The following is a 72,089-nucleotide window of genomic DNA, read 5'->3' as shown; positions in this document are numbered from 1 at the left end:
ACAAGAAAATATTATCTCCCTTGGAGCTCCATAAATTCCTCCTCTTTCAATAGAACATTTTGTCCATTTTTATTTTAGAACTGTCAGTTTGCATCAAAGAGAAGGAAAAGATCCATTTAGTCACTTAATGAGCCATTCAAAAAATGCTTTTTATTCATCTACTATAATAGGAAATGGACAAATAAATAAGAAAATTATTCAATAAATGAAAATTTGGTGTATGGTATGGAGAAGGATAAAACAAAACGATAGGAAGTCATGTGGAGGAGGGGACAAGGAGGTGCTGCCTCAGGCCACAGAGTTTCAAGAGGATTTCAGCCAGAAATAGGATGATCTAGGATTCTAGAAATTCTGGACTTCTTTCAGAGACTAATGTAAACAGGACAAAGGACATTCATTGGATTCAATCAGATGGCCTCAGACCACGTAATGGAGGTAAAGTTAGGATACTGAGGAGTCAGAAAGGGTTATGAATCAATCAAAGTTCTGGGCCCTTCCCTTTAGTCTGCCAGTGACTTTTGGGAAAGAGGGTAATCTTAACTTAAACTCTGGAACTTCATCTTGACTCTTCTTAAATGAGGTTTTGAGGTTTCCACATGATAAAATAGAACATGTAAGGTATTCTTAACACCTTAGAAATAACCAACAACCTATTAAATGAAAACCGAAGATATTATTTTTACAAGTGTAAATAAAGCTTCACACAAACACTATTTGAGAGATTACAAAGGCTCATGGCACATTGACAGATTGTTGGGGAATTTTTTTCTTGAAAAACTATGCAAGTTCATGGGGCTGGAAATTGCTGATTGAATTTACTCCATGTCTTATAGATATTTTGTTGGGTAATACAAGAAAAGTACAGTAATCATGTTTGGTTCACATTTGTTCTTGAGTTTCCACAATATTTTACTGTCCATCAACATAAAAGCAAGTAACCTGAGGCACTGGCAAGATTTTATTGCGGCATTCTTCAGTAACTTTTATATACTATTTCCTTTCATAATTTGAGATGCGATAATGATTTTTGTTATAAATTTCTTCATAAATATTCTTACTGATGGATGATGCATTTATTTAAGCATCAGTGGACAAATAAAGTTATCCACGGGTGACTAACAATCTTGAATAAATATCACTTCACTCAGTTGCTATCCATAGTACCTAAGAAATGCAATTACATGCTGGGACCTATTATCCCAATTAATGGACTGTTTTATATTCACTGTGCATTATGTTTGAAACACTTTGGAGGCCTGGCCTTCACTTAGCTACAGGCAAAGAAGAAATTTACAACGAATAACCAAGAAAAGACTTTCATTTACTTACCAAGATATGTAGCCTGTAATTATATTTTAAGCATAACTAGGCAGGGCTCAAAATGCTCTTTGATTTAAACCACAATAAAAGCATATTTTTAAAACTGTGACAAATATAACTTTGTAATGAACAAGTCATTGTGGGTTACTGCAACATTAAAGGTTTCATTATCAACTATGTCTATCTTTCTCTTCTTGTATTGATGTGGTCAAAAATTAAGCTTGATTATTTATTATATTCAAAGAGATTCTCATTATTCCAAGCATATGAACTAAAAGAGCAGCAATACACAAAGGTCTTTGACTACCAGCTAAATGGCTGAACAGATAAAATAGTCTGCTACAAAATACACACCCTCTTGTTGTGTTGCTTCTTTGTAAAATGTCAGCCTGAGGCTATGTTTTACAGCAATGGAATTTGACCATTGAAGTTAACTCTACTCCCTCTGGTGGTTTCCAAAGCTGTATTACTAAAGTTATAAAATGAAACACAGTTGTAATTCTTCTCCTTATTGTAAGAAGCATTGATCGAGTCTGATTGTATTATAGCAAGGGGGCAGTCTATTACATAAATTTATTACATTTTATTCCTAATAATTACTGGAAGTTATTGAACAAGGCAGGGAATTATAGCCAGTATGTTTCTGCTGTAGCTGAGGAAGCAAATCTACAGATATTTAGTGGGTCTAAACAGCTGTAAACAACACATCCTGTTTACAGTGTACTAGAAATTTATAATTTACAGTGCATTTAAGGTTATTTTAAGAATTATACTCTCAATTCCACACGATTAGACTTGAAATATGAACTCTAGCCAACTATCATGCTAAATATATTATCTTTGTCTTTTAAAATCAATTTGACAACACAAAATGTCAAAAGTCAAATCATTGGGATTTACAATTTCACTTTCTTAAGACAGATGGGTTTTGTTAATTTTGAATTAAAACTTTTATTTATAGTGAACATATTATCTTTGTGTATATTTATTTTTTGCACTTGAAATTATAATTCATTATAAGTTTAAATTCATCCTTATTTTAGTAGAAAACTGTCCAGTAATCAAAAATATAATCAAATAGTGGGATTGACTTACAAAAGGCATGAAGGAACTTTCTGAGGTAATGTTAATGTTCGATACCTTTATGGAGGTTTGGGTTACACAAGTGTATGTGTTTGTCAAAACTCATCAAATGCTCACTTAAAATCTGTGCATTTCATTGTATATCAAATTCCTTTTAATAGAAAAGAATATAACCACATATTGAACTCTAGTTAATGACATCCATGCTAAAATGTGTAGGGATGAAGTGTACTGATGTCAATTTATTGTGAAATTTATCAAAAATAAGATGTTTTGATGGATCAATAGAGGAATGGTCAACAAATATGGAAATTTTTTCTCTGTAAAATATAGATGGTGAGAATATGAGTTTTCACTGTATAATTCTTTCTACTTTTCTGTATGTTTGAAATTTTTCGTATAAAATGTTGGAAAAAATATCGTTGTAGAAACTTGGTTTTTTGGTTATTTATTACCAATTAACAAACTATCCAAAACTTGGTGACTTAAAATAACAACTATTTTATTTCACCTCATGACTTTCAGAGTCAGGTATACAGACAAGGTTAGGCTTGAGCATTCTTCTGCTTCACATAGTGTTGACTGGGGTCACTCTATCATATTCAAGTTGGTAGTTGGACAAATCTGGAAGGTGCAAGATGCTTTTATTCACAAGCCTGGTTCCTTGGCAAGGTCAGCTAGAAGGCTGGATGTGACTGGGCCCCACTCACTTTTCATGTTGTTTGAAGTTCTCTCCAGCCATGTAGTTGGACTTTTTACATGACAGCTCAGGGTTCTGAGAGATCATTGTGGAAGCTCTCTTAAAGATTAATCTGTCATATTCTGCTAGTCAAAAGAATAATAAACCAGCCCAGATAAAGGAAAAAACTGTCAAATAATTTGTAGCTATATTTAATCTGCCAAATTTAGCATACGTGTTTTAACTGAAGCAATGTTGGTGTCTACGTATTTGAACTATTGAATGCACATTAATCGACTCCCCATTACTTGTGGTCAGAATGTTAGGATACACAGTTGAAAATGTGGTCATTACTCTCAATGAGCTTATAATTTAGGTTGGTGGGGAGGGGATAAATAAACTTAAAATACAATATGGTAATTACTTTTATGGAGGCATATACAAAGGCAGCTAGGAACATAGAAGAGGGAGCAGGGAGAAATAATGAAAATTTTTCTGAAAGAGGAATAAACTCAGTAGACTAAAACCAGTAATGAAAAAATGTCATAAAGATAAATGGAAAGATAGTATGCCTTATAAAGGGGGAAAGCACACTACTGCAAAAATCCTTGTCTGCCCACTCTATCCACCATCTACATAATATTCTCTACTTCTTCTTTATGCCCCACTACACCTGCACATGTTCTATCACAGCACTTAAATCATCCATTGTATGTGTTCCATTTAGAGAAAAAGACCCTTGATGGCAGAGTAGATGACTTAATCATGAGTGAATAAATGATCTTAATTAATAAATTTTTATGAAAACATAAAATTGAATAATCTCTTAGCAGTTCTTCTGAGTTATTTTGGGGTTTAATTTATTGCAATATTTTAGACTTCACAAAGTCATCAAGACATGTGACTTTAGGCATTGGGCTAGAAATTTTCCTGAGGTCCACCTCAAAGTGTAATGAGATGCATTTTAGCATTATAAAAGAGCCTCTATAGAGAGAACTATAGGAAAAGAGGCCTGTTTTAGAGGTCTTCCCTGGTTCAGGCACTTCCTCTTCCCCATTCAAAAAATCATAGCAAATGCTGGTAAGGGTGTAGAGAGAACGGAATGCTACTGTACTGTTGGTGGGACTGTAAATTAGTACAACCACTATGGAAAAAAGTATGGAGGTTTCTCAAACAACTACAGATAGATCTTCCATACGATCCAGCAATCCCTCTTCTGGGTATATATCCAGAGGAATGGAAATCTTCATGTCAAAGAGATACCTGCACTCCCATGTTCATCACAGCTCTGTTTTCAATAGCCAAGATATGGACCCAACCTAAATGTCCATTGATGGATGATTGGATAAGGAAACTGTGGTATATATACACCATGGAATACTACTCCGCCATAGAAAAGAATGAAATAATCCCATTTGCAAAAACATGGATGAGCCTGGATGTGGAGTATACCAACATTTATAAAGCAAATGTATTTCACAGGGCCTATTTTCCAAATCCCTGTAGTCCCAGGTTTAGCCTAACCTTTTGGAATTACATATAGAAATGTTAACCTTGTAAAAGGCAGGAATCTTTCCTCAGGCTAAAGTCATACAGCAAAGTTGCTGGCTCAAGGACAGACAAGTTATTTGACTGATATTTAAAATACTGGGGAAATTTCTGTAGGGGAGGAAAATGTTTTCTAAGATCAAGCTTTGTTGGTGGACCGATTTAAACTTTTGCAAATTGCATTATGGAATGTCACTTTGCTTGTTTCACTGATGTTACCAGCCTTTATTGTTAAACTATAATTGGCCATAACCCCACATATGTTCTTTTCCTGTAACTTCCTGGTCTGGAGAATAAATGTGGGGTGAGAACCCCAGTTCATGGTTAATTTCCAAAGGAAGGAATGCCTCTCTCTTGAGGATTCCAGGAAATTAACCCCTTTGGGGTTTCTCACTGCTCAGAAGAAATGGGCTTTGAGTAATCCTTTTTGCAGCTACATTGCCCAGGGGAAGAGAGGTGACAAATCTGTGTGAGGCGAAGCAACACCTGGAGAAACTTATGTTGAGTGAAATAAGCAAAGCAGTGAGGGATAAATACTGCATGTGCTCACTCATATGTGGGAGCTAAGAGAGAAAGAAGGAAGGAAATAAAGATCACAGTAGTGCTGTGGACTTACAGAGGGAGTGGACATTCCTAGGGCTACAGAGTGGAGTGGGGGGGAGAGGGGGAGGGGGAGGGAGGTTGGAAAATAATTGGTCGGGGACAAGAGGTACAGAAGTAATTTCTGGTAATTGGTATACCCCCAGTGTGAATCTGGTCCTCACATCATGGGCAGGAGGGGTGACAACTAGCTGTGTATCTCATGAGTATTCCTAATTAAAAACAAATAAAAGAAAAAGAAAATCAGGAAAATAAAAAAAATTGGAAAATCTTTCTACAAATAAATAAATAAATAAATAAATTATGGCAGATGATAAAGTAACTAAATGCTAACATTAATTCCAATATGACAACATTAATTCTCCTCCGGTAAGGAAGGACACTAAGAACTAAGTAAGGCCCTTTGAATTTACTTTAAAAATCAAAGCAAATAAAAAATTAACCAATGTCCTATCAACTAAGGTTTAAAAAAATATTATTTCCCCCTCAGGTCCTCTTGCTTGAAGAACAGACAGGATCAAAGAATGCACAATCTCTTCAAATCTCCCTAGTGACACAACCAAGTACAGAAACTCCTTCTTCTCAACAGAGTCTTGATCACATGCTTTCATCTTAGAGATCGACATAGGTAAGGACAACAATTGCCATTTCCTAATTTAGTCAGCAATATCAAACCTGTAACAAACAAAACCCCTTTCTTTCTTTCTTCACTGAACTACATCTACTGATGTAGCTACACGTGATACCAGAGCCCTAGTATTACATTATTATTAAAGACAGAAAAATAATCACTCCTTAGCTTAGGAAGTATCCTCAAGATCGTTCTGATGACTTTGATTTGAGAAGAGCCCAAATAGATAAAGCAAGTGTGCAATTTTCACATAGTTGTAAAATTCAGAAACACTGTTACTGGCAAGCAGCCATTAATGGTTGTAATAAGCAAGAATATCTGTGATGGACAAGTAAGAATTGTGGTAGACAAAAGGAAAATAAACACAGACAAAATCAACCAATGAGCTAAAAACTGCTCTCTCTTTGATGAGAGTTTCAAGTTCTTCTCTAGCTACGATCTTCTAATTCTATCTTTCTGTCCTCTGTACATAATTTACACGCATATTTCTCATTGTGAATATTTTTATATTAACATAATTATATTTTGATTTGAATGAACATTTATCTCTGTAGCACACATACTTAGCATTAAAACTGAAGAAAACAGAAATGAATTTTGATATGTTTTTCCAAACTTCTTTTGCCTTTACTATTATTATGCATGGAAAACTTCCCTAAAGATTGTTGGGGAATCTTTACTTTACATTTATTGACACATCATATTACTTTGGAGAAGATGAAGAATTTATCTTTAGTACAAAACTATTATTGCCATAATATTTCACAAGTGACTTACCAATTTCCTCCATTACCATAAAATTCAAATTATCACCGATGATCATCCAAGTCAAAAGTATAAACAGACTAAAGTCACCATATTAAAGGAAAATTTAAAACTATTCATCATTGTCCCAGTTTGATTTTTTAATATAAACAACTTGAGATAAAATGTTTAGAATTGTGGTCTTCTTTTAATCATTTTTTTAAATAAAATGGACCTATAATAACTACAGACTTCATATCTCTAAAAACCTTTCCTCCCCAGATATTAACATTTATTTTCTACTCAATGCATATTTTGTTATCAGATACAGAAAATTACTATTACATAGTGAGAACTAACTTACTGAGTCCCTACAATGTGCAATGCATTGTATTAAGTATTTTATATAAGTAATACTAACAATAACATTAATAGTGACAGAAAGCATTTATTGAGTGCTTACTTTATTTCAAGTATTATTCATTTTACATGTTATTAATTTAATTGTAACAATCCTATGAGATAACCCTAATCAACCCTAATTGTCACAAAAAGTATGAGCAACAACAATACCAAAAAGTAGTTAAATCTTACTTCATCAAAATTTAAATCTTTTGTTATTCAAAGGACATGAAGAAAGTGAAAAGACTACCTGAAAAATGGGATAAACTATTTGCAAATCATGTATCTGATAAGAAACTTGTATCCCAAATACATGAACACGTACAGTTCAATAATAAAAAGACAAATACTGTGTTGATATTTGCACATATCTGTGAATATATTAAAAACAAGTTAATTGTGCACTTTATTTTATTTATTTTTATTGAATCATAAATAATAATACATATTTTGGGGATTCAATGTTGACATCTGTTGATCAAATCAATATTACTAGTATGTATATTGTTACAAATTGTACTTATTCTTTATGCCCCTTGTCCAATCTTTCACCATCCCCCTCCCACCACTGATAACCCTAGATTTCTTCTCTCCCTATGAAAGAGTAATGGTTACTCTGATTTGTTGTCTAGATATCTGTCCAATGCTGAAAGATGTGTCCAGGTCCCCAAATATTATCATAGAGCAGATGCTTCTTCCGTCACTTTGGAGTGGGCTTTGTGGAGAGAGACATCTTCTTTTCTTTGGTCTCTGCTGGTGAGTCTCCTTGTGTAAGTGCACTCCAAATGAGTAAATTGTATGGTGTTAACTGTATTTCAGTAATGTTGTTTTTAGAAAAAGATAAAGTAATTGGTTCAAGTTTTCACAGCTAGTGACAAAACTGGGATACAAACTCAGGCATTTGGGTCACTGAGTTCAAAATTTTAACCACTATATCCTCAGTTTCTCATGTGTGTTATTTTATTTAATCTACACAGTAACCCAGAGAAGTGGGTACTATTATTAACTGCATGTTTAGATAAATGATTAATGAACATATAGACAAGTCCTCTGCCTTCAAGGAACTTATAATCTAGCATAGAGAAGATACATGCATTAAAAAACTAAGTATAATAACAAACAAAATAAAATGAGTATTATAATAGAGGTATGGAAAGTGGATGTAAAGCACAAAGAAAGATTTTTGTATAAAAAAAAGAAAATTTTTGTATAAAATTGTTGTTGCAGAATATTCAAACAAACTTAGTCCATAAAGCACTATAACTATGAAGTGACCAATAATGATTTAGTCATATTCTTAGAAACTACTTAAAAACCTTCACTGCTGTCTTTTTATGTCACCTATCCATCATCACATTGCCTACAGAATAAAATTCAAATTTCCTATCAATGGTGTATTAGTCCATTTTGTGTTGTTATAACAGAATACCTGAAACTGGATACTTCATAAAGAAAAAAAGGCTTATTTGGCTCATGATTCTAGGGCAGCTGCGTCTGGCGTGGGCCTCAGGCTGCTTCTACTCATGTTGGGAAAGGGCAGGCAGCCGGCAATCACATGGCGAGAGGAAGCAAGAGAGAGGGAAGTGCTAGGGTCCTTTAAACAACCAGCTCTCACAGGAACTAATAGAGCAAGAACTTGCTCACAATCCCCACCCCCCAGGGAGAGCATTAATCTATTCATGAGGGATCCACAACAATGACTCAAACAACTCCCAACACTGCCACATTGGGAATCAGATGTCCACATGATTTTTGTGGGGATAACACATCCAAATTCTATCAAATGCCATTTAAGACATATCACCACCTGGCCTTAAGAGAACTTCCTAGCTTTTTTATTGACTACATCCTGACATATATCCTATACTCTGGATATAGCAAGCCATGTCTTTTCAGGCCTCTTTCCCTTCTGTCACAATTGCATGTCACAGTTGCAGTGTGGAATACCATCTCTCCCTTCTGTTCTTATGAAGGGCAAATTTCATGGCTGAACTGAAATTTCACCCCCTCCACAAAGCTTTGTCCATCCATTTGGTATTAATCATTCCTTCCTCTGCACTCTACATCAGCTTTTTTATCACTGTTAAAAAGCTAATTTCAATTAACTTTATTCCAGCTAGGATAATACTTAGTTGTTTTATGCATGTATCTCCTCCCTGATCTCCACTACATTACAGAGACTCCCTGAAGGCAGAGACCCTGTCATATATTCATTCATCATTTCTAGTACTTTAAACATCATAAATTTTAGTTACATGAATGTCTGTCAGTATTTGATAGCAACTGTACAGTTGTTCTCCCTATTTCACCTGTTCATATTTGGATGTTACTTTCTCAAGCCTGTTGTAGATTCCATTATAAATTGTCACTTTGAACAATTAACTTATGCATGAACTATAATGCCTCTAGACTAAATGCCTTGAGGTTTCTGGCACTCATTAAGCTCACAATAAAATATTATTGAACAAATGGAAAAATATCCAGAAAAGGATATTTCTCCTAGTAATATAAAACATGCAGACATTGTTATTATATAGATCATACACAAACAAAATAAATTATAGACATAGCATGCAGTCTTATAGCTTAAAAACTGCATAAGTATAGACTAGTATATAACAGTGCAAATATTGGTTTGCCATTCTCATTTTCTTAAAATTGTGCTGTCAATCTTTAATGTCAGGACATTTGTTACTATGGTTGTTCCTTAAATAACTCAAGAGTCTGGTTATAAAAGGGAATTAATGTAAAAACACATTTAAATGTGTCACATCAGAAAATAAAGTGTTATCATAAATGCTGTAATTAAGTGTAAAAAGGCAACTAGACTTAAGCACATAATTTTAAGGTTTTTATTTCTCACGAAAATTTGTGAAAGTAAAACTTTTCATAGCTCTTCTTAGTCTAACTGCCCATTTTATTTTAGAAAGTTTTGAGAAAATGTGTCACTGTTTTATAGTTAATTTGGCCTAAAATACATGTTCTAGTCACACAGAAATTATTTATATGCTTTTCTCCCTGCTAAATGATTCAAAACAATTTGGTTTTAAAATGCCAAGTTTGTCATGTGCACAATGCTGAATGGTGAAGTGTGACATTGCTATAATCAAGTGAGTTTGATTTTCAAAATTGAAAAAAAAAAATTTATGGAAATTTAAAATATCATATTTAAATTAGTGTACACTACAAGAATTCCTGTTTCTTTATAGAAGAGACAATTCTGATGTATGTTCTATTCTCTGCTTCTGTAGATATTAAAGGTTCAGGTAGTCAGAGAGAGAACAAAAAGTAGGATGCTCACCTTTCTTTGTTCAAAAAAATGTGTTCCTTTTCAAACTTTTCTTCTTTGTATTCCAAGAACATTCACACAACAGAAACATTATTTTCCTATATGAAGAAAAATAAAGAAATAATGCTACATCTCAGTAATTAATTCATGCACACCTCATGTTTTTTTAATGTTGTAAATATATATGACATGAGATCTTCCCTTTTAACAAAATTGTAAACATACAGTACAGTATTGTTTACTATATCCACATTTTGTACAGAAGATCTTTAGAACATTTTCATCTGGCATGACTTAAACTTTATACCCATTGAACAGCACCTCCCATTTGCCCCCTTCTCTGAGCCTTTGGCACCACCGCTCTACTTTCTGCTTTACTGAGTGTGGCTACATTACATACCTTATATAAGTGAAATCATGCAGGATTTGTCCTTCTGTGACTGGCTAATTTCACTTAGCACAATGCCCTCAAGGTTCACACATATTGTAGCATATGACAGAATTTCTTTCTCTTTAATGACAGAAAAATATTTTATTGTATGTGTATACCACATTTTCTTTATCCGTTCATCCACCAATGGGCATTTAGGTCTCCCCTATTGTGGAGACAATTGTTCTTGCTGTGTACACACATGTTAAAAGGGGAAATAGACCTTTCTCTTGGCCGTTGTAAATAATGCGGCAATAAGCATGGGAGTGCAAATCTCTTCAAGATCCTGATTGCAATTTTTTTATTGTGATAAATACCACAAGTATTTAGTGTCACATTCAAGAATTCTTCACCAAAACCAATGTCATGAAACTTTTATCCTATGTTTTTTCTATGCGTTTTATAGTTTCAGATCTTACATTGAAGTTTTTAACCCATTTTGAGTTGATTTCTGTGTATGCTGTAAAATACGGGTTAAATTTCATTCATTTGCATATGGATATCCAGTTTCCTCAACACTGTGCTCTGATGTGGGGGAATGCATATTTATAATTGTTTTATTTTCCTGATTAGTTGACCAGTCTTGGTCTGTTTTGTGCTGCTATAACAGAATACCAGAGACTGTGTAGTTTATAATGAACAGAAATCTATAGGCTCATGGTTCTGGAGGCTGGGAAATTCAAGATCAAGAGGCTAGCATCAGGTGATGGCAGAGTATGAAAGAGCAAGAGAGGATAAGAGACACCAAAAGGGGGGCCAAATTAATTCTTTTATAAGGAATCCACTCCCATCATAGCAAATCCACTCTGCAATAATGGCATTAATCTATTAATGATGGCACAGCATTTATGGCTTAACCTCCTCTTAAGGATCCCACCTCTTATTACTGTCCTATTGGGGATCAACTTTCCAACAAATAAACATTGGGAGACACATTCAAACCATAGCATGACCCTTTTATCATTATGTAATGTTTTTCTATGTCTTTTTCAACAGTTTTTGACCTCAAGTCTGTTTTGTCTAATTATGGCCATCTTTCTATATATATATTATATATTTAGCTAAAGGTATTCATAATAAATAAAGCTGGAGGCATAAATCTACCTGACTTTAAACTATACTACAAAGCTATAATAACCAAAACAGCATGGTACTGGCATAAAAACAGACACACTGATCAATGGAATAGAATAGAGAATCCAGAAATCAACCCACACACCTACAGCTATCTGATCTTTCACAAAGGCACCGAGCCCATACACTGGGGAAGAGACTGCTTCTTCTGCAAATGGTGCTGGGATAACAGGATATCAATATGCAGGAAAATGAAACTAGACCCATACCTTTCACCATATAATAAAATCAACTCAAAATGGATTAAAGAATTAAATATACACCCTGAAACAATAAAACTGCCCAAAGAAAACATAGGAGAAACATTTCAGGAAGTAGCACTGGACACAGACTTCATGAATATGATCCCAAAAGCATGGGCAACCAAAGGAAAAATAAACAAATGGGATTATATCAAACTAAAAAGCTTCTGCACAACAAAAGAAACAATTAACAGAGTTAAAAGACAACCAACAGAGTGGGAGAAAAAATTTGCAAAATATACATCCGACACAGGATTAATATCCAGAATATACAAGGAACTCAAACAACTTTACAAGAAAAAAACAAGCAACCCAATTAAAAAATAGGCAAAAGAGCTAAATAGGCATTTCTCAAAGGAAGATATACAAATGGCCAACAGACATATGAAAAAATGTTCAACATCACTCAGTATTCGGGAAATGCAAATCAAAACTACACTGAGATACCATCTCACCCCAGTTAGGATGGCTAATAGCCAAAAGACTGTGAGCGATAAATGCTGGCGAGGTTGCGGAGAAAAAGGAACTCTCATACATGGTTGGTGGGACTGCAAAATGGTGCAGCCTCTATGGAAAATGGTATGGAGGTTCCTCAAACAATTGCAGATACATCTACCATATGACCCAGCTATCCCACTGCTGGGAATATACCCAGAGGAATGGAAATCATCAAGTCAAAGGTATACATGTTCCCCAATGTTCACCGCAGCACTCTTTACAATAGCTAAGAGTTGGAACCAGCCCAAATGTCCATCATCAGATGAATGGATACAGAAAATGTGGTATATCTACACAATGGCATACTACTCAGTTATGTAAAAGACTGAAGTACTCCCATTTGCAACGACATGGATGGACCTTGAGAGAATTATATTAAGTGAAACAAGTCAGGCACAGAAAGAGAAATATCACATGTTCTCCCTTATTTGTGCGACCTAAAAATAAATAAATAAATAAAAAAAACGGGGGGGGGAAAGAAGACATAACAATTATAATTCCTTGAAATTGATATGACAAGCATTCAGAAAGGACATTGTTGGGAGGGAGGGGGGAGAGGGAGGAGGGAGGGAGGTTTCAGTAATTGGCCACAATAATCAACCACATTGTTTATTGACAAAATAAAATAAAGTAAAATAAAGTTTTAAAAAGGTATTCATAAGCAAAGTGAGGATGGTGTGCCTTGGATTCTCTTGACTTGTTCTAGGAAAATATGAGAAGAGAGAGATGATTTAAAAACAGAATTGTTAATCAAAAGGGAAGCAGAATTTAAATATTTGGAAAGTTCTTAGTCCACTCATATTGTAAAGGATGAGAAAGCATGTTCAGGAGAGAATACCAAAGATGTGTCCAAATGACCATCTGATAAAGAAATTAGGATGAATTAGCCATCTCAACAAAAGCTAGGGATGTGCAGGGCCGGATGGGCTGAGGGAAGCGGGCGGGGAGGCAGCCAAGGTGGCCTGGATGGTGTTCGCGTGGCATGCGCTTTGCTGATAACTCATAGACATTGAAAAGCGAGCTTCTGAGGGCGGGGCTTCAAGATGGCAGTGGCTGCGGCAGTCAGCGCGGAGTAGCTGAGGTGGAAAAGGCGTCCACTGGGCCTTAGGCAGCCAGGAAACTTGTGGACCTTCCTCTTGCCGTCTCTTAATGGAGGACCGCTGCTGGTGGCCGGTCGTAGGGGCTGACCGCCACTTTGCCCTAGGCAGGAGAGGCTGCCCCGTTTACAGGCAACAGCTTTGACGTACGGAGCAGGAAAAGAACTGTTTCTTAGCTGCAAAAGCGAGTCTCTAAACAGGGAACACAGCGCCAGGGCTGCTGTTGATGCAGCCAGGATCCCGGAGGCCGGGGCCGCGCTGAAGGCGGCCAGCTGCCCTATTCAGGATTCGAGGTTTCAGGCCGGCATAAAAGAAGATTCCTGGGAGCACCCGAGCCACGCAACGTGACCGACTGAGCAGCCCGAGGCGGCGGCAGTCGAGAACGGGACAGCGACAAAACAGAGGCAGAGAGGGAGCGTCTGACCCGGCACAGCCCTGTGAGTGACCCCCGACCCGGCCCTGCTCGGAGGGCAGACTCCCACCCGGCTTCCACCTGCGTCACCAGGCCACTCACCGCCCCCGGGGCTGCCTCCATTTTCTCAGGTGGTGGCAGCTCTGGCCCAGCTCAGTGAAGCCTGGCCTCCTCGCCCGGCTCGGCTCCACAGTGAGCCTTCCCACTTGCTTGCCCCAGCGCGGGGCTTCCCGGGGCCTGCAGGCCGGCCTCCCCTCCCACTCCCTCCGTGGTTCTCAGGCGGGGGTGGTGACGTGGGGCATCCCTGGCCAGCGTCAGGAGGGCAAGGTAGTTCGGGCTGGGCCAACTTTCACTCCACCGCACCCTGGGCTCCAGCCCCTGGTTAACTTCCTGTTATGGGAGGCAGATACCATCTCTGCGGCCACCAGTTCGGAAAAACGACTTACTGATTTCGGGTTAGGAATAGTGTGGGTGGAGAGTTCCCAAGTACGCTTGAACCTGCCGGAGAGCTGACTGCGGGCAGGAAAAGACTCTGTCTGCACCGGGGGGATACAAAGGTGAACCGTGTGCTGCGGGCTTCTTCCCCGAGGAGCTCATGCTCTAGTGTGGGAGATAAGACAAGTACACAAATAACTGCCTTACAAGGAGGAAGGTGATAAGTCCCAAGAAAGATCTACACAGTGCTACAAAGGCACCCAGAGCGACCGGTCGTCTGTGTCTAGCAGAAACCTGGTAGACTTCCTGGGCGAGGTGGTGCCGAGCAGGGTCTTGAAGGCCCAGCTAATAGAGGAGGGTTGCAGAAGACACGTCCCAGCCCAACCCAGTGTGCACAGAGCGGGGAGACGTCTGGCTAGGGATGTGGAGACTTGACAGAAACCACACACCCTGTGGGGCCGCCACTGCATGATCCAACAGCCCGGGCCAGAGCGCACAGAACAGGGAGATGTCCTGTACAGGAAGGGAAAGCTCAGCAGAGACCACACACCCTGCAGTACCGCCCCGTGATCCAGCAGCCCAGCAGAGTCCAAGCTGACCAGAGAGGCAGCTACCCGGAGAGGCCCAAGACCGGAGGCAACCATACACAGAAGGCACTAGAGGCCAACTGAGCAGTCACCGGAGGTAGCCATACCAAACTGGCAACCACAGCAACTTCTTAGTTAGTCAATAGTCTCAAACCGGTGGACTGTAAAACCCCCTGCCACAATGAATAAACATAAAAAAAAAGATACCAGAAATACAAAAAATCAAGAAAGTACACCACCAAAAGTTAATAAATCTCAAACTCTAGATCCTATAGAACAAGAAGCCCTTGAAATGACTGACAAGGAATTTCGAGTGATAATTCTAAGGAAACTGAATAAGATACAAGAAAACTCAGCTGGACATCATGATGAAATGAGGAAAAGTATACAGGACCTGAAAGAGGAAATGTACAAGGAAATCAATGTCCTGAAAAAAAATGTAGCAGAACTTGCTGAACTGAAGAAGTTATTCAGTGAAATAAAAAACACAATGGAGAGTTTAACCAACAGGCTTGTCAAAGTTGAAGAGAGAACCTCTGAACTTGAAGATGGGCTGTTTGAAATAACACAAGCAGACAAAAAGAAAGAAAAAAGAATCAAAGACATTGAAGAAAATCTGAGAGAGATATCAGACAACCTTAAGCGCTAAAATATCCGAGTCATGGGTATTCCAGAAGGCGAGGAAAACGGAGATTGCATTGAAAACATATACAACAAAATAGTGGCAGAAAACTTCCCAGGGATAGGAAAAATCACAGATCTTCAGATCCAGGAAGCTCAACGATCTCCAAACGTATTCAACCCAAAAAGGCCTTCTCCAAGACATGTTATAGTCTAATTGGCAAAACTCAGAGACAAAGAGAGAATCTTAAAAGCTGCAAGAGAGAAGCATCAAATCACCTATAAGGGAGCCCCAATCAGGCTAACATCAGACTTTTCATCACAAACCCTAAAAGCTAGAAAGGAATGGGATGATATATTCAAAATACTAAAAGACAAATATTGCCAGCCAAGAATACTGTACCCTGCAAGGCTTTCCTTCTGAAATGAAGGGCAAATAGTATATTTCTCAGGCAAACAAAAACTGCGGGAGTTCACTACCACACGACCACCCTTACAAGAAATCCTCAAGGGAGTACTGGGTTTGGTTCCTGAAAAATAGCTACCACTTCCATAAAACCCCCCCCAAAATCAAAACCCACTAGTATAATAAAAATGGCATTCATGAAGAGCAAACAAACAAACAAAAACACTATCTACAACCTAAGGAACCAACAAACACAGAAACCAAACAGTAAATCAGAAAGCAAGGAACAAAAGACACCTGAGACAACCAAACAACCAATAAAATGCTAGTAATAAATCAACACCTTTCAATAACAACTCTTAATGTAAAAGGCTTAAATTCCCCAATCAAAAGACACAGACTGGCTGACTGGATAAAAAAGGAGGACCCAACTACATGCTGTCTACAAGAGACCCACCTCACCCATAAAGATTCACACAGACTAAGAGTGAAAGGATGGAAAAAGATTTACCATGCAAACAGAAAAGAAAAATGAGCTGGAGTAGCTATTCTTATATCTGACAAAATAGACTTTAAACTAAAAACCATAAAAAGAGACAATGAGGGACACTACTTAATGATAAAAGGACTGATCCATCAAGAAGACATAACAATCATAAATATGTATGCACTCAATGTTGGAGCAGCTAGATTTATAAAACAAACTCTATTAGACCTAAAGAAGGAAATAGACACTAATACCATAATAGCAGGGGACCTGAACACCCCACTGTCAATATTAGACAGATCATCTAGGCAAAGAATCAGTAGAGAAACACAAGATCTGAACAATACTCTAGACCAATTGGAATTGGCAGATATCTACAGAACATTCCCTCCAACAACCTCAGAATATTCATTCTTCTCATCAGCACATGGATCATTCTCCAGGATAGATCACATATTAGGTCACAAATCAAGTCTCAATAAATTCAAAAAAGTTGGAATTATCCCATGTATTTTCTCAGACCACAATGAATTAAAACTAGATATTAATAACAAACGAAACTCTGGAAACTATACAAACACATGGAAATTAAACAGCATTCTACTTAATGACACATGGGTCCAAGAAGAAATCAAGCAGGAAATCAAAAAATTTATTGAAACTAATGAAAACAATGATACATCATACCAAAACCTGTGGGATACTGCAAAAGCAGTATTAAGGGGGAAATTTATTGCATTATTGCTCACCTCAGAAGAATGGAAAGATGGCAAGTGAACAACCTAACACTTCAACTTAAAGAACTAGAAAAACAAGAACAATCCAAACCTAAAGATAGCAGACGGAAAGAAATCATTAAGATCAGAGCAGAACTGAATGAAATTGAAACCCGAAAAATAATACAAAAGATCAATGAATCAAACAGTTGGTTTTTTGAAAAGATAAATAAAATTGACAAACCATTAGCATGGCTAACAAAAAAAAGAAGAGAGAAGACTCAACAAAAATTAGAAATGAAAAAGGCGATATTACAACTGATTCATCTGAAATACAAGGAATCATTCAAGACTACTATAAACAACTATATGCCAACAAATTTGAAAATCTGGAAGTAATGGATAAATTTCTGGACACACACAAGCTCCCAAAACTGAACCATGAAGACGTAAAAAATCTGAACAGACCAATAGCAATAAAGGAGATTGAAGCTGTTATTAGAAGTCTCCCAACAAAGAAAAGCCCAGGACCAGATGGATTCACAGCAGAATTTTACCAAACATTCAAAGAGGAATTGACACTGATTCTTTACAAACTATTCCAAAAGATTGAAACAGACGCAAATCTCCCAAACTCATTCTATGAAGCAAACAACATCCTGATACCAAAACCAGGTAAAGATATGACCAAAAAAGAAAACTACAGGCCGATATCCTTGATGAATATAGATGCAAAAATCCTCACTAAAATACTAGCAAAGAGAATACAGCAACACATACGTAAAATTATTCACCACGATCAAGTGGGATTCATCCCAGGGATGCAAGGTTGGTTCAACATACGCAAATCAATAAATGTGATACACCATATTAATAAACTCAAACACAAGGACCATATGATCATCTCAATAGATGCTGAAAAAGCATTTGATAAAGTTCAGCACTCATTCATGACAAAGACCCTCTATAAGCTAGGTATAGAAGGAAAGTATCTCAACATAATTAAAGCCATATATGCCAAACCCACTGCTAATAACATCCTGAATGGGGAAAAGCTGAAAGCTTTTCCTTTAAGAACAGGAACTAGACAAGGATGCCCACTCTCACCACTCCTATTCAACATAGTGGTGGAAGTACTAGCCAGAGCAATCAGAGAAGAGAAGGAAATAAAGGGCATCTAGATTGGAAAAGAGGAAGTCAAACTGTCCCTGTTTGCAGATGACATGATACTATATATCGAACAGCCTAAAACCTCTACAAAAAAACTCTTGGAATTGATAAATGCTTTCAGCACAGTAGCAGGATACAAAATCAACACACAAAAATCAGTAGCATTTCTTTTTTCCCATAGTGAACATGCAGAACGAGAAATCAAGAAAGCCTGCCCATTTACAATAGCCACCAAATAAATAAAATACTTAGGAATTGAGTTAACCAAGGATGTGAAAAATCTCTATAACAAGAACTACAAACGACTGCTGAGAGAAATTAGAGAGGATACAAGAAGATGGAAAGATATCCCATGCTCTTGAATTGGAAGAATCAACAGAGTGAAAATGTCCATACTACCCAAAGTGATATACAAATTCAATGCAATCCCCATCAAAATTCCAAAGACATTTTTCTCAGAAATGGAAAGAACTATCCAAACATTTATATGGAATAATAAAAGACCACGCATAGCCAAAGCAATGTTGAGCAAAAAAATTAAGCTGGAAGCATAACACTACCTGACTTTAAGCTATACTACAAAGCTATAATAACCAAAACAGTATGGTACTGGTATAAAAACAGACACACTGACCAATGGAATAGAATAGAGAATCCAGAAATCAACCCACACACTTACTGCCATCTGATCTTTGACAGAGGCACCAAGCCTATTCACTGGGGAAGGGACTGCCTTTTCAGCAAATGGTGCTGGGATAACTGGATATCCATATTCAGGAGAATGAAACTAGACCCATACCTCTCACCATATACTAAAATCAACCCAAAATGGATTAAGGATTTAAATATACACCCTGAAACAATAAAACTTCTTAAAGAAAACATAGGAGAAACACTTCAGGAAATAGGACTGGACACAGACTTCATGAATACGACCCCAAAAGCACGGGCAATCAAAGGAAAAATAAACAAATGGGATTATATCAAACTAAAAAGCTTCTGCACAGCAAAAGAAACAATTAACAGAGTTAAAGGACAACCAACAGAGTGGGAGAAAATATTTGCAAAATATACATCCGACACAGAATTAATATCCAGAATATATAAGGAACTCAAAAAACTTTACAAGAAAAAAACAAGCAACCCAATTAAAAAATGGGCAAAAGAGCTAAGTAGGCATTTCTCTAAGGAAGATATACAAATGGCCAACAGACATATGAAAAAATGCTCAACATCACTCAGCATCCGGGAAATGCAAATCAAAACCACACTGAGATACCATCTAACCCCAGTTAGGATGGCTAAAATCCAAAAGACTCTGAACGATAAATGCTGGCGAGGTTGCGGAGAAAAAGGAACTCTCATACATGGTTGGTGGGACTGCAAAATGGTGCAGCCTCTATGGAAAATGGTATGGAGGTTCCTCAAACAATTGCAGATAGATCTACCATACGACCCAGCTATCCCACTGCTGGGAATATCCCCAGAGGAATGGAAATCATCAATTCGAAGGTATACCTGTTCCCCAATGTTCATTGCAGCACTCTTTACAATAGCCAAGAGTTGGAACCAGCCCAAATGTCCATCATCAGATGAGTGGATACGGAAAATGTGGTACATCTACACAATGGAATACTACTCAGCTATAAAAACGAATGAAATACTGCCATTTGCATCAACATGGATGGACCTTGAGAGAATTATATTAAGTGAAACAAGTCAGGCACAGAAAGAGAAATACCACATGTTCTCACTTATTGGTGGGAGCTAAAAATTAATATATAAATTCACACACACACACACACAAAAAAAAAACCCGGGGGTGGGGGGGAAGAAGATATAACAACCACAATTACTTGAAGTTGATACAACAAGCAAACAGAGGGGACATTGGTGGGGGGGATGGGGGAGGGAGGTGGGAAGGAGGTTTTGGTGATGGGCAACAATAATCAGCCACAATATATATCGACAAAATAAAATTAAAAAAAAAAAAAAGCTAGGAGCTATTCATGAAGACACTGGGGAGATTAGTCAATAGTCTAAACAGTAGCCAGGACCTGTTGTCCAAAACAATGAAAGAATAAACCTAAAAGCATTTGAAGGTCATCATATCTACCCTCCAATCACACACCCAGAGTGTAAGTTCCTGGGACTAGAACAATTTCAAAGGAGGGATCACTGCTGGCCAGTACTGCCTCACATGCAGACTCTACTCCCCATATTCTGTCACCATGCTCCTTGGCCTTTTCAGGTGTGACTCCAAAGAGCACAGCATCCAACAATCTATGTAGCTGCCTCCAACTAGATTTCAAAGGATGCCCCAGAGAGCTGTGGAACACAGGCAGAGAATTGCTGCAGGGATGGGGCCACTGCAGAGAGTCCCTACTAGGGCATGCCCTGCAGAGCTGTGGGAGTGGGGCAGCCCATGAGACCCCAGATCAGTAGGGCCACTGGCATGCTATTCTGGGAGAGCCACAGAGATGCAGTATGAGCTGTGCCCAGCAAATCTGGGGGGAGGGGCAGGAGACCCAGAGCCTTGAGGATTCAACCCCTGCATGGCAGAGTGGCAAGGTGCTGCCCCAGTGGGTATAGAAGGCAAGACCTCCACCTCAGTGTATTCCAAAGGAGGAACCTTGCCCCAGTGGGAATGTAGGGCAGAGCATCCAGCCACAGGAGATTATTCTTGAGCCTTAAAGTTTTGGATTTGCTTTTAACCTGTCACTCATTTTGTTTTCCTATTTCTCCCTTTTAGAATGAAATTGTCTATCCTCTGTATTTTGGAAGCACATAACATGTTTGATGTCACAGACTCACAGCTGAAGAGCAATTTGCTTCAAGATAAATCATACTTTGAGTCAATCATTTCTGATTCAGATAACATTTAGATGAGACTTTTGAGTTAATGCTAGAATGAGTTAAGTCTGGTGGGGTTACTGGGATGAAATGAATATATTCTGTATGTGAGAATGACATGAATTTTGGGCAGATAGGGGCAGAATGCTGTGGTCTGAATATTTGTGTCCCCCACAAATTCATATGTTGAAACCTAATTCCCAATATGAGGGTATTTGAAGATGGGGTCTTTCAGAGGTGATGAGTTCATGAGAGCTTGAATGGGATTAATGTCATTATAAAAAGGCCCAAAAAGGTCTTTTTCCTCTTTCATCATGTGAGGACATAGAGAGAAAGTGCTGTCTGTGAGGAAGTGAGCCCACACCAGGCACCAAATCTCACACCTTGATCCTGGACTTCCCAGCTTCCAGAACTGTTAAGAAATAAGTTTCGGTTGTTTATAACAGAAATAACTGCTACCTGGTTTAAGGTGTTTTTGTTATAGCTGTCCAAATGGACTAAAACAAACCTCTTGACTGGCTTTTGGATTTCTCACAAAGGTAATTTGTCTATGTAGTGCTGTTCAATTAGTGTCACCATGGGGGGAATGAGGATCTGGGGCTTCCTATTCTGCCACCTTGATGGCGTTACTTTTTTTTTTTTTTTTTTTTTTGGCAGCTGACTAGTCCAGAGATCCAAACCCTTGACCTTAGTGTTATCAGCACTACACTCTACCAAGTGAGCTAACTAGCCAGCCCAGTGACATTACTTTTATGCAAGCCTCATCTTGACTGGTAGGATAAGGATAAAATTATTTGAGAACATTTATTTTCTTCTGGAATTAAAATACATGTCTAAAGTGGTAGGCTAAATTAGATTTTTCTAGATACATGCTCCTCACGTTCATTTTAACGGTAGTCAAATACCTAAACTTTACCTGCCTATTTTGCCCTAACATACTTTTCTAGCTAGGTTTTCTTATATTTTAGCCTAATTTAGTTTAGTTTATTTATGTACTTATTCACTCATTCATTTGTCCATTAATTCATTATTAACATTCTGCATTTTAGTTAGGGGGCTTAGGAGAAACACAGAATCCACAGAGGTTAGCAAACTGCAGCTGAAGAACAAAAAGGCTTGCCACCTGTTTTTATTAAAGTCCAATTGGAATAAAGCCACACACATTCATTTATGTATTATCTAGGTCTACTTTCATTGTACAATGGCAAAGTTGAGTAGTTGTTACTCAAACCAAATCCCCACAAAATCTAAAATATTTACTGTCTGGTCCTTGACAAAAAGTTTGCCAACCCCTCCTCTATGCTAGAGTTAGTATTCATTATTGGCTTATGTAGATGCCCATTGTATATAATAGTTGTATTTCTAACAGTTTGTGCTCAAATTATATTTTTGTGAATTGAATCATATTATAGGTACCCCATCTCTAAGTTCTGTTATACACCAAGGTATCCTCTTGTAGTACAAATAGAACATGACACATGTCCTACTTGTCTTAAATCCAAAAGAATTTCTCTATGGTAGCACGCAAAGAGTGGCTTCATGTGTCAGTAGAATGGCTCCAAAGAAGATTTTGCTTTTAAAAACATAAAATATGTCTTTTATAATCCACAGTTTAAAAATACTGTCTGTGAAAATAAGGCATACATAGAAGCACCATATACCAGAAGTTGAGATTGTTAATTATGACCATTCACTTTTAGACAGTGGAATACTTAGTGTTTGCTTAAACCCTAATTGTGATTATTTCTTCATTTCTTGCTCTATTTCTTTTAATCTTGTATTTTGATATAACAGGCTGTTTTAAAGTAAGTGGAAGTTTTACCTCTATTTTCAATATGTTTACACAGACATATAGTTTAGTGTATACATATAAATATATTTTTTATGAGTAATTGCAAAATCAGAACCCTATCTCTAATGTGTATATTGTTTTGTATATTGTTTATTATTTTACCTAAGAACCTCTGAAAGTTTTCCTGTAGTTGTATCATGTTTCTTTACTTCATTTTCCAAAATGCAGTCATTTTAAGTAAAGAGATCTTTATGAGTAATAAAATGTATTTTATTCAGTCATGTGCATATTTTAAATAGAAGAAATAATTTCAATAACCAAACAAGATGCTGTTTAGCAGCTACTGTAGTGGGAATCACTTGACCTTTCTTTAACCATTTTTTGGTTCTCTAGTAGAAATGGAAAAAAAAAAAACCTGAATTCAGTATTTCTCAGAAATTACACATCACTATAGATTTATAAATAAGTGTCCAACTTTTTTGTAACAAAGCTAATCAGCTTCTCATTTTGACCTTTGTTATTAGTAATTAGCTCATAGAATGATTTGCCTCCATTACTGGAAAAAAACATAATTAGTGTTCCAAATGAAAGATAAATATTCCACCATTTAAAAGTGATGATCATGATTAATAATGTCAACTTTTGAAGTGCAATACTTGTCCTGATGTCTCATTTTCAAAACACAGAATATGTAGCTTTTAATGGTGAATTTTAAAACACATACTTTGTGTTTTAACAGCAAAATTTTCTTTGATGTCATTTCACTGGCACATCAAACCTCCTCTTTGAGTGTGCTACTATAAAGTATTTCTCTTTTTAAAGTTTTAAACCCCCAGAATGTGTCCCATCACATTATCACATGTATCTTATATACTTTTGCTTAAATAAGACTGGATGCTTTCAATTTTTCCATTTATCTAGTTTATCAAGCAAACTAATGGAGTAGATTCAAGTGACCATAGATTTCTTTTATTTTAAAAAGAAATGTTTCTTTGTTAGAGATTCTGTGTGCTTTGGCAACAATTCTCACAGCGAGAATACGCTTTTACTATGTTTACCTAATTCAGATAGCAAGTTGTTCCAGACCTGAGCCTATTGAAGTTGCATAAGTAATTGATATGAAAGTAAGGCACAAGTTAACTTACTTTTAACCTGGTTTACTCATCATCTTCATTCTTCTAACAACCTAACTGGACTTAAATTTGCCTTAATTTAATTTAACTAAGCAATGCATATTGAGAACCTACTCTGCCTACTATGTAAAAGATACTGTATTTATCACAGATAAGTGAAAAGCAATTTTTGTTGTCAATGAACTTGACCTTTAAAAAATGATACAGGTATGCTGATAACACTAAGGTCCAGGGTTTGATCCGTGTACTGACCAGCCAAAGGAAGGAGGGAAGGAAGGAAGGAAGGAAAAAAAGACAGACAGAAAGAAAAATGATAAAGGGCAAATGTCCAAACACCTGCAATACAAGGCAAACCATACTACCTACCACTTCAGCAGTACAGTGCTGGAGGGATTCAGAGGAGGAACAGAGGGCATCTGACTGGGGGATCCAGAGACATTTTATGAAATAGGTAGCTTTAGAGATGAGCCATATTTGATTATAATTATAATTAAATAAGTTATTACAGAAATAGATATTTAACGTCTTTCCCTCAGTACAGTTTAAAATTCATGAGAACTGTGACTATGTCTGTCTTGTACCTAGCGTAATGGCTACACCATAGTAGGCCTTCAGTAATTGTTGAGTAAATAATAAATATGTTCAAAGAGAAAGTAATAAAATTAAAGTAAATTGGTACATTCTAGTAATACTAGAAGGAACTAATAGAACTTTACATAATTATTGTAGAAAATATTCCTTTAAGTAAAACCATAAAATAGAAAGATCGTGAGCTCTAAAGCCATACTGCCTGGTTTTGAATTCTGACTCTGTCACTTGCAAGCTGTGTTACCTTAGGAGAGTTATTTAACTTCTCAGTGCCTTAATTTCCTCATCAGTAAAATGAAAATACCAACACCGCACACACATATGTATATTGTAAGGATTAAATTAGTTAATACTGGTGTAACTCTTATAACAGTGACTGGCATGTATGAAGGATCTTCAAAAAGTTCATGGAAAAATTCCTATTACCCTTTTTGCAGTACTCTTGAAGTAAGTACTCAATAAATGGTAGTTGCTATCTTTACTGCTTCTGCCACTACTAACTACCACTGTTACTATACATCACAAACTGTCCTTAAGTGCCAACGATCCAAAGATGGATAACATTGCTCTTTGGTATTGCTGGAGAACAGACAAATAAGTAAATGATTACAACAAACATTAGCTGCTTTATTTTGGAATGACTGAGAACTGGATATTCAAATTAATCATTGTGACTAACATAATGTTACCATATATGCCATACACAGATCACTAATCTTCAAAGAATTTGGCTCCAGTAAAGCACACTTAATGCTAAAAATAAAACAGTATAGTTATTTCTTCTTTGACAATTCAAAGACAACCCTATATTTTGCACTCTTTGCAACCCTTAAGGATTAGTTATTAAGTATATAAATACCTTTTAAAAGAAATTTTGTTTGGTCAAAACTAGGGAAAACCAAAGTTGAGATTTATGCAAAGTTAATCTGTTTCAAGAACATATTTAAGATTAATTTATTAACTTATTTGAATAACTAAATTGTTAATTGTTAGAATGCTAACAGTAAATAAAGTTTACCCATCTTAGGTATAACTAACTTGAACCTAAAATGAACTGAACCAAAACTGATGCAAGGAAAAAATATCATACTATTGTACAACATAAAGTCTATAGAGACTTCAAGGAGAAATATCTATGACTGTTAAATTATTATTTTTTATTTTAATTTAATTTAATTTTAATTTTAATTTTAACTCCTCAATATACATTGTACTTGGTGACTATTAAACTATATTTAATTAAATTATTATAAATAAATTGGATTATTTGTCAGAAGTATTATATACCCACTATTACTGCTTTACTCATTTTAGGAGGAGAGGGAGGGAATTAAGCACTATGTACACACATGCATTTGTATGTATGTTTGTATATAAATGTATGCATATATTGTGTAATATGGAAGTAAACACTTATATGATCTTTATTCTTTATTTTGCTGAGAAATGCCTAGTATAGTTATAACAGACATTATATAAGTTCCTTTAAAATTAATAAACAGAGGGTTTTCCCATTATTTGACAAGAGATTTAGATCCTATTCATGACTTTATTTAGTTGAAGATAGTATATTTGCCCTCAGTTATTTCTTCCTTTTAACAAAAGATTTTTGACTTCTCATCAGTAAACTTGGTCACAAAGTGCTATGAATGTCAGAGGAAAACACAAAGTGTTTTTTTGCACTGAAGGGAAACTAAAATCATTGGCAGGGGAAAAAAAACCCCAGCACACCACAGTATAACATTAGGAATATTTCCGTATAGTGACACAAGTTTCTTTATTATTGATTCTATTATTGGAATAGAATAGCAAGCCATGTATTGCTTTTTGGATAAAAACATTGAAACAGCCGAAGGAAATGTGAGCTAAAGAGAAAATCAAGTGGTCTCTTTAATAATTCTACTTTATACCCAGGAACCTCTTGAACACACGTGGCAATAGGATATTTAGATTGCCTGCTACAGTTGAGGAGCTTGGGATCTTGGAACATTCTGTCATTGTGTGAAGGAAATACAGGTGGATAAACCATAATGGAAAGAAGTCTTGGTGCTCAGATATTTTATCTAGCTCTCTAAATTCAGGCTTTTCTCCCAATTTGACATGGAATTTCCCCAACTATATATTTTTATTTATTTATTTTTTACTTTTTGTTCTGAAATAATTTTAGACTTACAGAAAGTTGCATAAATAGTACCGAGGTCTATCTAATGCTTTCATCCAGCTTGTTAATATCTCACATAGGCATAGTGCAATTATTGAAACTAAGAAATTAACTTTGGCATAATACTATTAGCTAAAATATAGACTTTAGATTTCACCAATTTTTCAAATAATTCCATTTAAAAATATTTTTTCATTAAAATACTTTAAATTGTGGTAAAACGCACATAAGACAATATTTACCATCTCAACCATTTTTATATGTAGGGTTCAGCAGTATTAAGTATATTTACACTGCCAGGCAACTAATCTTCAGAAATTTTATTCTTGCTGAACTAAAACTCTATATCCATTAAACAGCAACTCTCTATTGCCCCCTTTCCCCAGCCCCTGGCAATCACTATTCTACTTTCTGTTTCTGTGAGTTTGAATACTCTGGATACCTTATATAAGTGGAATCATACAGTATTTGTCTTTTTGTTTTGTGTGTGTGTGTGGTGTGTGTGACTGGATTAATTCATGTAGCACAATGTCCCCAAGGTTCATCCATGTTGTTGTATGTAGAAGAATTTCCTTCCTTTTTAAGGTTGAATAAAATTCCATTGTATGTGTATATCACATTTTGTTTATCCATTCATCTGTCAATAACATTTGGGCTGCTTCTACCTTTTGGCTATTATGGAAAATGCTGCTATGAACATGGGCATACAAATATTTCTTCTAGGCCCTGCTTTCAGTTCTTTTGGATGTATACCCAGAAGTGGACTTACTTATTTTTATTGTGAAATATAGCATACCTAGAGAAGAGTACACAACATATAAATAAACAAATGAATTTTCACAAAGTGAATATTCATGTAACTCCCACCCAATAAAGTCATTATCCAGAAGCCTCTCCAAATGCTACCCCTTTCCAATCACCACTCCTTAATTCCTCTCTGAATTAACCACTATTCTAATGTGTAATCATCATAGTTCCGTTTTGCATGTTTGGGGACTTTTTATAGATGAACTCAAACAATATGCATTGCATTGGATTGAATGCCCCCCCCCCCCCGCCAATCAGTAAAGCTTGAATTGTGTCCCCAAGTTTTATATACTAGAAACTTGGCCTCCACTGTGACTGTTGGGAGGGAGACAAATCCTATTATGGTAATTGAAAGGTAGGGACTTGAAAAATTGATTATATTGTAGGACCATGTCATAATGAATGGATTAAAAATGGTGGTCATGGATGTGGGCTGGAGGGCTTTAAAAGGAGAGTGAGGTTACCCTCTCTCTGCTCTTTCTGCTATGCCATTTTTGCAATGTGATACTCTGCCGTTACTGCTGCCACCACCAAGGCTCTCTCCAGATGTGTTGCCTGGACTTTGGACTTCCCAACCTAAAAAACTGTAAACAATAATTTTGTTTTTTATAAATTACCCTGTTCCAAGTATTTTGTTATAAGCAAAAGAAACAGGCTCGTACATGAATTATTTCTGCCTGGCGTATTTCATTCACACATATATTTATGAAATCCACGCATGTGATTGGTTGCATGTGGCTGTAATTTACTTATTTTCATTACTGCATACTATTCATTGTGTGAATATGTAACACAGTTTCTTTATTAATTGTATTTTTGACGGACATTTGGATTGTTTTGAGTTTAGGAATATTTTGAATAATGCTGCTAGGAACGTTCTTATATATGTCTCAGTGCAAATGTACACATGTTTCTTTAGGGTATTCATCTAAAAGCGAAATTCTTAAGTCATATGATGTGTACAAATTTAATGTATACTGCCAAACTATTTTCCAAAGAGCTTATACCAATTAACAGTCTAATTAGCAGAATGCTAGTTGCTCCACATTCTTGCCAATATTTGGTATTTTCCATCTATTTCATTTTAGTCATTCTGGTGGTAAAATTTCATTGTAACTTTAATTTGCATCTTCGTAATTCCTAAGGAGGAAGGACGCCTTTACACATGTTTATTGGTCATTTGAATGTCCTCTTATATGAAGTGTAGGTTTAAATCCCCACCTATTTTTATTAGGTTTTCTTTTTAAAATTTATTTATACAAGTTCTCTACATATTCTGTGTATGAGTGCTTTGTTGGTTACCTGTGTCATAAATCATTTTTTTCCACTCTATGCCTTGGCTGTTCACTCTATTCATGGTGTCTATTTATCAAGTATTTATTTTATATTAGTGCTTATCAGTCCTTTTTAATAAATATTTTCTTTCTGAAGTTTACAAGTTCATGCAGATAATCTTCTGTGTCATCTTGTATACATTTTATTGATTTGCCCTTGATTTTTAGATGTGGAATCTGAGTTTGCACATGGTGAGCTGAGCCAAGTTTACCTTATTTTCAATATGAATATCCAAGAGACCCAGCAACAGTTATTGAGGAAATTGTCTTTTCCTCACTGCTCTGTGGTGTCTCCTTTGTCCATATATGTGCAAGTCTATTTTTAACTCTATTCTGCTCCAATTGTCTATTTGTCAAACCCAGTGCCAATAATGCATTCTCTTTATTATTGTACCTGCCAGCAGTCTCTCCCAATTCTCCTCTCTCTCAATCCCCTGGCAGCAAATCTACTTGCTATATATGGATTTACCTATTCTAGAAACTTCATACAAATGGAATAAAACAATATGTATCTTTATGTGTCTGGCTTTATTCATAATCTTTTTCGAATTATGTTTTCAAGTTTCATCTGTGTTGTAGCATGTATCAATACTTCATTCCTTTTTTATGGCTAACTACAAGCTAGCAAGTATTGATGTTGCAGGCTTGAGTCTAAAGTCAGGAAAATCAGACAGAATTTTTATGTTGCAATCTAGAGACAGAATGCCTTCCTCTTTGGGGGACCTCAATATTTGCTCTTAAGCCCTTCAACTGATTGGATAAGGCCCACCCACATGAGGATATACAATATTTCTCTTTCTGTGCTTGGCTTATTTCACTCAACATAATTTACTCTAAGTTCATCCATGTTGCTGTGAATGGCAGAATTTCATTCTTTTTATGGCAGAGTAGTATTCCGTTGAGTATATATACCACAGTTTCCTTATTTAGTCATCTGTTGATGGACGTTTAGGTTGATTCCAACTCTTGGTTACTGTAAATAGAGCTGCAATAAAGATGGGAGGGCAGATATCCCTTCGATATGATGATTTCCATTCCTTTGGGTATATACCCAGAAGAAGGATTGCTGGATCATATGGCAGTTCTAGCTGCAGTTGTTTGAGAAACCTCCATACTGTTTTCCATAATGGCTGTACTAATTTACAGTCCCACCAACAATGTGGAGAGTTCCCCTTTCTCCACATCTTAGCCAGCAATTGTTATTCTCTTTTTGATAATACCCAGTCTAACTGGGGTGAGATGATATCTCAACATGGTTTTGATTTGTATTTCCCTGATGATTAATAATGTTGAGCATTTTTTCATGTGTCTGTTGGCCATTTGTATATCTTCATAAGAAAAATGTCTAATCAGGTCCTTTGATCATTTTTTATTTGGGTTACTCGTTTTCTCACTGTTGAGTTCTTTGAATTCTTTGTATATTCTGGATATTAATCACTTGTCAGATGCATAGTTTACAAATATTTTCTCCCATTCCCTAGGTTGTCTTTTTGCTCTACTTATTGTTTCTTTTGCTGTGCAGAAGCTTTTTAGTTTGATATAATCCCATTTGTTTATTTTTTCTTTTGTTCCCTGTGCTTTGGGGTTCTTATTTAAGAAGAAAAAGTAAGAAAGAAAGGAAGATAAAACAATCACAATAATACATTGAACTTTCAAAAAAAAGAGAGAAAGAACAGAACTGTGGTTATTAGAGGTGGGAAAGGGGGAGGGGAAGGGGGTTATTGAGAAATTAGTTAAGGGTCACAAAGATTGATTATGTTTTATAAACATGGGTATACTAATTATCCTGATTTGATCACCACATATTGTACACATGTATTGATATTCAACTCTGTTCCCCACAAATATATATAATCAATTATGTTTCAACAAAAAAAATCCCTGTCATAAATAAATAAATAAATATTAACTACATCTAATAAACACTTTCACAGCAACATCTAAACTGGTGTCTGACCAGACAAACTGGCACGATAGCGTAGCTAAGATGACACATAAAATTAAACATTATAGTATAAATTATTTTATCATTCCATTGGGCTTTTAAAACCTATGATTTGAATGCTTTCCATCAGTTTTGAAAAATCTTCAGCCATTAATTATTTATAAAAATATCATAAATACTGTTTCTGTTTTATTTTCTTTCTCTTCTTGATATGACTCCATTTACATATGTTAGACTTTCTCACTGTATCCCATATGTCCCTTACATTCTTTGTGTGTGTATGTTTTAAATAATTTTACCTCTCTACTTTTCAGTCTAGATATTTGCTCTGACATACTCTATTTCCGTAAGTAATTCTTCAGATATGTTTAATGTTCTGTTAAACCCATCTATTGAATTTTTAATTTTGTTCAATGTATTTTTCAGTGTTAAAATTTCTATTTGGTTCTTTCTTACACTTCCCAGTCAGTTTATTTTCTGTTGCTTGATCAAAATAAGCACAGTTATTTTAAAGTTTGGTTTTTATAATTTTATGATCAGGAATTTCTGTGTTTGCTTCTCTGTTGTCTATTCTGTGTTTGGTTGCTTGGTTTTGGTCACCATATCTTATCATCACAAAGTGCCTGGTTTTTTTTTTGTTTGTTTTTTGGTTTGTTTTTTGTTTTTTTTTATTAAGGGAAGGCTATTGTGTATTAAAATCATTTTTTAAAAAAACATATTGAGGTCTGGGATGATGTTATCTTCCTCAGAGCAAATTTGCATTTGCTTCTGGGAGAAGGGGTAAGAGACTAACAATGAAAATCAATTTAATCAAATTATAGAATTTGAGATTATTTAGTCTCTGAGGGGATCAGAGTATTTCTGGATCACCCTTAATTCAAGTTAAGTACCTTTCTTGCTCTCCCCAGCTCTTTATTCCATAATTTTCTTCTATAACAGCTAGTTTTTTTATGTCTTAAATAGAATTTTTCAAAATATTTTGTTCATGTGTTCTAGCTGTTCTCAGTAGGAGAGTTGCTCAGAATTACCTAGTCTGCCATTACAAGAAGTGGACATTTTTCTAAATAGAATTCAAATTAAAAATTTCAAACTTTTTCCAATTTGTATGTTGGAACTTGATATTTTTTTCATCTTTCCCTGACCTAAAGTTCAATTGTTACCCAAAAATAGATGAGAAGAAAAGGAGAAAGGGTCAAATTGAAGAATGATACACAATCTGGATAATAGGTCTTCTGAACAATCAAGAACTAAATAGTTTCACATTGATAATAAAATGTGTATTAATTAATTTGGGGTAATCACTATGATGAAGACTGTACACTGATGGTTTCTAAACCCTTGTTTTACTCTCAAGTATTTTATTAATTAATCCCTCTTTTCTTCTGATCTAAATGCCACTTCTGTCTTATACTAATTTTTCATTTATGTGTAGTTCTCTTTTGTTGCATTTGTTCATTTCTCTCTCTTATTCTCTCTCCCATGCTCTCCACCAATATCACATAGTTTTTGTTTATATCTTTATAAAACACCTTTTGGAAACTAATGGCTAAAACAGACCCTTCTTTTTCGAATTGTTTTGATGATTCTTTACCATTTTTCCATGGATTTGTGAAAAACCCAGTTATCATTTTGAGTGGAGTTGCACTGAATATATAAGTAAATTTGACAATAATTGATGTCTTGACAATATTGAATCCTTACATCCCACCATTATGTACATATTTAATTTACACTATCCTTTTGATATTTAATAAAGGTATAAATATAATTTCCTCCAAATAGGTCTTACACATCTTTTGTTAGGCTTATTACAAGTTACCTTATAGATTTTCTAAGAACACAGTCTTTTTAATTTCAATTGCATTTCTCACTGTTGCTGCTGGTATGAAGGATCACTACTGGGTTTTGCATATCTTGACCTTAGGTCTAGCAACATTGCTTATTAGTTTTAATATTTGGTCTGAATATTTACTTAGACTGTATATTTAGATCCTTATATCATCTCTGAACAAAGACAACTTTTGTTCCTTTCTTTCTGATTTCTATTCTTATTTTTCTTCTCTTTTTGTACTGTGTAGACCTTCATTTCAATGTTGGAAAGATATGAAAATGGGCATATCTATCTGCTTGCTGGCATTAAAGAATTCACCTAATATTTTACTATTAAGTGTGGTGTTTATGTAAGTTTTTAGTAGATACCGTTTATGGTTAAAGAAGTTTATTGTTTACTTAGATGTTAATTTTATTAAAAGCTATTTCTGCATCTATTAAGACAATATTATTTTATTTCTCTCCAATCCTTTTAGTTTTAGAAATAGATTTTATAATATTAAACCATTCTTAATTTCTTTAATAAACCATACTTGAGTTACATTTAAAAACTATGTTGCCGGATTATGTTTGCTAATGTACCATTCAGTATTTTTGCATCTATGTTTCTGAGATTGGTCTACTATTGTCCTTTCTTTTACTGTCTTTATCAATCTTGTGTATGAGGGTTATAAAGTTCTCCTAAAATGAGCAGGAGAAACACCCTAGTTTTCTATTCTCTGGAACTGTTTGAATAAAGAAAGGAATTATCTATTCCTGGAAAGTTTGCAAAGCATGCCTCTTGACACCCTCTGGACTTATTACTTTTGGAAAGGGGTAGATTTGTAATATTAATTCAATATATTTAATGTTTGTAGAACTATTTTGAGTAATTGGCTAAACCTTAATAAACTTTTATTAATACATATTTACCTAAAAATATCACATTTCATCTTGGCTTTTTCATTTAGTGGCATAGAGTTGTTCATAATATGCTGTTATAACTTTCTCTTTCTTTTTATTTCATTTTATTTTTCTTAAAGAAAATGTAATTTTATTAAAATTATTTTTTACATTCTAGGATGTTGATGCAGAGCAATTGGGAGGGAGGGGGAGAGGGGAAAAGGGAAGGAAATGGGATGGAAGAAGGAAGAAGGATGAAGAAGGAGGGGCGGGATTGAGGCCTGTGGCACCCCCCTCATTCCCACAAGGGATACCAAGGGGCTTCCAGCAGTGGCTTGGTCATTGCCCGGCTGGGTGCAGATGTCAGGAGGGTGTGGCAAAAGTCTTCGTCCCCCACTGTCCCAGCTTGAGGAACCCAGGGCCCTTCTTGCTGAGGTTTGGTGGTCATTGTGGGGCTGGTTGCACGTGTCAGGGGGTGTGGCTGAGGCCCTCGGCCCCCCACTGCCCCCAGCCAGGAGAATCCAGGGTGCTTCCTGCAGTGGCTCGGGTGTTGGGTGTGCAGGTGAGCTGCACACTGAGCTGGCTGTGGGTGTTGCAGGTGGGCAGCCAAGGCCTGATGTCCCCCACTGCCCTGGCTCGGGAGAGCCTGGGAGGGTGTATCCTGTGGCGGCTCAGTGGTCATTGCTGCACTGGCTGCCTGTGTCAGTGGGGCATGGCCAATGCCCTCGTCCCCCACTGTCAGGATTATTGCAGGTTTCAGGGGGCGTTGCTGAGGCCCCTGGCCCTCTCCCATTTCTGGCTTGGTAGCCCAGGAGACTTGCAGTCCATCTAGGTGTTATAGGTGTTCTTTGGTGAAATGAGAACTTTACTAGTTAATATCAAACTTTGTCTCTGATTGTGGGTATTTTGTTTTTTTCTTTCAGTCATGTGTCAGACTATTTGCTGTTCCCACCACTTAAACTCTGTACTGGAATTAATTTGTCCTCCTTTGATTACTTCTAAAATGGGGGAACTTCCTGTGGGGATCAGCACTTGAGCCCTGTGGTTGAGCTAAATTGATGTTTTGCTGCTGATTCCCTGGGGAAGGCTTTCTGTGAAGCTCAGAGTTTAATGGTTGACTTTACAGATACTTCCAGCTCTTGAGAGATCTGGTATACCTGAATTGTGTAGAAACTCTGGTCTGGGCCTGATTCTTTTCATGAACCTGCACCCCATGCAATTCTATATTCCTGACCTGTCTCCTCTGAATGGACCTTCACTGATAGGTGTGCATATCAACTGTCCTTGCTGTGCCCCAGTGTTCTCCTGGTGGGCCCGTCTCCCCCACCACCCATGCTGCAAACACTTCTCATGGGATGGGCCATATGCCGGTCCCTTACAATGACTCACCAGCCACTGAGTGGCTCCTTTTTTCAGTTGTTGTGGTTTCTCGCTCCTGTGTGGGTCCATGGGAACCCTATCAGTGGTCTTGCTAGCCTGGGGGCCACCATGGCCCTCTTGTCCCCTGCCTCCTCCAAGCAACTTCATCCAAAGGGCACAGTGGTGGTTTTTGCTGGTTCCAGCTCCATGCACTCAGCAGCTCCAGCCTAGACACGGCCAGGGCTCGAAATGGCCAGAGCAGTTTTTTTTTCTTTCTCTCATCATGGCTTCTCCTGCCTTCATGAACTCCATAGGTCTCTCCTCCTCTTCCCCTGAGCTCTAGTGGACCCAGCTTGGCTGTTGTTACTTTTGTATGTTGTAAATTGGTTAATTTATGGGAGAGAGTGACTGGGGACTGCCTATTCCACCATCTTGACCAGAAACCCCTGTTGTTATAACTAAAAGTTCCTACCAAAGCAATACTAAGACTCCCTTTTTTTGCTGATACTATTTGACGCCATCTATTTGTTTAACAATATTGTCAAACATTCCTATATCTTAAGATTTAGTATTTTAGGGTTTTTTTCTTTATTAATCCTCCCTATAGTTCCTTGGTCTTTCCTTGAATTAATATTTACTCTTCTACTTATAGTCTTCTTTTTTTTTTTTTTCTTTTTTGGCTTTATACTAATGTGCTTTTGAAAGTGAATACTTTCCTCAGTAATTTTCAGTCTTCTTTCCCAAATCATACATTTCATTTTAGGCTATAAAGATACCTCAAATACTGCTTTTTCTACATTCTATGAGTTTTGATATATAGTGGTTTCAGTATTCTTCAAATATAAATATTTAATAATCTCCATTATGGCTTCTTATTATTCAGAAATTTGGTTTTCAGAGGAGTGTTTTTAATTCCCACATATAGCAGTTGCACGCACAAGCTTTATTTGAGTGAAATGTTGGTTGACAGGTTTGCATGCAGAGGAACTCCCTCACAGCATGAGACTGCCCAAAGGCTGTGGTGTAGGAACTACCACCGAGAAGAGGAGGGTAAAGGAAATCCCAGGGGAGTTGGGAATTGGAGATGGGTCTCAACTGTCTGGGTGATGTCACTCAGTAGTACTTCAGAAGATTTCTGGATCAGAGAACTCCTAAGAGCAGCAGTGGCTTGGCACCCTTTTAGCTGCAAGGTTTATCTTATCTATGGCTAACAGATGTGCAGATTCACCCGGTATGCAAAGCAGGCAGACTAAATGGCTAAAAATGTGCCTATTTAGGGTATGTTTAAAAAAACTAAATGTGTAAGAATTTGAGTTTAGTGCCAGAGGGTATTTAAGCTAATGGGTCTCAATATGCTATGAGGAAATAACCTAGGGGCCGATATACAGTAGCCATCTTTACAATAGCTGCCAAAAGAATAAAATACCTAGGAATAAATTTAACCAAAGTGGTGAAAGAACTCTACAATGAGAACTAGAAAACTCTGCTGAAAGAAATTAAAGAGGACACCAAAAGAAAGGACAGCCTCTTCAGTAAATAATGATGGGAAAACTGGATATCGATGTGTAGAAGACTGAAACTGATCCATACATCTCACCATACACCAAAATCAAGTGGAAATGCATTAAAGACTTAGCGTAAGACCCAAAAACTTACCTAATCCTCAAAAAGACCATCAAAGCAACCTGTAAATGTTTCGCACTTTAATTGTATAACCTGAGACAGTCGTTAAACTAACACACGCCACAAACGCCAACATGTTTAAAAGACTTAGTCACAAGAATTAGTGAAAAAAGTGCATGGTAAATGCTTTCTCTTACTATACTGTGACGGGAAAATAGAACAATAATGAACAAAACAAAACAAAACCCACTGTGTGCATCCCTCATATCTCATATTTACCCTCTCTTTCTTGTGTGGATAATGTTCTTAGGGAGCAAGGAGAAACTTGTTTATACTCATAAAAACACCTACTGAAATGATCACCCATTGCTAAGAATGAATTAAAATTGATAAAATTGTTCCTTGCTGCTCTTTTCAAGTAACCCTTTGACATAACTGATTTAGTAAGAGAAAGTACTGGTCATGATGAAATTTCAGGGTATCAATGTAGCATTAATGGTATCTCTACTAAGTATAATTACATCACCACTATCACCATTATGTAGCACAAAGAAGAAGGGCTTGAGAATGGACACCTACATGCTAGTCCTGTATTTATTTCTGTTTGCGTTTTTAGTTTATTTCCGTCATTTGTAACATAAGGTTTTGATAAAGACAAAATAAGAAATGTATGCAAAATAAATGGAATATTGTAGGAGCAAAACAGTTGGTAGATCCTATTCATAAAATTATTAATACAACTACTAGATTTAGACTGAGAACCAAGAGATCTTGATCCTAGTCATGGTACTGTTGCTAATTAGCTATGTGACTGTAAACAAATTATTTACGCTTTCCATGACCCAATTTCTTCATCTTTTAAATGAAGAATTAGATCAGATGTTGTAGCTCCAGATTTTTTCCCCTCCAACATCTTACTTTTCAGTGACTTTGGCTCATAAAGGAATACCAGGTCTTGGCTGCAGCTACCTAGGAACTACCTTATTACCACTCATTGTGAAATTGTGACTAGAGACTAAAAGAGTTTTTAAAGAATTAGTGCAGCAAACTTGAAATATAAATTATTTCAGCATGATGTTCTTTAGTTCATTTATATAACAGGTTTTAAAAGGACATATGCATTAGTTTAATATGCCATGTGGCCTGCACTGTCCATCAATGGACAACTGGATAAGAAAAATATGGTGTATGTATATATATACATATATTGGAGAAAATTACGTTAAGTGAAATAAGCCAGGCACAGAAGAAGAAAGAAAGACCACAATAAAATGTTGAATTTTCAGAAGGAGAGAACAGACCTACAGTTAGTTACTAGAGTTGGGAAAGGGGGAGGCTGATGAGAGTTAGGGAGTAATTTGGTAAGGGACACAAAGAATAATTACCATTTGTAATGATGAACATGCTAATAATATTGATTTGGTCATCACTCACTGTATACAAATACTGATAGTTGACTCTGTACCCCATAAATATGTATAATCATTAATAAATAAAATAAAATGAGCTTTAGTTACATTTTCTTCTTCAAATGATATGAGTGACATCTTTAAAGCTAATTTTGGTTTCTCAAATAAAAAAAGCTGAGTATACATTAAGAACAAAATTTACACTTATATGTAGCCATGAGGAAAGCAAAAGAATCTGCTGTGAAAGGTGAATATTTCAGAAACATTTAGAGTATGCATATTTCAAAGTAAGTCATGCTGATAATCTGTCTGTCTTGGAACATAGATCACGTGTAACTAAAACACTTCACCCGAGTCACGTTAATTTCATAGAATAAGGTATTCTCTTTTTAGTTTGTTAATCCTCCTTTATTGCTTCTAATACAAAGTGTTTCAAAAGAAAACTAACACTGATGACCAGACAACAGCACTTCATAAGTGTCTCTGACATTAATCAGTGTGCTCAAATCCGAGGGGCTATTAATTTAGCCACATTTAAATCCCGATTGCATTTTATTCTGCCTTGGCAATATTCACAATGTGATCTTCATTAGAATGAATTTTAATTTTCACATGCTGCATGGCCATTATTTGTATCCCGAATTTTGAGCAGGAAATCATGTGGAAGATGACTAGATGCAGATTTCAAGGCTCCAAAATGTGCCTCCTTTTGGTTTTCATTTTGTTCTTTAGTCTTTCTCATGGACTGAAAGGGGATTTAGAATATAAATATCTCTGGAAACTAAAAACATTAACTGGAGACTCTCATATCCCTATTATTTTCAAATAAATTTGAAGACATCTGCCCCATTCTTCTAGTAACTGCGCCCATAGTCATAGAGTCAACATAAAGTTGATTGGGTATATCCAGGTGTTCGGTTTGTGTCAGAACTCTGCAGTATTACTTCTAATGCTTTTGGTAGTTTGAGAAAATGCTAAAGGACCTGATGTCCTGGAGTTCTTTCTACCACCTGCACATTTGTTTCTGGAAGCTCTTCTAATTCATTTCAGAAAAGAGCCTGGAGCCCTCACACTTGTTACATCCCCCTTATCAGTGTGGTGAACTGATGCAAGGAACAACTTATGATGAGTTTGCCAGTTAAAAAAATTATTCTGTGTTAGGTCATGTTCGGCATTCAGACCTGACCTCCTCATAGCATGGTATCCTTTTCTTCTGCTTGCCATTCAGGGCTTATTTATAGCACATTCTATAGTGTCACGTAATGTTGAAAATCATGTGATTCTAAATCAGATAGACTTGGGTTTGAATTATAGCTCCCCACCTACAAGCTTATAACCTAAGGCACTGATTTTTTTTTTTTTTCACTTGCTCATTTTTTTTTTTAATTTTATTTTGTCGCTATACATTGTGGCTGATTATTGTTGCCCCTCACCAAAACCTCCCTCCCTCCTCCCTCCCCCCCTCCCCCCACCAATGTCCCCTCTGTTTGCTTGTCATATCAACTTCAAGTAATTGTGGTTGTTATATCTTCTACCCCCCCCGGTTTTTTTTTTTTTTTTTTGTGTGTGTGTGTGTGTGTGTGTGTGTGTGTGTGTGTGTGTGTGAATTTATATATTAATTTTTAGCTCCAACCAATAAGTGAGAATATGTGGTATTTCTCTTTCTGTAAGGCACTTATTTTCAACGAGGGTAATCTTATACTTTACACCCCCAGGGGGGATATTTGGCAACGTCTGGAGATATTTTGGTTGTCATAGCTGGTGGGTGCAACTAGCTTCTACTCGGTAGAGAACAGGGATGCTGCTAAACACCCTAAGTGCACAGAACAGCCCCCTAAAACAAACAATTACCTGCCCCAAAATATCAATAATGCCCAGACTGAGAAACCTTGATAATAAGGTAAATCGTTTAAATTCTTGACCTTCCTCATCTTTAAAACAGGAATAACATAGAGTTAGTTTAATGTCAGAGAACCAGAGAGCAATTCCCTGGTAACTTACGTTATTTACTAAGTCCTTCAAGGAATAGTGTCCCTAGTGTCCCCTTCTCTTCATTGTGTATCACATTTTTGACTCTAATCTCTAGAATTTCAGATCAAGTAGTAAAAAGCACCGTGAAAGTGCATTACAAGAGACAGTTTCTTTCTGGTTGGTCCTTTTAGTGTCTCACATGGCATATCATGCAGGTAACTAGATACTCTACTGAAATAGAGCACTTCTTGTAGGTAAGAATATAGAATAATTATAACTAATACTTATATCGAACTATGTGTAGGTCACTATTCCACCTAAGTGCTTTATATTCTTCACCGATTTAATCATCTCATAAACCCTATGAGGTGGCTATTAATATCTTCTTTTTACAGATGAGGAAATTGGGGTCCTGAGAGGCTAAGTAACTTGCCCAAGTTCACACAGCAGACAAAGTGGAAGAGACAAGATTCAAACTCAATATTTGGTCCCAAAGTGTCCAGAGTCTGTGTTATTAAACACTATATAAATCTGAGTCCAAAAGAAAGAAAACAGAAGGGACTTATTGTACCATAATCTGTACTCCAAAGGGGAAATCTTGCTGGGATAGCAGTTGGAGTTTTATGAATTGGATGGGAAGAAAGGTACAGTTCAAATATTTAAAAGAAAGCCAGATTCTAAAGTGGAAGTTAACACAGCATAGTGAAATGAATTTATCGGGCTTTGAAGTCAGAAAGAGTCTGGGCCTGAATTCTGGTTTCTTGGATAAAGGAGTTTGGTGATCTTAGACAGATTGCCGTAGTCTCTGATTTGCACCTTTTTTGAAGGTCAAATTAGCCAGATTTGTAAAATACCTTAAATAATACCTGTCAAATCCATTCTTGCCCCCAGCATTCTACCCACATCTATCCTTTTCCAAGGGGGCCTAGAAAATAAATCGTTCTCCTCTGAAGTGCACTACTCTACCAAAAATAAATAAATATATATGTGTATATATTTATATGTGTGTATATATATGTGCATGTGTGTGTGTGTGTGTGTGTGTGTGTGTGTGTGTGTGTGTGTACTAGATCATATAGAGGAGATGGTGGCCTGTAAAACAAAGGATACAATTTAACGGAATTATGTCAACCTGAAATGGAATAATGTCTACCTAAAAGGAGATTGTCAACAACATGCCAACAAGTTTTCCTCTGGCCTCTTGCCTGTTTAATAGTTTGGATAGTGAATTCTCTAGAAATATGAATGGCATATATAGCAGATTGGCAAGTGCCACAAATCTGGGTGGGGAAAAATGCTTTTGATGATAAAATCAGGATCCCAACAGACTATCTCAGGTTGGTGAATAACAGGTGAAATCTAATGAGATAAATTTTAATGGGGATAATTATAAGGTCTTGGATTTGGATTCAAAAAGCCACCTATACAAGTACAGCATGGGAATGACTTGGCTTAGTAACAATACATATAAAAGAAGAAGAAGAAGAAGAAAAGAAAAAGTGAAAAAGGAAAGAAAAGAAAAAGACTTGGATATCTTAGTTTAAAATGAATACAAAATTAGTCCACCTTTAAAATGTGAATTACTTTTTAGCTCCCACCAATAAGTGAGAACATGTGGTATTTCTCTTTCTGTGCCTGACTTGTTTCACTTAATATAATTCTCTCAAGGTCCATCCATGTTGTTGCAAATGGCAGTATTTCATTCGTTTTTATAACTGAGTAGTATTCCATTGTGTAGATGTACCACATTTTCCGTATCCACTCATCTGATAAATTCACACACACACACACACACACAAAAAAAAAAAAAAAAAAAAAAAAAAAAAAAAAAAAAACCGGGGGGGGGGGAAGAAGATATAACAACCACAATTATTTGAAGTTGATACGACAAGCAAACAGAAAGGACATTGTTGGGGGGGAGGCGGGGAGGGAGAAGGGAGGGAGGTTTTGGTGATGGGGAGCAATAATCAGCCACAATGTATATCGACAAAATAAAATTTTTAAAAAAATAATAATAAAAAAATAAATAAATAAAATAAAATGTGAATTACAATTTAGGTCATATTAATACAACCATAGTATTTTAAATAAGGGAGCTGATAATTTTTCAAAGACCATACCTGAGTATAGTGTTCAGTTCTGCAAGCCATAATTTAATAGTTTGTTTACATGAAAGCAGTCAAACAGATGAGAGCATTTGAAACCATTTTATATGCAGAACAGGTAAATAGACTAGAAATGTTTCATCTGAAAAAGAGAATCCAGTGGAAGAATACTAAATTACTTCTGTAAACTCCCAACAAAAGAAATTGGGACTGTTGGGTAAAAGTTACCACATGTCAGCTTTCATCTCAGTATAGGGAAAAACTGCTGCCTCCAGAGGTTATAAGTTCCTAGGTGAAACGAAGGAGTGTTTACTTGGAAACAAAATAATCACGTTGCAAGAATGCTGCAAATTCCATTATAGTATTGGAATGTTCTGCTATACAATGACCTTCAAGGTCCTTTTCAACTATCAAAGTAAATATGTTTTAAAATAAATACTTTATATTTTATACATCATTTTGTAGCTTTAGAGTTGTCTCTAAATAGAAAATAAAAGAACGGAATATTAAAACTCCACAAAATTACAAATTAAAAAATGGGCAAATTCTTAACAAACTTTTTAAATGATATATACTAGGGTACTTCAAAAAGTTCATAGAAAGATTCGTATTACCTTTTAATTCTATTTTTCCATGTACTTTTGAAGTATGCTCATATTAGGTGACACTGCTTTGGTATCAAGCAAACTTGAAACTTACAGTAGAAGAAATGTGTATTTTAAAGGAATAAGTATAATAAACTCCATTATAAACTTCAAGTAGTTACAAGAAAACTACTATCATATGTCTCTGATGCTTAAAAGATGAAAAGGGGCAAAATTCAGTCTGGACATTTTCAAAATATCTGTGTAGTTTCTCTCACGCATATTAAAACACTAAAGGGATAGCAGATTTTTCTCACTTTTTATTTTGGTGCTGGAGAAATGGAACCTGAATCCCTAATTGCAGACCAAACTGCTGGGAGCAAATTTGAGCTGGTTGCAGACATCCAGATGTTTCATTTGTTTGGTAGCTGGCAAACAGCCCAATTAGTTTAAATACTGCCCATTTTCACAGACTTTTGTTTGTTTGTTTGTTTTTGATTGTTAAAGAAAAATCCTCTTAGGACCATTCCTAATAAGATAATAGTCTTTAGATTATTCAATCATTAAAACAACAAAAACAATATGCAAATTATCAAAAAGTTGGACTACCAAGCATTGCTGAATTTTTATCATTTGTTTATAAATTCCCCTGAGGAAGCTCTTTCCTGTCATTTGTTTGTTTTGGGAGGCCACTTATCAAAATAGAAAGTATTAAAAAAATCCCAAATCAAATGACTGGTTCCACTAATCATGTCATCAATGTATTAATCATTGTTACATTTCTAACCATGGTTATCACTGCTTCTGGGAAAGCAACTATATAGCCTCTAGACAGTAAGTGATCCTTTAATATAGCATAGTTTGGCATACCAAAGCATGGCATGACATCTAATCACCACGAAAAATAGATCCTTAAAATATTGCATAGTCAAAATATAAATTTTGTCCACATGAGTGTACATATTTATACATAAATTAATGATTTCCAAGAGTGATGTGTTTAGTGTAAAGCCACAGCTATGCATATCAAAAGATAACAGAAAACAATAGCAATAAGTGGACATGGATATCCCCAATATATTGCTCTTATTTTGGTAATCTCATGCACATTTTCATTAAAATTATTTTTTAAAGGTAACAAAAAGGATAATCTCACATTATATGTTGTCTTTCATACTATAGATGATAATTCCTTCAGTCACTTTCTTATCATTGTTATTGTATTAATTTTATTTGGACCTATAACACAGAATATTATATGCGCAAACAATAGGGATAAAGAGAAAATGAATGTTATGTGCATTTGTAAAATGACACAGCAGATAGTCATTTTCTTACTTGGTCACCTTTTCTCTTGTCAGGAGAAACTAGGCCCTTAAGCTTCAGATTAAAATCAGCTTCTCATGCATTTTACATATATGAGAGATCATAAGCACACACACATATACTTATAAATTGTTTCATTCAAACATAAAGCATTGAAAATGTAAAACAAAATAGTAGGCAGAAGAAAAAGTGAATTATTTACTCACTCCAATCTAGAAATTGATGTCATATCTTTCTTTCGAAAGTGAGGAATATAACAAAGGGCCATTATAAGGGAAGTAGAAAAAGTTTAGTCAGGATCTCTCACCTTGCTTCTGTTACAAATGGGCAAGATTCAGCACATTCAGTAGAAACAAGTTATAAAAATAGTGTAACTGCGCATGTGTGCCATTTACTGAATCAGCATGATTGCTGTAATTATGTAATGCTTGACTTGTGGCCGGTAACTGCTCTAAACTTCTGGACAGCAGAGCACAGAGGGTCGGCAGAGCATGGAGAGTTAGCAGAGTGGGTGGCAGAGCTCATGTCTGAAAATAAAGCATATCTGTGAATCTCACACCTGAAGAATAAAGTATGCCTAACTTGCATAAAACTGCCAGGGTCTTCTTTCAATTATCTGACTCACGACCTGCACAGGAAGGGACAGAAGGATCTGAGATTCCTTCCCAACAGCCATACTGTGAATAGATTTGTTATATTTTGTTTTTTGAAAATTAAAAAAAAAAAAAGTTTGTGTTTTTTTAAAAAAATATGATCGTAGCTCAAAGCAGCTCTATAAAGCACTTGATTTTTCCCCGGGATGAACTGTGATTATATGTAAATTCTTCTTTGCTAGTGTTTTAGCTGGACATGTAATTCGTTATTACAATGAGGAAATAAAATCAATATATAGCGTTGTTTTTGCTATAAAGACAAAAGGATGTCCAGTTTGAATCATTGTCAAGTTGTCATTTTTTTTCAGAGAAACCTCAGTACATATCCTTCGCTTTCAGTGTTTCTCACAACCAATCTTCTTACTTAAAACAAGTCGGGGAGAAGTGGCTTTTCTAAGTTGAGATTTGTTTCTACATGTCTAAATATTGAGTTATCTAGGGTCATGAGAAACTTCACGAAAAGTAGCTAAATGTCTTAGACACGTGTAAGACTTCTGTGTGTGTGTGTGTGTGAGTGTGTGTGTGTGTGTTTTAAGAATTGGCTTATTTAATTCAAAGCTCTGTCACTGTGTCTCTCTCATTAGAGGTTAGGAGAGGTTTCTGTATTTTCATAATGCCTTTTAAATTCATTCTAAGTCCTTTAAATATTTTCCAGTGAAACCCATCATCAGCTTACTCTGCAATGAAAAACATGTTCGGGTGTATAGTTTACTGAATATAGAATATGACCCATATTCCACTAAAAGTAAGTTAACCCAAGGCCCATATCAAAATTAGTGTGGAGCATTCACACATGCGGAAGGTTTAACCATTTAATTTTTCAAGTGGATTTATAAAATTAATTTTAATTTTTATTTTATATGAAGCAAGCTCATTGTAAAATTTTAAAAGAACAGCAGAATGTTAAAGAAATCATCTCTTGAAATCCTTTCACCAGAGATCACCACTTTTAATATTTTGTTTACTTTCTGTTCATATTTATATACATCCACACAAATGCATGATTAAAATATCTAATAAAAGAAATTTTGGCAGATGAGAAAGAAAACTAAACAAAGAACAACGAGCCAGCCAGAAGTTCTTATGATTTTAAGCATAAGGAAAATGCTGTGTGTTGTATCAATACTTGTGGCAGACAGCTTCTGACATGACCTCCATGATCCTTGCCTCCTGGAATTCACAACCTTGTATAATCCCCTCTCCTTCATTGTGAGCTGGACCTAGTGACTGGTTTCTAACAAACGAATACACTAAAGTGATAGGATGTTACTTCTGTGACTAAGTTACAGAAGAATGTGACTTCCATCTTGCTTGCACCACCTCCCCCTGCTATTGCTCTCACTCTTGCTCTGGCTCTTCTTGACCATCTGCACTTATGAAGCAAGCTGAAGAGGTTCACGTGACCAGAGACTGGGGGTGGCTTCCAGCCCCAACCTCCAGCAAGGAACTGAGGCCCTCAATCTAGTAGTCCTTGAGGAATTGAATCTTGCCACTGACGGCATAACAAATTATCACACACTTAGTAGGTTAAAACGATGCAAATTTACAGTTCTGGAAATCAGAAGTTTGAAATTAATTTCATTGGGCTAAAATCAAGGCATCAGGAGTGCTGTGCTTCTTTCTGGAGGTTTGATACACTTCTCACTGTGTAACGAAGATGAAAAGGGGATTACTCAAAGCACCATGCATGTGATGAGAAGCCTGAAGGGTCTGTACCCCAAAGAAAACTGGGTATAGCCCTGATTCAAAGTTAGCTTCTGTTTTTATTGTAAAGAAAAGGAAGTTTCACAAGAAAATTTTGATTCAGTCACTACAAAAGAATACAAGGACATGGGCAGTGTTACAAAAGCTATGTATGGCAAGTATAGCTTAAGCAATGGAAACTAGTAACATCAGTAAAATTAACAATGTGACATTCCAAAATACCATTAGTGAAAAGTTACGTTGGTCAAACTGGCTCATTATCTAAAGTATAACATCTCCTTAAGCGAAAGTTACATTCTTATGATAAAATTGAAGTACAATTATTTCTAAAGTTTCCCCCAACAGACAGCTTGCCCCTAGCAAACACTTTTTTCACATCTTACCCTTCAGCAATTCTTAAAATCTCTTAATAGGATCGGTATGACAACCACCTGTTAGCTCTAAAATCATTAAAGTATACAATCCCATACCTGAACAGTGATTGGTGTTGATTAGATGGGCTTTTGCCCTCTGGCTGTAGGCTGTTGCCTCCTACCCGACCTAAAAAACCCTATTCTAAAAATCAAATGAGAATCCACATTATTTATTTAGAATTGATAAAATGGGCTGTTGCCCTCTATCTGTAGACTGTGGTCTGCTACTAGAGGGCTTTTGCCCCATACATGCATTTACCTAAAAACCGTATTCTAAAATCAAATGAGAATCAAAATTTCTAACCCTAAACAGAGGTTCCAGAGAAGAATCCATTTCCTTGCCTTTTTCAGCTTTCGGAGGCTGCCTGCATTCCTTCACTTACACCCTGCCTCCTCCATCTTTAAACCATCAGTGGCCAGCTGAGTTTTTCTCAAATCACATCATTCTCACACTGAATTCTCTTCTGCTTCCCACTTCCACTTTTAATGCCTCTTCTGATGACATTGGACCCACCCAGACAGTCCAGGATAATCTCCCTATTTTAAGGTCAGCTGATTAGCAACCTTAATTCCATCCACAACCTTAGTTACCCTTTGCCATGTAGCATAACATATCCAGATGTTCCAGGGATTGGGACATAGGCATCTTCCAGGACCATTAGTCTGCTATCACTCCTGCCAATAACCATATTGGTGAGCATGGAGATGGATCCTTCCACAGTTTAGACTTCAGATGAGCTCCCAGCCCTGGCCAAAAACTTGATTACAGCTTTGTAAGAGACCCTGAAGCAGTTCCCCAGCTAACCCATCCCATATTTCTGACCCACAGAAACTGAGATAATAAATGTGCATTGCTTTAAACTGCTAAATTTGGGGTAATTTGTTACACAGCAATAGATAACTAACACAGTACTTAAAATGAAATTATTGTTTTTATTTGCACTTTTTCCCTAGGTTTTATTTTTGCATTTGCTTAATTAAAAGTAAATGTACTCCACTGATATCAAGTTGTGAACCTTACAGGTTACATTTAACTTATCCAGACCAATAGCTAAAATGATGTTATGATAGTGTTTGTAATGAGAAGCTCCAATTTGCTTCACTCACACAGTAATCTTATTACATCAACAATAAAAAATCACTCTTCTTTTAGCTACACACTGATCCTCAAAATATGATTATAGTATACGAAGATGATCAGTCAGAACAAAAGTCATGGTACCCCAGCTACACCACAATGCTTATAATTATAAAGAAATTGTGGTGCATTTAACTCAAATTTTAGCTGCTGGAATCAAATGAATGTGTTGCTAGTTACATCTTCTCTTTCCCAGAAATTAAGGATACTTTCTTTTCTTTGTAAAACAGGGAGAACAAAGAGATGAAATTATTATAAATTCTGAAAAGTTGATTTATTTTTTAAGGCTTTTGGTGTATTCAATTGGTGATACGTATACCAACTGATCTATAACTAACTCATTTAATTGGTTAAACTGTAGAGATAGGAGCCCAGCCAAGGAGACCCAAGTGGTGGCACAGTCCCCCCCGCCCCCCTGGACCTGGAGGGAGCAGCCAGGTCCCTGTAGCATGCCCCACTGAGAGGTGAGTCATGTGGCTTATTCTGAGGTCATAGACCCTGGAAGAGGACCCAAGGTGGTGTAATAGCCACTACTACACCTACTCTCAAGCAAGGACAATACACCACAACAGTAGCACCAGGGCCACTCTACAGGTAACCTATGGCTCACTCGACTACACTGATAGAAGAAGAGACACCAATAAAGCCTGTAAATAGAGGAAGAAATCTTGATCCTCACAGACAAAATCAGTGAAATAGAGGAAGCACGCCCAACACTGAATGACTAAACATCAACGAAAAAATACTACGACAACAAATAAACAAGAAGATATGACACCAGTGAAGAAATACAGCAATGCTCAAATTTCAGACTCCATGGAACAGGGAATCCTTGCAATGTCTGAAAAAGAATTCAAAGCAGGGATCTTAAGAAAACTTGAAGAAATAAAAGAAGACTCAATTAGAGAACACAACGAAACAAACAAAAATATCCAGAATATGGAGGAAGAAATCTACAAAGACATTAATACCTTAAAAAAGAGTGTAGCAGAGCTTCTAGAAATGAAAGATTCACTCAGTGAAATAAAAACCACAACAGAAAGCTTGAGTAGTAGGAAAAAGCAAGCAGAAGAAAGAATCTCAGATCTTGAAGTTGGTCTTTTCAAAATAACCCAGGCAGACAAAAAAAAAAAAAAAAAAAAAAAGGAAAAAAGAATTTAAAATAAGGGGGAAAATCTAAGGGCAATAGCAGACAACCTCAAGTGCTCTAACATCCAAACTATGGGTATTCCAGAAGGGGAGGGGAAAGGAAAAGGTATTGAAAACCTGTTCAAGGAAATAGCAACAAAAATCTTCCCAAATGTAGGGAGAGATACAAACCTTCAGATCCAGGAAGCTCAAAGGTCCCCAATCAGATTCAACTCCAAAACTTCCTCCCCATGACACATTACAGTTAAATTTGCAAAGCTCAAAGACAAAGAGAGAATTCTAAAAGCAGCAAGAAAAAACTGTTAAGTGACCTTCAGACGAACAGCAGACTTCTCAACTGAAACCCTACAGGCCAGAGGAAGGTGGAATGATATACTCAAAATAGTAAAAGAAAAAAATTGCTAGCCAAGAATTCTATACCCAGCAAGGCCCTCCTTTAGAAATAAGGGAGAAGTAGTGTATCTCCCAGATAAACAAAAGTTGTGGGTGTTCACCACCACATGACCAGCCCTGCAAAAAATTCTCAAGGGAGTCTGGCATCTGGAATCTGAATAATGATGACTCTATCACAGATACACAAGAAAGAGCAAAATCCACCATAAAAACAAATCTTCCAATGAGAAAGAGAAAGAAGCTAAATCATGCCACATTAAATCTCCAACTAACATTGAAGAAGAGAAATAAATGGGGAAGTAATGATAGAATGATATTTACATCATCTAAACAAAAAGCAATTAAATGAGAGGAATTAAACAATCCTTGTCAATAACTACCCTAAATGTGATGGATTAAACTCCCCATTCAAAAGACACAGAGTAACTGATTGAATTAAAAAGCTAGACCCAAGTATATGCTGTCTTCAAGAGAACCACCTCACCTGTAGAGACAAGCACAGACTAAAAGTGAAGGGATGGAATGTGATATACCATGCAAATGGAAACCAAAAGCGAGCAGGAGTAGCTATTCCCATATCAGACAAAATAGACTTTAAACAATAAAACATAAAAAGGGACAAAGAAGGCCACTATACAATGATAAAATGATCTATCCAGGTAGAAGACATAGCAATCATAAATATGTATGCACCCAATACTATGGCACCCAGATATATAAAGCAAACACTCTTAGACTGAAAGAAAGAAACAGGCCCTAATACATTAATAGTGGATGATCTGAACACCTCACTCTCATTATGTGATAGTTCTTCCAGACAGCAAATCAACGAAGAGACACAGGATTTAATCTACACCTTAGACCAACTGGAACTGGCAGATATATATAGACCATTTCACCCAACATCTAAAGAATATACTTTCTTCTCATCAGCCGATGGAACATTCTCCATGATAGACCACATATTAGGTCACAAATCTAGTCTCAGCAAATTTTAAAAAACTGAAATCATTTCAAGTATCTTTCCAGATCACAAGGGACAAAACTGGAAATTAATAATAAGCAAAACTCTGGAAACTAAACAAATACATGGAAACTAAACAATAAGCTCCTGAACAATGTATGGGTCTAAGAAGAAACTAAACAGGAAATCAAAAAATTTCTTGAAACCAATGAAAATCAAGATACATCATACCAAAACATGTGGGACACTGCAAAAGCAGTACTAAGAGGCAAATTTATTGCAATAAATGCCTACATCAGAAGAACAGAAAGACTTCAAATAAATGACCTAACACTATGCCTCAAAGAACTTGAAAATCAACAACAATCCAAACCTAAAGGTAGTAGATGGAAAGAAAGAATTAAGATCAGAGCAGAACTAAATGAAATAGAGACCCAGAAAACAATAAATAAGATCAATGAAACAAAAAGTTGGTTTTACTAAAAGATAAAATAGACAAACCATTATCTAGGTTAATAAAAAAAAAAAAAAGAAGAAAGAAGATCCAAATAACAAAAATCAGAAATGACAAGGGAGACATTACATCCAATACCATAGAAATATGAAGAATCATTAGAGTCTATTATGAACAACTGTATGACAACAAATATGCAAACCTGGAAGACATGGATAAGTTTCTAGGCACATACAAACTACCCAGAGTGAACCATGAAGAGATAGAAAACCTGAACAGACCAATAACAAGCAAGGAGATTAAAGTGGCAATCAGGAATCTTCCAACTAAGAAAAGTCTGGGTCCAGATGGCTTTACAGGTGAATTTTATCAAACTTTTAAAGAGGAGTTAATACCCATTCTCCTCAATATATTCTGAAAAATCAAAACAGAAGCTATTCTCCATTTCTATGAGGTCAACATAACTCTAATACCAAAAAAAGATAAAGACACAACAAAAAAAGAAAATTATAAGACAATTTCCTTATTGAACATAGATGCAAAAATCCTCAACAAAATATTAGCAAGCAGATTACATTCAAAAAAATCATTCACCATGATCAAGTGGGATTCATATCAGGGATGCAAGAATGATTTGACATACCAAAGTCAATAAATGTGATACATCACATCAACAAACTCAAGGACAAAGACCATATGATTATCTCAATAGATGCTGAAAAAGCATTTGACAAAATTCATCATTCCATCATGATAAATACTCTCAACAATTTATGTATAGAAGGAAAGTATCTCAACACAATAAAAGCCATTTATGACAAACCTACCAACAGTATCATTCTGAATGGGGAAAAACTGAAGGCCTTTCCCTTAAGAACACGAACAAGACAAGGATTCCCACTCTCATCACTTCTATTTAACATAGCACTGAAAGTATTAGCCATAGCAATCAGGCAAGAGAAAGAAATAAAGGGAATCCAGATTAGAAAAGATAAAGTCAAATTTTCACTATTTGCAGAAGACATGACACTATATAGAGGAAAACCTAAAGACTCTATCAAAAATCTCCTAGAGATGCTTAATAACTTCAGTAATGTTCCAGGATACAAAATAAATGCCCCCAAATCAGTTACACTTATGCACTCAAATAGCTAACAGAAAGAGAAATAAAGTAAGCCCATGTACAATTGTCATGAAAAAAATAAAATAACCAGGGATCAATTTAACCAAGGATTTGAAAACTCTCTACAAGGAGAACTATAAACCACTTCTGAAAGAAATTAAAGAAGGCACAAAAAGATGGAAAGATATTCCATGCTTTGGGATTGGAAGAATTAACATTGTGAAAATGTCTATAATACCCAAAGCAATTTACAGATTCAATGCAATCTCCATCAAAGTACCAGTGACATTCTTCACAGAAATGGAAAAAACAATCTTACCATTCATTTGGAACAACAAAAGACCCCAAATAGCCAAAGCAATCCTGAGCAAATAAATAAATAAATAAATAAAGCCAGAGGCATAACACTACCTGAATTTAAATTATACTACAAAGCTATTGTAAACAAAACATCATGGTACTGGTATAAAAATATACAGACAAACCAGTGGAGCAGAATGGAGAATCCAGAAATCACCCCGCAGGCTTAAAGCCATCTGATATTGGACAAAGGCAGCAAAAATCTACATTGGGGAAAAGACTGTGTCTTCAACAAGTCATGCTGGGAAAACTGGTTATCCATATGCAGAATAATGAAACTAGATATGCACTTCTCACCATACACTAAAATCAAATCAAAATGGATTGAAGACTTAAGTATAAGACCTGAAACTGTAAATTACTAAGTGAAAATATAGGTGAAACACTTCAGCAACTAGGTCTGGGCACAGACTTGATGAACATGAGCCCAAAAGCACAAGCAGCAAACGAAAAATAAACAAATGGGAATATATCAAACTAAAAAGCTTCTGCACAGCAAAGGAAACAATCAACAGAGTGAAACGACAACCATCAGAGTGGGAGAAAATATTTGCTAACTGTGCATCCAACAAGGGATTAATATTCATAATATACAAGGAACTCAAGCAATTATACATTAAAAAAACAAATAACCTGATTAAAAAATGGGCAAAGGAGCTGAATAGGCATTTTTCAAAGGAAGACATACAAGTGGCCAACTGATATGTGAAAAAATGCTCAACATCACTAGTCATCAGGGAAATGCAAATTAAAACTACATTGAGATGCAACCGCACCCCAGTTATACTGGCTATAATCAAAAAGACAGTGAATAACAAATGCTGGTGAGGGTGTGGAGAGAAGAGAATGCTCTTACACTGTTGGTGGGACTGTACATTAGTACAACCACTACGGGAAATGGTATGGAGCTTTCTCAAACAATTACAGATAGATCTTCCTTATGATCCAGCAATGCAACTTCTGGGTATATACCCAGATGAATGAAAATCATCATGTCGATGGGGTACCTGCATTCCCATGTTCATTGCAGCTCTGTTTACAATAGCCAAGACATGGAACCAACCTAAATGTCCATCAATGGATGATTGGATAAGGAACATGTGGTATATATTCACCATGGATTACTGTTTAGCCATAAATTAATGAAATTCTCCCATTTGCAACAACAGGGATAAGCCTGGAGAAACTTATATTGAGTGAAATAAGCAAAACTCAAAGGAATAAATACAGCATGTACTCACTCATATGTAGGAACTAAAGAGAAAGAAGGAAGGAAAGAAAGACCACAGTGGTACACTGGACTTGCTGAGGGAGAGAACATTCTTTGGGCTACAAAGTGGAGTGGGTGGGAAAGGGGGAAGGGGAAGGAGATTGGGGCTAACTGAGTGGGGGACATAGGGTACAAATGCTATTTGTGGTAATGGGTATGCTGCCAGCATGAATCTGGCCTTCACATCTTGGGCCCGAGTGGTAATGACCAGCTTTGTATCTCATGAATATTCATAACCAATAAATATATATATATAAATAAATAAATACACTGTAGAGATCATGAGTGAAACTAATCGTCCTAGATTGAACAGAAGTCAAGACATTGCTTCTTTAGCACTATGTTCCCATCAGCCAAATGAACAGTTTTTTAGAATAAAAATCATTATGAATATTAATAGAAGCTTTGCCATTCACTAGTAAGAGAGCTTAAATTCATATATTTCCATATACATGTATTTTATTTGGTAACTGTATTTGTTCGTTTTCTGTTTCTCATAACAGAATATCTGAAACTGGGTAATTTATTAAGAAAGGAAATTTATTTCTTACAGTTTTGGGAGCTGGGGTGTCCATGGTCCAGGGGGCGCATCTGTTGAGGGCCTTCACCTGGGTGGGAACTTTCTAAATATTCTCATAGCAACCAGGGTATCACATGGCGAGGGAAGGGCATGAGCAAAAAGCCATCAGAACCACGTCCTGACAACCCATTACTCCATGAAAGCGTTAATCCATTCATCAGGGTACAGTCCTCATAATTCAATCACCTCTTAAAGGCCCTACCTTTCAAATACCATAATCAGATTTCCAAACCTCTTAACACTGTTACAATAAGGATCAAGCTTCAATGAATTTTAGGGCAAACATTCAATCAACAGCAATAACTACTCAGAAAGACTGCCTGTTTAATGCCAATCAGTTAGGTTTCATTTTCACTTCTGGGTAAGGAAAAACTATTACACAAGTTGTTTTATAAACTGAAACTGGTACTGTTCTAAGCATTTTTTCATATAATCCTTCATTTAATACTCACAACACCCCTATTCAGTAGGTATTATTATTCCCATTTTATAGATGGGGAAACTGAGCCAGAAAGGATAGGCAACTTGATTATTATCACACAACTAGCAGTTGTCAGTGCTAAGATTCAAATCCTATACTACCTGAGTGTATACTAGTAGTAATCCTATAATAGATGAGAGTCCCAAGAGTTTTGATAGTTTAAATTGTTCTGAAATTCAGATGCCTAAATAGAAAAAAACTATGTTATGGATTGAATTATGTCCCTCCAAAATTCATATGTTGAAGTTCTAAATCCCACTACCTCTGAATGTGATTTTATTTGAAAATAAGGACATTGCCAATGAAATGTTAAGATGAGGTCATTAGGGTGGGCCCTGATCTGATACGACTATTGTCCTCATGAAAAGGGGAAATTTGGATAGAGATAGAAACACACACAGAGGGAAAACGATGTGAAGAGATATGGGGAGAAAACAACCATCCACAAACCAGGGAGAGAGGCCTGGAACAAATCTTTCCCCTATATCTCTCAGAAAAAAAAACAACCTTACTCACACCTTGATTTCCGACTTCTAGTGTCCAGAACTGTGATACTAAATTCCGTTGCTTAAGCCACCCAGTTTGTGATACTTTGTTATATTAACCCTAACAAATACAAGGAGTATTACTTTCCTCCAGATAGTAATCAAAATATATAAATATAAATATCTCTGAGAAGACCCTCTGCGGCTGTCGAATGCTGGGCCTGCACTGTTTTCTAGTAAATTTTAAGTTTTATTCCACCTGGCTATTTCGTGTATTACTTTATGCAAGCAAATGAAACAGTGGTTCAAGTGAACAAATAATTTTGCAGTCACCAGGTCAACTTGGTCAATCCTGTGGATGTTTATGTCTCTTTACAAACAGATATAAAGCAGGAGATTACTACCTCCAATGAAAAGATAAATGTAACCATAGGAGAAGCCAAATATAGTCACAGTCTGCAGAATGGTTTTTCTATTTTCCTGTTTTGTGAACTCATTATGTGAAAAATCATATAAAGCTATGCAAATTATATCAGATGTTTACCTCTTTAACTTTAATGACCTCAACTACATTCCACCTCAACTACCTAATCCTAAGATTTGCCTCCTCCATTATTGAGAAAAGCCAACTCACCAAGGACTCTAATTCTCAAGTTTGCACCCTTACTACCTAAAAACTATCTGAGCCAAGTTCATCCTCACTTTCTTCCCTACAGTCTCAGAAAAAGAGATAACCATCATTCTGTTCATTTCTTGTCACCTCTCATCTCCTTGGAGACCTGGTCTCATCTTTGTTCTTTATTGTCCACCTCTCCCTCTCTAATGAATCATTCCCTTCAGTTTATAAATTCAAGTATTTCCCATCCAAAAAGAGAACTCCCTTGTCAAGGGTTCATATCCCCACACCTGCCAGCTGCACCTCCCCCCCCCAAAAAAAAAACAAAAAGGGGAGAACTCCCTTGACCCCACATTTTCTTGTATCTACAATTGAACTTCATTTCCTCTTTTCAACCTAACTTTTTGAAAAAGTAGTCATATTTATTGTATCTAATTTTATATATCCTGTTCACTCTTCAATGCACTGGATTCTGGTTCCTATATCTCTACTCAAGTGGAACTTTTCTAACTAAAATCACAAATGTCTTGTAAAACCCAAGGGGGATATTTATTCCAGTATTTTACTAGACCTTTGGTGAATTTGACACTATCAATCATTACCTCCTTCTTGAAATTTTCTGATGTGTTATCCAGGGTAAAGAAAAGTGGGCATTCTCATACTCCCCTGGTGGAAATGAAGATTAAAAAACTGAAAACCACCCAAATACCCATTAACAGTATTTTGGTTAAATAAACATAATACATCCATATATAAAGATAAGCAACCATTAGAAACTATGTTCTTGAGTAATATTTAAGGATATAGCATATAATTGCAATATGTTAATTAAAATAGGCCATATATATAAAGTTTCTGTCACGCAAGATGAAAAAATCTAGAGATCTGCTGTACATATTATTAAACTATACTGTATTGTACCCTGAAAAAATGTGTTAAGAGGATAGATCTCATGGTATGTGTTTTTTACTGTAAAAAAAATCAAGGCTCTAAAACATTACTCATAATTCCATGTAAAGGATGTTTAAAAAAATCTCCATTATACCTATCTCTGTGTATGTGTGTATATATATATATGGTATTAAATACATAAAAATATAAAACTAGAACCTCTGGTGGTAAGATTATCATTGAATCTTTTTTACTTTTTCTATGTTTTCTAATTTTTTTCAAGTGAAATTAAGCTACATTCATAATCAAAGATGTACTCAGAAAATTAACTTTTCATAGGAATCTGTTTCAGATATCCTTGGTTCTCTCTTACATTTCTGAAATCGAAGAGGACTGTCCTCATCAGAAGGCAAAGCTTCTATCTCTGTCCAGGATCAGATGGATCCTTCACTGGAGGCGTGGATTTATCCAAGAAAACCTTTTTTTGAAAAAACTACTTTCACCATTCTTGTATCTTGGTCTTCACCAGGAACAATTCTCTCATCCTTAAGAGATCTTGAGGCATGTTGAGCCCTTTGTTTCTGTCCCTTTTGCCACCAAGTCTGCTGCCTACTATTGCCTACCAGACATACCAGCTGCAGATGTCCCACAGGACATGCTCTAATTCGAGCTGCTTCTTTTGCTACTGGGGATGGAAGGGTAATGAGAGATGGTATATTAAGAATAAAAATGAGTGTGGGAGTTTGAAGGCAATGCTGCTGTAGGCTCCAGCAAGGAGTCTGAAAAAGTGAAGGAATGGGTGAGAAGGTGGAGTGAGGGAGAATATTGCAACAGCACTAAATTTAGACCCAATAGGAAAAAATATCTGTCCATATCCATATTTCCAAATATACAAGGACCATTTTCTTTTCCTGTACAGCCCCTTTCTTTTCCTGTACTCCTGTCCCAAGTAATCAATGCCCTTACTGCTTGTTAGTAATATCTCTGAAAAAAGAGAAATTTCTGGTATGACAGGATCATGGTTGTTCCTAAAACCTCATCTCAACATACTCATTCCAAGAAGGTGTCCAGATCTTTGCCCCCACCCTTATCTAAGGGGAGGTTTATGCTGCCAACCTGTATTTGGTTTTCTATAATCCTGAACATCTTGATAGAATTATGCTAACAGAGGAGTGACATACAGAACAGAGAAAAAGGAAAGAGATTCCTGCTCATGATACCTAAGCAGCCCTTACTCCCTGCCAGGACTCAAGAGAGAAGTACACCGGAGGGGAATGGCTGCGAGGTGCATGTAGGGAGGCTGAACCCTAGGCAACAGGACTTCCAGCACTGGCAGACACTCACATGCCCCACTGGTCCTGGAGTAGTGAGATGCCCACCTTTAAGGTATTATGCAGACTTGGATAGTGAGAGTAGCAAAGACAATTATGGTGAATTGAAGGTCCCATACACACACCCCCACCCAAATCTTGGCTAACTTGGCAGAAGAGGAGGGGCCTCCAGTAGTGAATGAGATTGAGCTTTCCTTAACCTCAGTGGGATGGAGGGGAAGATGCAGATTTAAGCTGCAGCCTGAGGAAACCTGGCGCAAGATACGTACTACTCAGAAAACAGAACAGGCAAGTGCACATTCTTTATTACTAGTTGGGATCAGAAAAACCCTCACAAAGGTTGACCTTGTGACCTGGGTGGGATATCATGGGGGAACTGAAGGGCACCTTTTGTTCAGATTGCAGGCAAATTTAAATTCCCACCTCTGGCCTCCACCTTGGCTCCCTCCTTGGTCTGCAGCAGCTGTCTTGGGGAAGCAGACAACCTGCAGAGGACACATCTAGTGGCAGAGAAGGGGCCCAGGGGCATTCTCAAGAGTGTTCACCCCAGTCCAGTTCCATTTTTAACCCAATTAGTCCTCCTGAGAGAAGCACCATGCAGAGCTTGGTGGTCACGATGTCTCTTCTTGGAATCCATTTTGTCCTTCATCCACTGTTGACTGGAAAGGGACAGGGGCAGCCCGAGGCTAAGGGCTGGAGTGTGTAGCCAACGCTCCCCTGAGCACTGTTTTTCTTCAAGACAACCCAGTGGTTTTCCAGGCAGGCTGGTGGGTGACCTGGAAAATAGCTCAAGGAAGGAAATCAGCAGAGGATCAGAAAAGTCCCTCCTGCACTTTCATGTGGACACTTTCCCAATCTTTGTCACAGCTCATTTGTCTCAACTGGGACTAATGAGAAGAGCAGTTTCGTTACTCAAATCCTTACATGAAAGTCTCTTTCACGTTGCCCCCGGAATGACAAGCATGGATCTAGATGCTATTTCAATTGGGTTTACCCAAGGCCACACTACCTGCAAGGCAAAGACGACACCCCTGATCTAATTTGCATCCCAGATTATGCTCTCTTCTGTCATCTAACCAAACCCACCAAAAAAGATTATGATGTGTGCACCAGATAATACCATATAAGTCTAGCCCCTAACATACAAGACAATACATGTTTAACGAATTAAATGAAATTCATCAAATTTGCTATCATCTATAGAATTTAACACCATAAGCCCCCGAACTCTTCCAAGTTAATTCCCTGTCCCAACAGAGAAATTTAATTCTAATATGCTCTCCCTTTCCCCACTAACGAGTGCCAAAGCATCTCTTCTTCCCTGACTTCCTCTCACACTCCTCGGCTCCAGCCAGTGGGGATCTCACTGAGGTGTGGGCCATCAGAATCTAGATGTTCTTTCTTTCAGCTCTTGGGGGATCTTCTAATGGGACAGGTTCAGTTTCTTCAGCAACAAGCATGGTCGGTGGGGCTAAGATACAAAAACAGGACCTCACCTATAAAACTTAAAAAAACAAAAAGAAGAAGCATGAACACTGCAGTAGTTATTGAAGGAACAATAGTATTTTCAAGGAAAAGTGGTGTTCCTAAAATTCAACACGGCTTATAACTAAAATCACATGACTGTTCCCAGCCAAATACATGGCATTTTCAGGAAACGGAGGTTAAGAAGAAAACAGGAGTTTTTAAATAAATAAATAAATAAATAAATAAATAAATAAATAACTTCATGACTTCAGCTTCTCCAGGGTGTCAGCCAATCAGGATCAGCAGCCATCCAGAATCCACCACCTGCAAAAGTTAAAGGCAATTAGGAGAAATCCCCCAAACAGTGAGTGTGATACTCAAAAGCAGTCCCTCTGTTCAAGTAAATGAATAAAATAAGAATAAATACATATGTATATATTTGTGTGTAAGTGCACCCACGATAATAAAAAGTGCTTAATCTGGGTAATGGGATAATGAATTATTTTATTTAATTTTCTCTATGACAATTTTGGTTTCAAATTTTCTGTCAAGTAAATAACTTGCTTTTTGATCAGAAGGGAGCCTTAGGAAATTGGTTTCTCTTTTGAGTGTTTTCATTCTTACTTACCTTCCTAAAATCAATGAGTTTGTCCTGGGTCAAGGCCTCCACTCTCAACAGGCATACTGACTTTCCCGCATTTATAGCAGGCCGTGCACCAAGAAAAATTCATTGCTTTACACCATGGGCAGTCCCACTTCACTGGACTGTAGCCTGGGGCAGCCTTCTGTTGCTGCGATTTTGAGGCTTTTCTTCCTTTTGGTTGCTTTGCTTTCTGTCCCTGAGGCTGCTGTTTCTCTGATTTCTTTTTTACACCATCACTCCTTTTCCTCAGGAGGTTTGCCTTGGGCTTCTCTGGATCTTCTTCTTGGCTGTCGCTGCTGCTGTCCTCCAGGGAGGATGTCTCCCGAGGTGTCACTGGATCTTTCTCCTGGCTGTTGCTGCTGCTGTCCCCCAAGGGGGCCGTCCCCTGGGGCCTCTCCATACCTTCTTCCTGGCTGTGGCTGCTGTTGTCACCCAGGGAGGTCATTCCCTGGAGACACTCAGGACCTTCCTCTTGGCTGTGGCTTCTGCTGTTCCCCAGGTGACATCTTCCCTGGAGGTTATCAGGACATTCTTCTTGGTTGTAGTAACATTCCCCTTGGAGGTTATGAGAATATTTTTCCTGGCCATGGCATTTCTGGTCACACAGAGGTACCATCTCCTCCTGGGACTCCACTGCAGCACACAGGCTAGGTGCGTAGATCACTGCAGGAGGCATCTGTTGTGCAACTGCTGCTTCTGCTGCTGCTGCTGCTGCTGCTGGCTCCTTGACTACTGTGCATGTTAGAGGTTCCGGGTATGGGAACCCCATTGAGAATGGCACATGGGATGGGAATGGCTGTAGCACTGGCATTGGCACAGGTGGCTGCATGGCCTGGGCCCAGGGACTTGGGAGTCCTGGCACGTAAACCACAGTTGCTGGGTCTGCCATCTGGGCCTCCACATGTGGCATATCCTGCGCCCCTATGGACACAGCCTCCCTCTGTTCCTCTACACCCAGGGGCTGTGCTTCAGCCCCGCACTGTTCGGCTCCGGGAGCAGGTCCAACCTCTTGAGACAGCAGGTCGGGCTGGGAAGACCCCTCGGCCTGGAGCAGCTTCCTGCGCAGCATGTCACTCTCATCCTTTGCCTGCTGAAGGGCGGCCTGCATGACGTGCAGCTGCTGGGAAGACTCTTGGCGCTCCACACGCAGCTGCTGCAGCTGGGTGGCCAGAGCCCAGGTGGCCGCTTCGCGCTCTTCCACCTGCTGCTGCAGCTGCTGGATCTGGCACGACTGCTGCTCCTGTTGCCTTGCGGCCAAGCGCACGCTCAGCGCCAGGCCGCTCCAGGTGCAGACCCTCTTGAGGGAGCGCGGCACCTGAGGATCGGTCAAAATGGCCCGAAGCTGGTCCTCTACCTCGTTCCAGGGCCGCGAGCGGAAGGCCAGGTAGAAGTCTAGGCCGCCGCCGTTCTTGAGGACTTCATTGTTGATAAATCTGATCACCTCCCTGTGGCGGAAACCGCTAGCATGGTCTCCAAAGTCTACAGCCATGGCCGCTGCGGCCTAGTCAAGCGACCACCTCACAGAACACCGCCGCCACTGTTGCAGCAGCCGCCAACGGATATAGGCTGTAGCAGCCAACTGGTAGCCCCCGCACCTCCCTGCTCAGTCCTAATTCAGTTTTTGTCTAGTCCTGACCTCCTCCTCGGCCTGCTTCTTCCCTCACCACCTCAAACTCCTCACAGAGAAAGAAGCCAATCTCCTCACCACAGCAAACCACACACGTCGACAGCATGACGTCACAGAGAAGCTCAGAGTCATGCTGCAAGGCCTGCTGGGACCAGCCTCCCTTGGCACGGCTCCTCATACAAGGAGAACAGACTGGTAGTTGCGCAGGGGACTGCAGTAAGGCCAAAAAGGGAGGGGCAAGAGAGCAGGTTCTATAAGCAGGTGCTTTGGAGACAATGAGTGCTCACTCTCACACCCAGGGTGTGGGATGGGACCTTTAAACACATACACACACATTCCTGATTTGAAAGGGAGGGTGGGTAAGAGGAAGTCAGAGAACTGGGAAAGGGAGAGAGGTAGATGGAGCAGAATGGGGTTGCAGGGCTCCCAGTTCAGGGAGGTGAATAGGGTGCAAGCTGGGGGTCTATCAAAACCCAGGAGAGGAGAGGAATGGCAGGGCAGCATTGAGAAAGATGTGAAGCAGAAGGCTGTTATCCTGTTATTTCCATTTTACACTTAAAACATTTTATTTCACCTATTTTGTGTGTGGCAGAGACAGAATTCAATTTTTGACCTGATTGATTTTGATACTCATATTTTCAACAGTTATGCTATATTGTTTCCAAGTTTCTTAACAATCATTAAAGTTATTATCTTTTTTTATTTTAAAATTTACTTGTGCATATTTGTGTGGTACAGGGTGTTGTTTCAGTGCATGTATGTATTGCACAATGACTCACTTAGGGTAGATAGCATAGTTTTGTACCTATAAGTCCTCCTCCCCTCCCCAACCACTCCCGGCTTCCTCTGGTAATCGTTATTCTACTCCCTATCTCTACTTCTATGAGAACCTCCCTTTTTTTTTTAGATACCACATATGAGAAAGATAATGTGGTGTTTGTCTTTCTGTGCCTGATTTCACTTAAGGTTATGGTTTCAGGTTCCATGAATAATATTCCATTCTGTATATACATCACTGTATTTTTATCCATCCATCCATTGATGGGCATTTAGGTTGATTCCATCTCTTGGCTATTGTGAATAGTGTTACAATGAATATGGGAGTGCAGGTGTCTTTTCAATATATTGATTTCATTTCCTTTGGGTATATATACCCAGTAGTGGGATAGCTGGGTCCTAAGTTAGATCTATTTTTAGTTCCTTGAGGAACCTCCTTACTTTTTTCCACAATGGCTGTACCAGTGACCACTCTCTTCTTAAAACTGAATCCTCTCTTTTCTTCTGTGACACCAAACTCCACTGATTTTTTTTCCCTATCTCTCTGGCTAATCCATCTTAGTTTCCTTTTGCTGCCTGCTCTGCTTCCACTCACCCTGTAAATACTGGTGTCTTCCTGAGTTTTTTCCTGAGACCCTACAGACCTCAGGCATTCTCCTTCATTCTAAACACTCTTTCTGTGTGATCTCATCGATTCTCTTGTTCTTAACCACCCTTATTAATTGCTAACAACTCCCAGAACTTTATATACAGTCCTTCTCTGTCCCTCAAAATTCATGCACGCCTAACCAACAATCTCCTAGAAACCTTCACCTGGATCTTCTACAGGAGCCTTATTCTCTACAAGTCCGAAACTTATCAGTAGATACTACTTTGGACAAATGGCTTGCTTAGATTCTTAACATTTTTGAAGCTCCACTTCCTCAGAGTTGTTGAAAATATGAAATGAGAACAATTATGTAAAGTAATTATCATTTTGTCATCATCACTGTTATTACTATTAAAATAGTCTGTATAAATACAGACGATGGGTCTTAAACTGGAATTCGGACAATGGGTAGGATTTAGGTGAGGACAGTGAGGGAGAAAACAAACCTGAAATTGATAAAAGATGTTTCTCTATTATGTACCAATTCGTTGGTGGACAAGATTTGTACCAGGTCACCTCGTTCTGCCATATCCAGCTGAATTATATTGCTCAATTCATAGGATAACGGCCTCTTGTGCTTTCATTCCCTAACGTTTTTAGAAGCTGGCATCTGGTCCACCACCTACCTGTCATCTACATTTCAGCTATTTCCATGGATGCTCTTTGCTAGAGCCGCACATCTGACACCACCAAGGAGGCACCCTGTGTGTACTGGCATTTGTGATATTTCCAGGACCTATATTGCCTTCTGGGTGTTGAAGGCATCATCTGCTTCTGATAAAAAACAAAACGTATTCTGTATATGAAAATTGTTGGGGAGAGGAATTAGGCTTACATTTGGAATATACAGAAAAATAAAAACATATTAAAAAGATATGAGGATAAATGATTTTATATAATAATAATAATTGTTCTTAGGTTAGTAATGGAAGAATAAAAAGAAAATGGAAAATTCTGATGTGACCCTGAAATATTAAAAATAACAAATATAATGTATATAAACATAACAGTTTTCCCTGAAAGTAATAACATTTTCATACTTGGACCAGTTCAGCTTGCCAAGCATTGAATAAACATTATAAGGAGCAACACTTTTGCTAGACATATCAAAAAAAGCACTCAGGAGAGGAGCAGTTACCAATATTACCAGCTCTAAATTCCAAATTGGCACTAATCATTATTGCATATTAAGTGAAGATAGAAATGATTCCATTCAAACTAAAATTAAAATTGTTCACTGATGATCGTTTCTATAGTTTTTTGCATATTCATGTTATAAACAATAATAATGATGCTAATAAAAAGTTTCTCTCCTGGACTCTTTATATAGTAATTAATAAATAATTTTTTATCATTTACTATGTGCTAGACACTGTGCACACTTTGTGTGCAATGATCACTACAGTTGCGTGAGTTAAGTAACAATTTTACCACCATTTTTGAAATAAGTAAGTTAAGGTTTAAGAAAATCAAGTAACTTTTGCAAGGACCCACAGCTGCTAGTGTGTGGGGAAGCCAAAATTAATACCTTGATTAATCTGATTACAAAACCTGTTATCATAACATTGCACTCTACTGCATACACATTTCCCCAGAACTCTGAGGTCCAAACTGAGAAAATCAATACATGATAAATGTGATAATACATGTACAAAAGTTATACTGAAAGAGAAAATGTCTTTCAATCCAAAAGCAAGAACAAAGCTTGCCTATAACCTATTACGTAGCCTAAATGTATCCTAAAAAATGAGTCAAATGAAGTGGAGTGATCAATTTGAAACATAGGAAACAGGAATTAGAAAGCACAGATTGAAACTACCATTACAAACACGCCCAATGTAGAGGGTGCTCTCACCAATGGATGGAAACATTCTCGTTCCCTGACCAGATCTATCCCTGTAGTAATGACTGAGGTGTCAGGCCATAAAAGTTTGATGACAAAAATCCACAAGAATCATACAACCAATTTCAGTTTTTCTCATTACATGTTGACCTGTCTCCTAATAATGATTTGAGTTCCAGTATAACTTGTAAGTATAGAGGAAAACCCTGAGCAATGCCATAAGTGCTGCAGTCTGCTTGACAGTTAAGCTTATCGCTATAAACAAATAAGCCAGCACTCAGACTCTATACAGTGAACTTTTTAAAATTAAACTGGTATAAGCTAGTCTTTGAGAAACTGGTAACATTTGGGTACCTCACCAAATTGAGCATCTGACTTACAGAGCTGAGAGTTTATCCTGGAATGGGGTATCCACACCAAGATACATTCACCCTACGTGACAACTCTGTGTCATGATTCACAAAGTCACAAATCCACATACTTGATCTAGACTGATCAAGATAATCGTCATAATATCAGGGAGAATCAGATCATGGTGCCATTTGTAACATTTCTCATTGTGTGAAAGCCTTACAAAATAATTGAAGTTACAAACAGTAGCATTTGTATATTTTTTTAAAAGTTTGATTACATGCTATACTGCTGCCAACATTCCACCAAAGTGACACTCTTCCATGAAGTTCTACTTAAAGAATTAACCATCTATATTTAATGAGCACTGCAGTTAATTTTAGATGACTATAATAGAATACTATTGCTTATGAGCCACCTGTTTTGGTCGTCATTGATCATATTGTAGTGGCAAGCTTAGTTTGTTGTATTTCCCAGAAGAGTTATTTTCTATTCCATGCCTTTGGTTGGTCTGTTGTTTTCCTCTCAATATTCGTTGTCAAAGAGCAAAAAATGTTGCATTACCATTCTCAGGTTGTGTTTTAATTTGACAGGAAAATTAGGATGCAGTCATATGTTCCATTTCCTGCCCCTATAGTTGTATGTCAACAGGGCAAATAAGGGGTGATATTAATCCATTTGGTATTAACACAGACCACATTACAAATGGTCCTATGGGTGAGTGCTATGATAAAAAAAAATAACAAAACGTAACAAATTTCTTTTCTGTCTATCCACTTAGGTTAATAATGCCCCCGCAACTAATCTTTCTTTAATTAACAAGTATGATGGACCCGCAACTCACAAAATTATCTTTAAAAAGTAAAAGTTGTTTTCAACTTCTCTTGTGTCTTAGAAGTTAAATATTTTAAGTTCTAACTGCTCTATGTAAAACAAAGGAAGAGAACATCCTTCTATTTATCCTAAATATTACCTTCTTAGCTTTCCATTAAATCCTCAGTCTCTTGGATTCTGGATCCTATACTCACTGCTCTACCACAATTGATCTTGCTAAGATTTTAAACTGCTTTCTAATTGTAAGAGATCCAAGGGAGATTTTTCAACCCTTACTGATGGAGTTTGGATGTGTTGTCCCCTTCAAAACTCATGTGGAAATCTGATCTCCAATGTGACAGTGTTGGAAACTGATTGAGTCATGGGGGCGGATCCCTCATGAATGGATTAATGCTCTCCCTGGGGGAGGGGGGATTAATGAGTGAGTTCTCGCTCTATTAGTTCCCACGAGAGCTCGTTGCTTAAAAAGACCCTGGCACCCTCTCTCTCTCTCTTGCTTCCTCTCGCCATGTCATCTGCTTGTGCCCGCCAGATGCCTGCAACTTTCCACCATGAGTAGAAGCAGCCTGAGGCCCATGCCAGATGCAGCTGTTCCAGAATCGTAAGCCAAATAAACCTCTTTTCCTTATAAATTACCCAGTCTCAGGTAGTTTTGTTATAGCAACATAGAACGGACTAAAACACTTACTTTACTGGACCTCTCTGCTGTGCCTGTTACTGACATCACTGAAAGCTGAAATTCTCTACTCTTGACCTCCAGGAAATCAAACTTCTCTAGTTAATATAGCATATCTCTAGCTATTGCTTTCTTGTGTTTTTTTTTTTTTTTTTTTTGCCAAAAAAATATTTTTTGTTGGTTATGAACATTCATGAGATACAAAGCTGATTGTCACACCTCATGCTCATGATGTGGGGGCCAGATTCATACTGGCTGTAAATCCATTACCACAAATTGCATTTGTACCCCACGTACCTGTTCTTTTTCTGTTTTGTGAACTCCTGTCCTTGCACTTGCTCAATAAATATTAGTGTACCTCAGAATCTGTATTATTCCTCTTCTCTTCTCACTTTACACCTCTCCCCAGGTGATCAAATTTATGCTCAATTTCTCAAATATCACCTATGTACTGATAACTCCTCCATCTATATCTCTATCCTATAACTCTCATTCAGGCTTAAGACTTGTACAAAACTACATACTGAATGTCTCCAAATTTCTCACAAAAACCTTAATTCCACAAACTAAACTTGTTTCTAAGTCTCATATCACATCTTTTCCTCTTTCTGTAGTTACTTACTATCCATTACCATCATCTACTCAATCATTAAAACTAGAAAGATTTTTAAAATCTTATTTATAATTATTTTCATAGGGTACAGTGTATTGTTTCAATACATGTACGTACTGAACAATGACTCACTTAGGGTAGATAGCATAGTTTTGTGCCCATTAGTCCTCCCCTTCTCCGCCCCCCCCCTTCCCCACCTCTGGTAACAATTACTCCACTCTCTACTTCTATGAGATTTTAAAGTCATCTAGACTCCTCTCTCTCCTTCCCCTCCTACCTCCATATCCAATAGGTGGCTTTATGCTTCTTAATATTCTTTTGGTCTTTCATCACTTTAACATCTGTACTACCACCACCCAAGGCAACCATCATCATTTGCCTAGACTCATACGATGACTTCCCTGACTATTCTGCCAACCTCTTATATATATCCCTTTAAATTTATTTTCCAGAAAGCTTCCAGGCCAATCTATTAAAATTTTTTCATATAAGTACCATGCTTAAAAATCATTCAGTATCCATATATTCTACACAAAAATGCCCAAACTCCTTAATGTGTTATTTAAGCTCCTCCAGATTTCCCCTATTGGCATTGCCTACCTCATTTTTATCCATTCCCTTATCAAATGCCACATTCAAGTGATGCTGAACTGCTTATAGTCCCTCACACGTGCCTTCTTGCTTTTCATGTATTTGACTTTGTTTCTACCATCTTCTCTACCTAGTTCTAAGCATTCTTCATCTGGTTAACTTCTAATCATATTTTAACACTCAGTTTAGGTGTCATCCTATCCAGAAAGCATTTTCTCACATCCCCACATCGGACTTTTCCTTACTATTCTATGAATGACTCTATCTTATTCATCTTTGTACTTCCAGCATCTAGCACAGTGCCTGTTACACGATGCATGTCTACTGAATGCAGGAATCTGAAAGGATAACACTTACTTATTAAACTTGGACATTTAATGAACAGCTCCAAACTTACCTTATCATTTCTCTTATAATGTCTAATCTTCAGTTTCTATCTTCCCACATTAAAGAAACCCCACCATACCTGTGTCCAATTTACCCACAGCCAGAGTAGCCAAAGCAGCTGGGGTGCTGGTGCTGGAAGCAGCTTCCTGTTGTGGTCCTAGGCTGTGAGCCCATGGAGGGTTCCTCGAGCCTGTTCCCCAAGACCATTCTGTCTCCCTAGGTCTTTGGGGCTGAAATGGAAGAGGTGGCCCCAGAAGCTTCTGCAATGCCTTCAGGGCATTTTTCTCCTTCTCTTGATACCTTCTATTTGTACTAATCTTCTTAGCTAATGGCCACTGGGCTGCACCATTGAAGGCTCTCTGCTTCTCTACCACATGGCCAAGATGCAAATTTTCTAAATTTTTACACTCTGCTTCCCTTTTAAATTCTGGCTTTACATCATGCCTTTGCTGCCAAAACTCAGCATTGGCTGTTGCAAGTAGCCATGCAGCTTCCTTAATGCTTTGCTTCTTAGAAATTTCTTCCACCAAATCCTCTGGTTCACAATTCTTAAGTTCCAACTTCCACAAAGTCCTAGGACATGGACATAATGCAGCCAAGTTCCTTGCCGGTTCACAGCAAGGGTGATTGTTGCCCCAGTTTCCAATAAACTCCTTATTTCTATCTGAGATCTCCTTAGAAGGGTCTTTACAGTCCATATTTGTATAAGCATTCTGCTCACCACCATGTAACCAGTCTCTAAGATATTCCAAATTTTCCCTTGTCTTTTTGTCTTCTTCTGAGTCCTCCAAACTCCTCCAGCCTTTTCCTAACACCCAGTTACAAAGCTGCTTCCACATTTTCAGGTATCTGTATAGCAACACCCCACTCCTCGGTACCAGTTTTCTGTATTAGTTCGTTTTGTGTTGCTATAACAGAATACACGGAACTGGGTAATTTATAAAGAAAATGAAGTTTATCTGCTTACAGTTTCTGAGGCTAAGTCCAAAGTCCATCTGGTGGTGGTGACAGTGACCCAGGTCTCTCACACTGCAAGATGGTGGAAGCACAGAGAGCAGAGAGAGAAAGACAGATTCTCTGCTTCTTTTAAAGCCCTGAGAACCATACTCCTGACCACCATTTTTAATCCATTCCCTACTGCACGGTTGTACAATCCAATCACCTTTTAAGGCTCCATTTTTCAATTACCATAATAGGATTTCCCACCCTCTTAACAGTCACAGTGGGGGCTAAGTTTCTAACACATAAAACTTGTGGGACACAAGGGGGGACACAATTCAGTCCACTACACCTCATGTGCTCAGGAACTCCCTCAAAAGTGATAAAACTTTTGTTTCTTTGTGAGAAAATATTATCCCAAAAGATCCAATTGCTAGTGCTGGTGATTGAAATGAAGATAAAGTGGGAAGATATATGAAATTGTACACTTGAAATTATGGTGATTATGGTGGTATTTGCCATATTGATAATTTCCAAAACTCTCCGGACATGTATTTTGTGACCTTTACGAGTCTACAGCAGTATTTCCGAAAATTGTGTAATCATAAAAATCACCTGGGTCACATGCAAAATATATAGGCTCTCTCCTTTGCAAACTATCATTCAAGAGGTGGACTGAGGACAGGGAATCTATTTTTAACAATTGTCCCAGGTGAATATAATGACAGGACAGGTGTGGGAAACACAAATCTATATTACTTTCCATATAGGATGTAGTACGTGTAAAAATGGATTGCAAAGGTTTTCACAAATAATAGGTACTCTATTAATGTTTTCATCTCTTTCTTTTTCTTCCTTGCTTTTTTTTTGGACCTTTTATGAAATTGTGATATCTAAGGAGGTTTGTATATCTCACTTCTAAAGCTCTGTTTTCTATGTGAAAAGGGAATCGAGATCGTACATATTATTATGACCTTCTCCCACAATTTTGCCATATAATCTCTACATACTAGTGCTCACCCAAATGCCATATCATCTATCATGTCAAACAGTCCTGGTAGCTGAATTTTATTTAGACATTTGGCTTTAGGCCATTCATCAGTGTTATTTTGCATTCGTCACTTTTTTATTTAAATGGCTTTCAAATCTCAGATGTTTTTAGGCTTAATTAATGGTGATTTTATCCAATTTGTTATGCCTTTAGAAGAATATAGCAATATTACTATAACAATATTTTAATCAGGAGAATCATGGAACTAACTAGGAGCAGAGGTAAAACTGAAAAAAAAAATTCTTAATTCTCAGTCCAGTACTCTTTCTACTACACTACATTGCCTCTCAGCTTGAATTAATGTAAACAATTATAAATGCTTATGTCAGAGCAATAAACAAATTGTTAGTTATTACGCATTATAGAACATCTTTATTCTGCTGAATCTATAAACCATTTGTACGCAAACTGAATAATATTTGGAATAAATGTTCATTTAATTCTTGAATTGCCAAACAGAATGAGTGGCATTGTTATTCGTTTCTAACCCTTTTACCCTATAATACAGCAGAATTAGGTATGTCAGGTTTAAATGTAAAGAAAAAAAAACATTCTAAAATGCATTCATTTCTGTTGACTTGATTTTCTCAGAAATGACGTCATTAGGAAAACGTCCAATAACACACTGATTTTTAAATGTGGTGCATCACCTAACACAACTCAACAGAAGTTTATGGACTAGTCACAAGTTATCTTTGCACTTATATTTCCCTTTATATTGTTATTTTCCCACTCATATATCCTATTTCCCCAAAGTAGATGATCGGCAACTAGAGAGCAGAAAATATTAGAACTTTTATGTGTATATATTTTAGTGGTATATGTAATATCAATATTTATAAAATATACACACATACAGCTAAACTATCATGCCCACACAGTCAGATAGGCTAAAGTTTTTTGTTTGTGGATGAAATACATTGCCAATAAATGCAAGGTCTAGGGTTTTTTCTTTTCCCTTTTCATGATTTCTGTAATGGTAGTGTCCACTCCTGTGGCATGAATTAACGCTGCAGATAAAAATGACTCCCACATCCATATTTTGAGTCCAAACTACAAGCCTGGCCTTCAGACTTACATTTCCAACCAGCTAATGAACACTTTCATCTAGGTGTTCTGGAATGATCCCAAAGTCAACCTAAGTTTTAACTAATTGTTTCTCCCTATTTCCCCAATCTATTTTTCCTCTCGCATTTCCTACTTTGGTTGAATACCCACTTTTCTAAACTAGAAATTTGGAAGCCTTTCTTGACTCCTCCTACATTTCTATCAAATATATTTTCTATTCTATATTCCTACAGCCATGTCTTTACTTGAAGCCCTCAACTTATTACAACTGGACTGTTGTGAGTCTCCTACCTAGTTTCTGTACCTTCAGTCTTATTTCCCTACAGTTCTTCCTT

The 72,089-nt window shown here is 37.1% G+C and overlaps 1 protein-coding gene across 1 annotated transcript; it reads right to left on the bottom strand.

Annotated features, from left to right (window-relative positions):
• Positions 1–60,343: 60,343 nt before the first annotated feature.
• On the bottom strand, positions 60,344–61,837 carry LOC134368425 (putative testis-expressed protein 13C). Its single transcript, XM_063084909.1, has one exon. It carries the CDS (start codon positions 61,835–61,837, stop codon positions 60,344–60,346), a length of 1,494 nt encoding a protein of 497 aa, XP_062940979.1.
• Between the last annotated feature and the right edge of the window lie 10,252 nt (positions 61,838–72,089).

Source organism: Cynocephalus volans, chromosome X (assembly GCF_027409185.1).
Source record: "Cynocephalus volans isolate mCynVol1 chromosome X, mCynVol1.pri, whole genome shotgun sequence".
In the NCBI taxonomy this organism is placed as follows: Eukaryota; Metazoa; Chordata; class Mammalia; order Dermoptera; family Cynocephalidae; genus Cynocephalus; species Cynocephalus volans.
Note: the sequence above shows the minus strand (reverse complement) of the source record. Positions and strands in the feature narration are given on the sequence as shown.

What these genes read in the sequence shown, in the direction of transcription:
- LOC134368425 (XM_063084909.1), bottom strand. Translation starts at nt 61,837, where the DNA reads ATGGCTGTAGACTTTGGAGACCATGCTAGCGGTTTCCGCCACAGGGAG.